We start from the raw sequence: 72089 nt of genomic DNA, 5'->3' as shown, positions 1-72089 counted from the left end.
AAAATTTATGAAGATAGATGCAATCAAATACAGTAATATTTCTGAAACAAATATGCTGATAAAATGACAAAAACTATGCAAAGAGATTCAAATTAAAGAAGTGGTACAAAGAACTTTTTTGCAAGGATGGATTTTTTTAGCATCCAGTAGCATCTCAGCTGAATATCTGGTAATGAGCAATAGTAATCTCAGTACACTATCCATGCATCCAAGAAAAAGATCACTGTGACATACTTTCATACATCCAAGAAAAAGAGCACTTTCACATGCTCTCATACATCCAAGAAAGAGAGCACTTTGACATATTCTAATACATCCAAAGAAAAGAGCACTTTGACAGACTCTCATACATCCAAGAAAAAGAGCACTTTGACAGACTCTCATACATCCAAGCAAAAGAGCACTTTGACAGACTCTTATACATCCAAGCAATTGTATTCGGCCAATGTGGGTATGTGAGAAAGCTTGCCAGTAGCTTCTTGTGGTATTTTCCAGGGTTCTTCCTCGACCATTAATACTGGCCGCCATGTATAGCCTATCGTGTGCTGAAAAATGGTGTTAAACCCCACAACAACAACAACAACATCCAAGATAACGGAGCACTTTGACAGACTCTCGCGCGTCCAAGGTAACGGAGCACTTTGACAGACTCTCGCGCGTCCAAGGTAACGGAGCACTTTGACAGACTCTCGCGCGTCCAAGGTAACGGAGCACTTTGACAGACTCTCGCGCGTCCAAGGTAACGGAGCACTTTGACAGACTCTCGCGCGTCCAAGGTAACGGAGCACTTTGACAGACTCTCGCGCGTCCAAGGTAACGGAGCACTTTGACAGACTCTCGCGCGTCCAAGGTAACGGAGCACTTTGACAGACTCTCGCGCGTCCAAGGTAACGGAGCACTTTGACAGACTCTCGCGCGTCCAAGGTAACGGAGCACTTTGACAGACTCTCGCGCGTCCAAGGTAACGGAGCACTTTGACAGACTCTCGCGCGTCCAAGGTAACGGAGCACTTTGACAGACTCTCGCGCGTCCAAGGTAACGGAGCACTTTGACAGACTCTCGCGCGTCCAAGGTAACGGAGCACTTTGACAGACTCTCGCGCGTCCAAGGTAACGGAGCACTTTGACAGACTCTCGCGCGTCCAAGGTAACGGAGCACTTTGACAGACTCTCGCGCGTCCAAGGTAACGGAGCACTTTGACAGACTCTCGCGCGTCCAAGGTAACGGAGCACTTTGACAGACTCTCGCGCGTCCAAGGTAACGGAGCACTTTGACAGACTCTCGCGCGTCCAAGGTAACGGAGCACTTTGACAGACTCTCGCGCGTCCAAGGTAACGGAGCACTTTGACAGACTCTCGCGCGTCCAAGGTAACGGAGCACTTTGACAGACTCTCGCGCGTCCAAGGTAACGGAGCACTTTGACAGACTCTCGCGCGTCCAAGGTAACGGAGCACTTTGACAGACTCTCGCGCGTCCAAGGTAACGGAGCACTTTGACAGACTCTCGCGCGTCCAAGGTAACGGAGCACTTTGACAGACTCTCGCGCGTCCAAGGTAACGGAGCACTTTGACAGACTCTCGCGCGTCCAAGGTAACGGAGCACTTTGACAGACTCTCGCGCGTCCAAGGTAACGGAGCACTTTGACAGACTCTCGCGCGTCCAAGGTAACGGAGCACTTTGACAGACTCTCGCGCGTCCAAGGTAACGGAGCACTTTGACAGACTCTCGCGCGTCCAAGGTAACGGAGCACTTTGACAGACTCTCGCGCGTCCAAGGTAACGGAGCACTTTGACAGACTCTCGCGCGTCCAAGGTAACGGAGCACTTTGACAGACTCTCGCGCGTCCAAGATAACGGAGCACTTTGACAGACTCTCGCGCGTCCAAGATAACGGAGCACTTTGACAGACTCTCGCGCGTCCAAGATAACGGAGCACTTTGACAGACTCTCGCGCGTCCAAGATAACGGAGCACTTTGACAGACTCTCGCGCGTCCAAGATAACAGAGCACTTTGACAGACTCTCGCGCGTCCAAGATAACAGAGCACTTTGACAGACTCTCGCGCGTCCAAGATAACAGAGCACTTTGACAGACTCTCGCGCATCCAAGATAACAGAGCACTTTGACAGACTCTCGCACATCCAAGATAAAGAGCACAGTGATATGAGGATATGAACTCGTGTTACGGATTTTGCTGAGGAAGAGTCATTGGGACATAATGTAAATACATGCTATATCGATTATGAAAATTCTTTTGGTAGTTTTACATGTACATTTGACTGCTTCTCGATAACTGTACATTGTCGAAGGAAAACTGCTATATTTACAACTGTTGGGGGAAAACAGTCTTGAAATGCAAAACATTCTAATAGTCTAACATGGAAAACCAGGAAATATATGTATTTGATTTATTAAAGACTGGCATTAAACTATGGTGTGGATGTATAGAAGTATGTGGGTACAGATGGGCAGATGGACATGCGCACATATGCCAGAGTGATAGCTGTTGTAGATTGTCCATTAAGGCTGGATATTGCTTCCTAGAAAAATTTGAACTTGTGTTTCATAATAAGGGATTTGACTGTTCTACAATAAACGATAATTATAAGTAGTCTTTACATTTATGAGTGTTGTCTCGTTTATGTTTTGCCCCAGTGACTTCACCAATTTACCATTCTGTTTGTTCCAATCATTTCAATTTTTTCATTTGGATGAGAGTATTTTTATTTCGGGTAGTACAAACCAATGGTTCCAGATAGACTAGTTTAATCCAGGTCTGTTTTAGAGAATGTCATTGAGCTAATATTCTGTGACATGTACGACCGATATTCGTACAGTTCAATGAAATCAGTCAATGTCGTTTAGAAAGAGACGATTTTGTTATGTTCTTGTTGCTGATGTTTTGTTAATTGGATAATCTTAAGAATAGGGATAATCATTTGGCTGTACAGGCATGGAGTGTGGATACAAAAACATTGAACAAGTCATTCATAAAAATTATTTGTAATAAACATTGAAACCAGTCGATGTCATTTAGAAAGGGTCCTTGTAGTCATTGTCTTTGTTGTTTCATTGATGTTGATGATGAAGAAGACACTGATTTTATTCCATACTCTAAATATTTTCGTCATTGCTTCTCTCTACGCGCTTACTTTAACATCTTTCAATAAGTTTATAAGTCTATATCAAGGTGACGGATCTGGTTTACATGTTGATGCATCTATATTCCAAGACTAAACCAATATGAATAGACATTAAGGAAAATTGATAGAAGAGAAATAAATCACTTATCTGCGAAACTCAGAATATGAAAAAATGTTGACCATGTCAGCTCTAGAATGGAAGCCTGGGACTGCATTAGTGCAGTTAAGTTGTTCATTTACTTCTTGCTTTATTGTTGTGCCTACTGGTCTCATCAGTCCTATATTATTATTATTATCATAACATCAATTCTCAAACTCATTGTGTTTTGCTATTGGCTATGTGTGAACCAAAACCTTGCACTGAAAGCCTCATTTACGAATTTAAAATATGCATTACTCACTTGAAAAAGAACGAAATCGATTTCTTCATGGACATTTTCTATTTTGCAATATTTCAGCTGCTAGAAGGCCAAGTGTCCGGTAAAGTAAGATGGCATGAATAATAATAATAGTAATAATAATAATAAGAAGAAGAAGAAGGAGGAGGAGAAAAATTAAATGTACAGTTACATATCATTGGAAATAGGATGAATGTTATAGCAAAAGTCACAAACTAATAAGTTATTATGAGGTTATTTTACAATGATCAGTACATTATATATTTTTGGCTGAAGTTTGTTTTGCTTTGAAAATCGTCACGAGTCTGTTCATGTTTTCCAACACAACATGGACAAATGCAATAAAAATTATTAATGTAGAGGTTACAGTATATAATATGGTATGGATGCACTCTTAAAATGATGGTCCAACTGGTCTCTTTGGAACTGAGCATTGGTAGTTGATTTGCACAATGATGACACTGTAGGGACGGTATTGGAATTTAATATGGGGCAGATGAAGTCCTACGGAAATTAAACACGAGCGGATTATGGGACTATATGAGAATTGAATTTGATAGTAGTTTTTTTTAGGTCATGCCAGAATTTAACATGGATGGTCCCATGGAATTTAACATTAAAGCAAATCTGGATTGTTCTGGGGTCCTATTGGAAATCAGTGTTAAAAAGAGTCCAAGTATCACGAATCTCTGGTAATATAAAATGGATGGGTCACTGTGGGAATTTATATTCGAATTTAATGTGGTGGTTGGGGGATTATTGTCATTTGTGGGAATTCAGCACAGAAGGAACAATGGTGCTATCTACAAGATTTTAACATTAGTGATTTATAGCCTCCTCTTGGAAGATAGAGTACTGCAAATTAGGGACCGTACGAGTTCCCCCTGTCCTGGGAATTTAACATCAATGGATTGGTCCTGGGACCAATATAGATTTAACAATACATATGGTAGTATGGTTGCTATGGAACTTGAATATTGTTGGCTACCATAGGATATGTGGAAATGTAACATTATGTGTGGGACTGAAAAATGAGTTTGTGGCGGGAAATAATAACTGAAAAAAGCACGACTAAAGAGACACCAAATTACATACGAGGACTTAATTTTGTAATCAAAACATCATACCCTTCCAATCTAATGCATTTTACACAATTCAAAAACCACACTTAAAAACAAACAGATAAGGGAAAGAGAGGATATGAAATGTACTCTTACACAGTCTTTATATCTAACACGCACCCTTACCGACCAGTGCTGCTTGTCTGTCTGTCTCAGACACACAAATACAAACTCGTGTGTAAGAGGACACAAATTAGGTGGAAAGATGATCAGGACAAACTGACATTATGACTGAGAAGCATATATTCTCTTTATACCTGTATGTTGTTGGATAAACACATTTTGAAGCCTCATATATGTCATGCATGTTTCATGTGCAAAAGAGGAACAAATTATTCCTATTAACTTGCATGGCATCAATAGGAAAACAATTACACATTTTTGTTTTATTTGTACATTGATTCAGAACTCTCAGCACTGCTTACAAAATAATTTATGTAATTCTGAAAAGACCCTATTTACTTTCAGCCATAAGCTTTGTTTAATGAACATATTTGTCATATATTTACATTTACAGGTATGATATAAATGATAAGATGATATCCTACCATTATAGTCAGGAACAATTAACTGTCCATTATTTGCCATCAACGTGTGCTGTCCTCTGTTATGAAATGAATAAACAAGTATATTATTTCGTAACAGAAAAATTCCTGAAAAAAAATCATAATAATGCCTAGTTTAGTTTTAGGAAAAAATATATATAATTTAATCATAAACTTGACCCAGTAGATCAATGTACACTGACCTCATTAATTTGATCCCAGTAATACGGACACAAATATGTCTTAATTTTGATAACATGATTGTAGATGAATACCATTTCGTTCAAGAAAGATATACATTTTGATAGCCGAGACCCGTGTTAAAGATATGCGCAACAAAGGGTTAAGTTTTCTTCCAAGAATCAAACATTCTACTAATATTTCCCCGTTCAAGAGAGCGAATATTGTCTGAGGAAAAATATCGGTTTTATGATGCAGTTACTGTCATAAATGCTCGTTGTACGAACATAGTTAAACAAACTGACCAGCTGACCTTATTGGAAGGATCGTTTGTAAGGCCAAACTGAATGAGAAACAAGAACAACAATGAAAGTAAAACAGTATAACCTCGTCTCGTTCAACAAGATGATGCCGTGGCTCGTAGAGATCAACACCATACCTTATTAGTGTATAGGGAATCCTCCCGGTCGTATAAGCTACCACTTGGATCATGTTTTACAAGAATGAACACATTCCCACATCCACGAAATAGAGCCTTTTGAACATCTTTCAATTTTCCAAAAATAAAATACAAATAAAGAAAAGATTATCCACGACATTATTTGGCACAGTCTGTGTTTAGGACTTACATAGCCCATCAAATATTATAACTAAATCAAATCAATTTGTATAATCTCAAATTTTAAAACCAATCAAAACAAAACATAGCGATATAAAGTTTGAACGTGAGTTCCTTGTAAGATACGTGCAAGACAATGGGGACAGCCACATATTATATCAAGAAAAACAGTCCCTTGTTAAAAGAATAATTACACAAAAGATAAATATTTTAAAATCAATATTTACAACATTGTTCATGAGAATGCTTTGTACGCTAACGATGATAATATATGTCTTAAGAGTTTTGAAAATATCTCTTTGGATATATTTTTGGGTAACTGTATAAATATCAATTTTTTTTCCTATAAAGAACTGGTTTATGTCCTTAGTTGTGGGAATATATACAATATTCTGAAATACCTTGATAGCCTCTGCGTGATTGTACTGGAACATCTATTGATTCAAAGTAACGGTATTCAAAATAACAATAAATGACAAAATAATGTAACAAAATGCACCTGCGGCTTATTTTGCTAATTTATTTTAAATAGTTCACTATTCAATTGATCTTGCGCAGTCGTTGATGCTTATACAACTTTATTCCTTGCGAAGAAACTATTTTCTACATAAATTCTATTTTGTTGTTGTGGCTTTTTTTTGTTTGGTCAGTTAATCGGCGTGATAACAAGTGTGATCAGTCGTTTATCCAGCATAATGATAAGTCATTTTGTGTTGGCAAGAAATCAACATAAACAGGTATTTATGTTAGTCTAATAGGAAGAGCTAATTTAAATCATCTTCTGCATAGTAAACATTCATGGGCAATTGTTTTTTTTTAAATCAATGCCATTGAATCTAATTAAATATTTATTTACTTATTACTTATTTGTGTTCAGATTATAATTTGTAATTATTTGTGGATTTCATTTTCGTGTATTTATTACTGTTTCAAATGCATATATTCAAATAGCATATATTGCAAATATTGTTAACATAAATGCACGGTTTTTATTTTTAATCTTGAATGCCAAATCTACATATAAATTCCCAGACAGGTTTATCATTATCTGTAATAGAATTGTAACCGAGTGGGTTTTGGATTAAATGAATAACGCAAACACAATGTGATGGACGATGAAAATTTATAAAATGAATTAATACAAACGTATATATATATAATAAATACAGTGAGTTTCTCACGCTCTCAACATACGATTGATACAATCACTCTACACAAACAGTGACAAACTGAAAAACGAAAATATAATGATTCATGTAATCTTACGTATAGAAAGTAAGATTCAAATAACCTAATGGACTGCAAATACGTTTCAAATAATATTAAGCAATGTACGAGAAGAGATTCACATAAATCTCCCATAACACAAGTAATATTCACAATAATCTCATGCAATTGAAAATGTGCTCAATTGAAACCTAAATTGGAACAAACATATGCCTCTTGACACTCGTACAGTCGTATGATTCATAAACTGATGAACCACAGTTTCACCGAATCCTTGGGTTGGCCCACACTTTTATCGGCCGCTCACACCCTTCACGGATCCACCACATGTACAGACATACGTATACACATACGTACAGACAGCATACATCACCCTTGTGTTGGCTATATCTACATTCGTGGCTCCACCATGTGTACAGACACACGTATACACATACGTATAGACATCACGCAGCAATAAACAGCTACAGTCAGCCCTAAACAGCCCTGAACAACATCAGACAGCTCTACACAGCCCTGAACAGCTACAATAAAACCAAACTAGTCATACTAATGGGTTCTGAAAAATCTTTAGATATATGCTAATAAATTAAACTCTAATGGCAACTTTGAATTTCGTAGTTCAAAGTTCACAACGTTTCAAATCTGCGTAGTACTAAATGCATCATTACACGATATGACATTAAAACCTGAATAAGCTTCACATATCAAATGCAATATGAATTTAACACTTACCCCTACGGCTGAAGAAAACAATGGAGAACGTCCACTCCTTGACAAGATTCAAAACGACCAGTGTCGGTTAGAAATGGAATCTACCTTAAATCCATAGGAGAGTGAGTAATAGTCAGAGTAAAATACCCGTGCATAACGTGGTTTTAATGTCTCTCGTCGCAAGTAATTTTCGACGAGATGCATGCTAGTACAGTCGCTTACCTGGAAAAACACCTATTCACCATAGGTAACGTTGTACGCATGTACAATGAAAGATGATCAAATCGTTCTAGGGCAAAACCAAGTTATTTCTTGCCTTATTCTGTGACATTATCAATATGCAAAATTAAACAATTAATATAAATAAAACAATGCCATGTCGTTTCCATCTGATTATTGTTAGTCATCGTATGAATAGGTTCAGAAAACATTATGTATTGTATTTTATTTTCGAAAACTTGACAAATATTTGTTCTGTGTAACCCGTCAGAATATTCCAAAATATCGAGATCATTATCTTCTTGTACATCATTATTTTATATCGAGTTGAGCTTTTTAACATTTGTTCGATATTGTTTCATATTTTTTTAGGTTTATAACTGAAGACGTAAAATGATTCCAAAATTTAAATGTTCAGCTCCATAATTTTGTCAAATTATGCCTGTTTCTTCTTCCCGTTAATCATCTGGAATACCTATCGGCCTTTATATTTTTTTTTTTTAAATTCAATATTTTGTAACTTTTAGCTTTAGCTTTAGCTGTCTAAACTTGGCTTTTTCAGTTCTTTAAAAACAAATTCATAACATCAGCTTCCCACTGATAATATGTTTAACATACACGTCTTATATTTATTTTTAAACAAAAATATCGTTCGTTTCTAACCATTCATGATTTCTTTATATTTAAGTGATTAGAGGTGGATGGTTGAGGTGTTCATCTGTATACCTCCTTTGAAGCCAACAAGTAAAGATATATACAACGACATGCCCTATACGCGTATACAACACGGGAACAGTTGAGAAGAAAAAGGACACAATTCTCCAGATGGGATAAACTATACATCTCATATACTGCATGATGTTATGATGGCTAAATATCAGCATTCCGAGATTAGATTTTTGAGGAAATATGTGGGTTGGTTTGCCTACTTGACACGAAACATTGCAATTATAAGCACCCCAAATATGGATATTCCTGTGATTCTATCAAATGAGTTGGCGAAGTAGGTGGAAGGCGTTAGATTGAGATGTTTAACTAAAAATGAAATTCAAGTACATTTTAGCTTTGAAAGAAATGTGGTTCGAATGGCTATGATAATCACAAGACAGCGTAATGTTTACTGCAAATAACTTGCGCAACAATACAGATGTGAACAGGTCAACAAATAAATTTCACTCGTGTCCACGAGAACAATCGATATGGACAAAATATAATTAAATAGTCCTCGATTCAGCTTTGGTCCAGATTTTATTTGCCCTGAAAATAATAAGGAGAATATGACTCTTAAAATATAAAAATTACAACAACGGCTTTTTCGACTCGAAATTGAACCAAAAATGCAGTATACGTAGCTAGGTCGATCAGTGCAAAACGGCATATTTGTTTTTGGAACACTTAACTTCGATCTCTGCTTGTTGTTGTACGTATATGTGTTACAATTATTTTTTATCTGGATTATTGTGACCGAACGTTGCAGTGATAATTGAAAACAATCGATACGTTTTTACGACTTTTTATGCACTATGCTCGCAGTATAAAGTCAACACAGTCGATACGTCAGGATAAAGGTCATGTGTGAAGAATGATGGAGCTATCCTGTACTAGTGTTCCACACTTTAAATCACCATCGTGCACATAGAGGGATGTACAAAAGAGATTTTCCAGGCGGATTGCAAATGTGGAAAGTCCTTATCCTATCTCACACGTGACCTTTATCCTGACTCGGAAACTACTTTTGACTTATTTCAATGTCAGTCAAAGGAAGTACTTTTTTGTAAGCACAATCACATGTGTTAACAAGCTCAGTGAATGAAAAGAATGACATAAAAAGCTAACTTACCCGAAGACACGAACGTTACAAGGGCAAGTGGTCTTCCAACCCTGATGCAGATCCCGACTAATTGAAAGGTTTCGGCCACTCGTCAAGAGTGCGTAACGGGCCACACGTAAAGTGTGTAACGGGCCACCAAATTAGCCACTCTCTGAGTAATTACATGACGACCAACGATGAAGTCCATTCTTCCCAATGTCTCTAACAAAGAAAATCTACCAGCACTGCCCTATTTCTCCCATCACGAACAATATAATATGTACTTGGCTCCTACTATATGACTGGTTGCGAAATCATCTGGGTTACAATTCCTACTTCCTGTAATGTTATCTCAAAACACAAAGCCCTAAACACGCCATGGATTATATGATAACTGGTTCAAAATTTCGCAGTAATGTAACGATAAACATACTGTATAATGCAGTGCTATCAAAGAAACATACAATGGTAATTGATTTTGACTCGGAGTGTTAGGGTGAGATCACCAACCAAGCTATATGTACAGATTATATTAACGGGTCATTGTTATTGATATGAAATATATGTTACGTACAGTGCATTCTCATTATCAATTAGAAAAGGAACTCAAGCATATCCCCAGATCTTGTCAGTCTTGCGTTATAATAGGAGAGAGAGAGAGAGAGAGAGAGAGAGAGCATTGTTTCTCAAAGATTTATTTATTTCCATATTCTCGTTTCAAGAAGCTTCGTATAGATGTGACCAAGCGATATTTATTATAAACCTAACATATATTTTGAGTTTTCAACAGAAAAGTACTTAGTTCGTCTACAAACTTATGATACGTCAAAAGACATGCATACGTTCTGACAAAAAATCCAATTTGCTTGTAATAATTTATCTGTATAAGACCTACAATGTGATTTTTGTATTATAAATACCACGGTCATATATCTGCTCATGTACATCTCTGTGGACTAACATTTCTGAAAACGTCCAGAATCTCCCAATTATTCCTGAATATAGAAGAATCGGAACTTTACAAAAATCAAATACCACAACATTCGATTTTTGACTAACAAATTTTTATGTCAAAATTGGGGACAATTGTAAAACGCTGTGTAATCATTGACCTGTTTATCATATAATTATAACCGACATAGTTTTATCATTGTGATATTGCGGAGAGGCACCAAAAAACGCCGTCATGGATTCAGGCGTTCTAAAAACATTTTATCTCTTGCTTACATTCATTTCTTAGATTCTTTCCATATCTCATTTGAGCTCTATAGCTTTTGAAAAATGAATGAAAAATATCTCATATGTCATAGTGTTTTATTAAAGACAAGCGAGTTAAAGTTCATCCAAGGTTCTCAGACGCAGGTCAGAACCGTGTAAAATAAATTTTGCCACTTAATTGCATTTTGCTTCTTTTACAATTTCTAGTTTTGTTGCAAGGCAGACTCATTTCTTAAAATAAATTTTAGACTGAAAAAAGCTCACCCCTAGTCATAAGCTTACTGAGATCTCCATACCGGTAACATGACCCTCAATAGCGATTACCAATAGAAGGAATTTTGATTCAAGCAGAATTACAAGTATATTTCTTGCTGTTTTACATTTATCTAGACGGTCAGAGCGTCATCATAATGTATGTGGCATCATGTCGCATTGCTAGACATCACAATAGACTGCCACACTGTAGACATCGTAGCGAAACGACTGAACTATTGCTAAAGCTACGTTAAAATTCCAAGTCACATACACATACACACACATATATTTATGTAGACATACTTCCTGCAATCATTCAAACCAAAACTATATTGTATATCAACGTTCATTACGTACACTGGGACAAAAAGCAAAGTCGTTTCCGATCTTTTTACTGGCTGAATTCTCACTTAGATTAATTAAATAGAAGGAAAGTGTATCATACTTTCATTAAAAATGCTTATTATTAAAAATGTAGATTTTTATAAGTTTATTTAATTGATTATTATTGAAACAAAATGTACATATTGATGGGTTGAACACATAAAAAAATATTGTCAGTATCACTTGTGATTCTTCCCCACGAATGCTTCACGCTTCTGTTCGCGAACGCACATATTTATCAACCGCCATTATTTTAAACGGTATAAGGAGCGAAAATTTGCTATTGTTTGCCCATCATGCAGCGCGTCCATGTAAAGCTCCTGAACAATTGTTGCTATTTTAGGTTGGGATAAAGAATAACCATCTAGAGACGGAGTGTTAACTAGTTAGTGGCCTGTAATATTGACTTAACAAAGTAGTACCATCTGATTGTGGATTTCAAAGATGGCGCACGCGCAAAACACTGGAAGAATGTGGCCATCTGGATGCCACCTTTTTAAATTCCTTGTGGTATTGGTATCACATACTTTGCTTTAAAAATACACGCTACATACAGATTTAGCTTCTGACCCACTCAAGATTCGATCGCAAAAATGATGAAAGCTATGATCTGACATATGCAGACATATCATGTAAGCTTTTATAATGAGAGAGAGAGAGAGAGAGAGAGAGATTTGGCATGGATCGTATGTGCATGGCTTTTCTGTGCAAGTATATAGAGACTCTTAAGATTTACTCGCATTTTTTTCCTCTCTAGTTTATCTTTCTCCAATTTCATGATATGAATATAAGCATGGATATTTTTCTCTTCACTTTCCTCTTTGTGATTCATATTCATGTTTATGGCAATTCAACTTTCTTTGAAGTAAATTAATTTTAGTAAAATTAAGATTACGGTTGTTTTACGAATAAATTAAAATTTATGTCAATATGTCAGTATCCAATATGTTTTTATTTCGTTGAAAGCATGCGTACTTTACAAGTGTAAAATGTACGAAAATAAGACATTCGACGGATAAAGATTTTATTATTGCACAATAATAAAAATAACACGCCACATTAATCTCATAAAATGAAATATTTCATACACGATTCCTTTAATATCCGCTGGTAGTTGATGAACCACGCTCACTACTATTCATCAAACAAGCTCCCCTAGGCATTGCTCTCCATGGCAGTCATCGAACGGAAACGTGTTTGGAATTATCATAGCTTCGGTGGTGAATTCTAAAACAGAGCCCATCAAGCCTGGAAAGGTCACCTGAAATTGACACATTGTTGTACAATGCATACAGGCAAACCAATCCATTCCAGATACCTTAGTGACGAGATACAATTTACTGAGCAGACAATGAGGAGCCGAGTTATACAATACAATGCATAGGAATACTCAGGATTCAATTTGCACAGGTTTTAATGTTTCACATTTTAAAATATTTACCGTTTGATACATCTTTATGAGGTCAGAAAATAGCTTTTATATCAAAAGATTGTCAACTAACAAATTAAAGAGAATGTTTAAAACGTTTGTTAAAGAAAGGAGAATTTTCGGACCAATTAGCAAACATAACATCTTCCATACTTTTGCTATGAATGAGTAAATTGTCGTTATGGCTTTTGGTCTTTTCTTCTTGTAAATAAGATTAATGACGATGAATATAACTTCAAAGATGCCGCTGTGGCATTAAAGAATGTTATTACAGTCACGAAACAACAAGCATCAATGCCTTCAGATTGAAAGAATACCTGAATATAGAATGCGAGCCATCCCTCCTTTGGATTTTGAAACTCAACTTCGAATACTCCATTACCCTTTGGATATAACGAAAAAGTGAAAATATCTTTAACAATTATAGCCAACCGCACAAACAATTTCAATATATTTTTGACATAATTCAGTTGGTGATTAAAACCATACAGAGAACGTATGTCTTAAATTTACCCAGACTCTACTTCATTGTCAGAGATTGAATCATTGTTAATGCTGCTGTAACTTGTATAGATCAATTACGGAAAATTTATCTAATGGTCAAAACGCTAAATATGGTGTCCTTGCATTGTTACATTTGATCTCGGTTTTGATCTGATCAGTCGATCTGTTAAGGATGAAGCTACATTTGAATATATTTTTAATCTCCTTTCTAGCGTAGCCTCACCATCCTAATTATACAGCATGATCTATATGTTAGATATAGGTATCTTTCATCGGCAACAAAAATATTAATATAGAATGCAATTTTTTGGACACTAGTGTGAGCGGTCTTTTGGATTCTAGCGTAACTTATCAAAGCGATATAGTCCCTTTTAAGATCTTGTTATCGCTGACCATATTGGAGAATGCCGGAAAGGTTTATATATATATCTCTGTGTGCGTGTGTGTGTGTGTGTGTGTGTGTGTGTGTGTGTGTGATAACTGACAAGGTTCATTTGAGAATTAGCTTTCTATTATTTTCTGTATACATGTATAAAAACACAGCTTTAACGTCTTAAATTTGAATGACTTAAACTTTTTTGTAAATATATCCATATATCTGCCGGTAAACATTTGAAAATGATCCATTCAAATGACCACACAGTGGCCGATATAATTGGATTATGTAGAATCAAAGGTTGTACATAATGTTCTTGCCAGATATTGCATTGATACACATATATAAAGGCGATGTATTTTCATATGAAAAAAGTGATTTACCAAAAATGTCACGTCTTGGGTCAGCCAGATTACTGGATGTACTTGAGGCTTGCGTGGATTTCCAGGGGTCCCTCTTATAAGTCGGAAGTCTCTCCTGCAAAATGCACTCACACTAAGATCAAATTATATTCAACGGCTCAACATCAGGGTCGAGACCTTCAAGATGTCGCACCCCACAATTAATTTGTGCTACTGTTTTAGGATGCGATGTAGTTCTTCCATGTTTGTAAAGAACAGCCAGAACTATTAATTTCCATAATGGTTTTAACTTCCGACAAAACGTTCTAATAAATTGCACTATATTTTACAAATACACTTTTTTTAAAAATGGATTATATCGCACGGTTACTTTCATGCGAATAGTTTTACATCGTACTGATTTACCTATATGAAACTGAATCGAAGATAACATATTTGATGCTCTCTGATGGAACCGCAAAGGCTATGTTTGAACAAATTGTCCTTAATTTATGTCATCTACACCGATAATAACTCCAATACCTCGAACCTTTTTGGGTCAGTGAATCAGTTGGAGAACAGATTTTGTATTTTGATTGAAAATCTCATAAACCTTTGGAAAGCGTGATGTGTCCTAAACATCAGTTTGTGTGATTGAGGGATCATCGTTTATGGCAACAAGATCCCACCTTGATATATATACTTATAAAATAACTTCAAACAACTAAAATAATAGGTAAAGGTTCAGACAATGACCAATATTTTCATAAATAATTTTCAGATCATTTCATTCAGCAGAAAAGTTTTTAGTTTGCTTAAAAGTAACATGATACACAGTTCTCCTACGGAAAAGAGTTTTCCTACCTTTTTCCGTCGAGTGTCTGTGCATGGTATGCATGAATCGTTATAGGCTGTCTATCCACTGTGAGCCTAATTTTGCCTCCGTCCGGAATCTAAAACAGGTACAATAACCACTTAATTTTATTTTATTTTTCACGACGTTTGATCACCATTACAGTAAACCAAACATGGACACAAACCCACGTGACGTTTGCAGATCATGAGTTAATAACTTATGTTTTCAAACAAATGAAAACCAAAATATAAAAGGCAGAAGTTGTAAATAGTTTTCGACTGTTACGGAACTTTCTAATTCTCAAAGTAAACTTGCATTCAGAGTTTTTAGACTAAGAAATACTTGTCAAGTGTTACGATCTTATTGCATAATATGTCAACAGATATTTTGAACTATCATGCAAACAACTGCACGGCAGATAAATGTTATACTATAAATAACAAAAATAGCAATACACACCGACAATTTAATCCAGTCCATTTTAGGAAGTGATTCATTCTGTAAAAAGAACATACAAGGATTCTAAACAACGACTGTTTTCATAAAAAGGAAAATCCAAAAATACGGTAATATTTCAAGTCATTCAGATATTTTTGTCAGCTGTCTTAGAGATATTTTTTCTTTTAAACGAAATAATTGATACGATTTGACACTTTGCCTAAAAGCCTATAATGCGGTAAATAGTATGCAAATAAAGTGCAAATTGCACAACACTCTCGAACTCATCCATCCCCGCTTGATTGTTACATCTGCAACAAACCTACTTAGTTTTATATATTAGTTATTAACTTACATATCGGATTTATTAAAAGGACAACAAACATCGCGATTTTTTTTCCCTATACTTTTGGGGGTACTCTGTTAATTTCATTACCAGCACCACAGACAGGAAAAATGCCCTCATGCCGAAAAAAAGGCTAGTCTCGTGCCCAGCACAGCTGTGTTCTGCATTAGGGATTTTTCTACAAAAAGAAATAAACTTTGGTTATTTATGCGTCCTACCACTTGTAAAATGCTGTAGATTTACTCGTATCTCTGTGTGGATACCAATTTTCTTGTAATTATCTGTTAGCACACGACACAAAGTAAAAATCTAAATGCAAGTGATTCACATGCGAAAAACAAAAATAATAGGATCCGCTTCATGTATCTCAGAGGTGTATCTAGGATTTAAATCAGCGTTGACAATCTCTTCTTATTTTGTTGGCACAAATCACTAAAAATTATAAACACATAAGATGACTGAGTTCACAATACTGTGTAACAGTTCAGTACACGTTTTCTTTCACGCTTCGCTCCTTTTAATTTACTATACCATATTTACCTGCCCAGGCGTATGAGCAATGGATCATTCGTTTTCATATTATTGAAAATTATATCATATACAACAAATATTACCACACCACAAAGACTCGTCTTATTTTTAACATAACATTTTTAGCATTTGAGAAAAAAAAAACCATAATGTATGTAAACATTTAGATCCAACACATTATATTGCTTACGAAAAAAGGCAAAAGCTGTGATGAATTTGTTGATACTATGATAAAGATGGTGACTCTACCCGATTTCTTGATGAGGTTTAGTTCGTGAATGTTTTTGCCTGAATACTTGCAGGACTTGGCGAAGGTATCAGTACCCATATATGATAAGGTATTAATTTTCAAAAGTTGCTGCAATGCCAGCTCCAACGAAATCCGCTACCAATGAATGAATTCGATTGGGCTTTTATACGGACTAACAAGATGGCTGGATTTTTATAATCTTGCCGTTTATCTATATCGGCAGAAATAAACAAGATGAATAAAACGAAGTTTAAAAAAAATACATCAATGAACTTAATGACTTATGATTTTTTTTCTTGATAGAATCTTCCAATTCGTTACACTGTTAGAGCTGTTGCAAGAAAACTAATTTCTCCCGCACGGTTTTACAAACATAGCTCGGCGATATCTTTCTTGTGCAAGTGAACTTGAAAGATATTTTCAAAATGTTTACTTATTGATAATAATAAGATCAATATTTTGAATAACTGTCTGCGAAAATAGTTTTCAGGATTACTGACATATAAAATAATCCTGTCAAAATGGAGAATTAAATTATATATGAGGCCAGAGAGAAACTTTGGTTTTGTATAATCTCATTTAAAAAGGTATACAGTGCTTTGAGTACATTACGCATACCTCAAATATTTGGCACCATTTAGCTGATCAAAGAAGTAGTCAGAGTCATCCGGGATGAAAAATTCGTCTCCACCAGTGGTGATTATATATTTGGGCTTATTAATGAATCTATCATTGTAGGCTGGAATACAAAGGTAAATATTTATTGTTAAAATATATGTATTTATTGGGTTAAACATATATTGATAATGCTAAAGATTTAATCTGGGTTGTGATTGATAAAATTCTTATGTTCGCATTCTCATATTTCATCACGTGCTTAATTCACATGATCACCTTATATAAACTTATACACATTTAGTTTATTTGCACCTACCGTCGTGTCCTTTGACATTACAATAATACTGGTTAGCGTAGATTACCAGTCACGTGTAGTAACTATGTATCATTTGCGTTAGTAGGTCTTAACTGCATTCCTTCACTGAAACCCTAATCGAACACAACTCTCTGCTTTTCCTGCAATATCATAAGAGTTATTTTTATCAATAGGTCATATAGTAATTTCTTCATCAACATAAACTCCAGGTGGACAAATATTAACGGTCATATGTTTCAGCTATGCAGACTATGTATCTAACATGTACGAGATCTGTTCCAAAAAACTTACATATGGGGTCGATAATATCGGCCATCTTCTGTGTGTTGGGATTATCCAGTTCTCTGGTAGTATTAAGATCGTAGTAATCATCAAAGGCAAATGTCCATCCTCCCAGAGACCGATAGTGGTGATGAAGATTCTATATAAATGAAACAGAGGTATCAATGTGTCGAAACTAAGATAAACATCAATATATAAAACGATGGAAGACTGATGATACAAAATTAAGAAAATGACTTACTAAGACTTGACAAGACATAAAATTGAAACATTAAGTGGTTGTCAAAGTGCGTAGATAAGGCGAAAGAATATCATCGTTCAGGTTCGAGACGTAGAATTCGTTACCGCATGGGAGTCGAATCCGGGTTGGAGAGTTACAGAGTTACAGCACATACATCGCCTTGCCAACATCCGCCAACCACCAGCCCACATATACTCTCAATTATCTCCAAATTAGGATGACGAAAAGCCGTGAATATATGCCTTCATGAACAGCAGACACCCGTTTTGCGATCCAGTAACTATCTCTTCTTCTAAGTATTCAGTCACGATTTCCATAAATCAATAATTATAAACGTTGTTAGAAACAGAGTCATTTCAAACACCTGAAGTGAAATTGCCATGTGCCTAGTAATAAGATATTGAATTTAATATTTTACAGGATTCGTCAAACCATGAAGCCGGAAAGTTAATTACACACACTGTGAGTGACAGCAGTGTGGACTCATCTAAAATATGGATAAAAGGAAGATTAGTTCTGATGATGACAACCAGTTATAAACAAAATAGCTCAACTCAAGAAATAAGAAAAAATCTATACTTTAACAATTGCTTACAAATATTGTCAAAACACACAGACAGTGCGCAAGAATAAGCGAGCAATTCCTTTTATATGTTATGCATTAGTAACTTTCAGTTTTCTGCGTCACATGCAATTATTACCAACCATAATGAGTGTTACAAAGGCTTGGTAACAATTTTTAATTATTATATTTCTTTATAATTCATTTCTCTATAAAAAGTTTCCTTTAGTCAAGGTTTTACATTTTCTCAGTGCGAATTCCTACTATTTGACAACAACACGTTCGCTGTACGTTTTTCTTCCTTCCGTCACAAGACACTTAACAATGTAAATATATCCTCTACTTTCATTTTCAGCACAAGTTGTAACTTGTCGAAGGATTTACAAATTTCCTGTTAATCGAACAAAAGCGCGATGAAAAACCAATGAAGATACGGCCAATTTCAAAACAATCAACAACATTAGATTCCGTCGCAAATCCATAAACCAAATGAAATATCTTCACTGTAAATGAAATCCGCATGTGTGGTCCACCTACTAAAGTGTGCAGTGCCGTAATTTATATAGAAAAAAATGAGAAAGGAATGCGCGCGCGCGCGCGTGAGAGAGAGAGAGAGAGAGAGAGAGAGAGAGAGAGAAGGGGGGGGGGCAGAGAGAGAAGGGGGGGGGGGCAGAGGGAAAGAGAGAGAGAGAGTATACAATATGGAGATATCCGTAAACTAGACAACCGATAACGGTAACGTCTTAAATCGGTCAGTGGACGAATAAACGTTTCTACACACATTTTACGTTTATATAAATTTTACAAAAATTATTTTATGTGAGAAGCATGTCCTCTTTCCTAAAACGGAAAAGCTCAAGACAATTTCAAGGATTATTTTTATCACATGATGAGAAGCGAAAATATATACTTAAGAATAAAGCACGAGTGCTTCCAAGTGACTGATACCCAACTGTCCGAATTAAATTTGTTGGCATTCAAGATATGTCAGTTTCTTCCCATTGTTTCATCTTTTAATTGCTGATTATTTACATTATCTCAGATATTTGTTAAAGCATCCAACACTGAAAATTTGTTGAAAATTATTTTGTATGTTTGAGTTAACATGTTCACAAATGACAGGCAGTACTAAAACCTTTGTTGTGAACCTTGACATTGATCCTTGACCGTGACCTTGATATGTTGCCGCATTGTTAGACTTCAGATTGACACCATTTTCCGTCTTAGATTCCCTGACATGTTATAAGCAGGCTTAAGTGGAAACTTTAGGTTAGGTTGATATGCCTATCGTTGCTGAAGGAATAACGACACCAAAAGTTCAAAGCTGGTCGCCAAAGCGGCCAAGTCGTGCTCCCGATCCACATTATTTTCACTTCGGACCATTTGCATGCTAAATGAAGTCTTTTAGTCAAAACCCCATGTCCACATGAACATCCGTTTTGGAGGAGCAGCTACAGCAAGATTATCACGATGGTCGTAAGAGCGGCCGTCTCGGATGTTGATGGCATCCGTTTCATATAGAAATAGGTTATCTTCAAGAGGAAGCTGTGTAAAGCTACATGAGTTTCCTTCTACATGTAATATTATGCGAAAAGTAGCGATAACAACCGATCTAATGGACGGAAGCCGAACATCGTCTACGACACAAGTTTTCTCTGGTCTTCAGTTAGTATATAAATAAAATACAGAAGAAAGTGTCCACACTTTTGACTCAACTATCATCTGGCGTATCGGACTCCATATTAGCAGCTTATCTTAAAGTCATGATGTTATTTGACATATGTATTATGCGAGATGGAGTTATGAAACGACAATCAAAAACCTAACGCAAATATGTTTCTGTTTACTTCAGATGAACTGTGCACCTCATCGTTTGACTCTCTTACCTTCACCATGTGCAGCAGATCCATGACGATTGGAGCTATAGCTATCACACGTTTGTCCACAGCACCCGTGGTCCACGTTGTCCAACCACGCTGCAATGAACGGAATTAGACAGCAATTTTATTTTAGATGTTCTTTAACAGCGATACCCCTAATCATTTAGTCTAGGCTGGTTATGTTTTGCCTCACTAACATTTGTATTTGTATACGGGAAATCCCATTAATAATGCAAAATTAGCTGGTCTTCTTAACATTGCTTTTTTATTTTCGCAGTATAATTATGAAATTCGCTCCATTGGCTTTAATCCATAGTTTTATAACTACCATTATCACATTGTAAGCGAAAATCGACTTCAGATCAAACGCATAAAAAAAATATCTCAATTTCTGCATCAACCTAAATTATAAATAACTCATATTAGCATTGTTACCTTACAGGGATGTGCATATATATGCGTTTTGAGTAGTTATGTTCGTTGAAATGATTGTTTCACATATTTATTGTAAGGACACGTGAATTGTCGACAAAGAAACCAGCATTATAGAATGAAACCACATTTGTTATAACAAACGACAGAACATAATGAAACTTGATAATAGAGTTTGACATTTGTTTTAAATTTTCAAATGGAAAAAAAATGCAACGCTCAAAGGAAAGGCAATTGTTATATCTTTTTTATCACACGATCGCCTGCATGTTATATTTTCTGCAAAGTGAAAACGTTTCCGGGTAGATGGTAGACTAGTCTCTAACGTTTTTGTGGCTTTGCGGCAGCTAAAGACAGATCGGAGGGTAAACAGAGGCAGATTTGGCATATAGAAGCAATCCTTTCCAGTTTTCGAGCAAATACTTGAACCTCACCTTGAAGTTTAGCAAATATACAGTTGAAGGCAATGCATAGCCATGTATGTTGGGGGAAAACAACTATTTTTAAATGGCAATTTAAGTCCTGTATTTGTAAACAGCCCAACGCAAACGTTGTCTGAATCATGTGCCCGAGAGAAGCCGTTAACGCACATGAAAGCGTAAATGATCATTATTCTAACATAATCACATACTGAGTACATAACTATCAAAGGAGCTGTTAAATCGTATTTTTAAAACGATGAAAGAACGGCAATGCATTGAGGAATCATATGCATCTCTTATGCACCAGCATGGTAAAATACAGATCATGCAAGATTATCTAATCATACCAAGAAATAACAAGGTCCGTTCATTTTTTACTTGCAGTATCTACTTGTTGTTTTCGTTCCTACCTTTGATGCACCAGCGACCATGAATTTGTTTACTTTCTTTCCGACTTTTGTCATGGCAACGGTAGTGATGGTGTCTAGGGCGCGCACGGCAGCCTGTGATAAATAATAATAATAATAATAATAATAATAACAATAATGCAGATATTGTAATAGGATTTATTTTCAATGAGATTTTAACTGACCATAACCTATCAAAATGCTGATATTTATTATTATTTTAGATGCAAGCTCAAGCAAAAGGGATAAAACAACGAAACTCATGCTCAGCAGATGCCTAAAAGAAGCCCGTCACACTAGCATCCAGCCGCCCCCTCCCCCAGTCGCCTATTGCGACATGCAGAGTAAAACCTCGCACCTATAATACATTCTTGAGCCTGCATGAGGTATAATAAAATTTCTCAAATCGAATCTGTGATCGCAGCAAGGAGATGCTACAAAATAATCAAGAATCAAACTTTGGCGATTGTAGTATAGCGAAATGTTACTCTTGTTGCCTATTCGACAATGGGGTCAATCTAAAACTGTCTTTAATCTCCTTTAGGATGAGTGGATAAGATGAAACTTATAAATGATTTAAAATTATACTTCACAAGAACTCCGTTACTAAAAAGAGTTAAAATATTATATTTTGTACTAAATGACATTGTAAAAGATGCTTTGCTTAGGATCCGATTGTCTTACTTTTGTCATTGGCATTCTAAGAAGGAATTCCGGGTCAGATGAGTTTTTCAGTACAAATGTGTTCCATGTCCACGCTATTATGGCATCTTCAACCCTTTCTTTCTTCGCTGGGTCCGCCTGCAAATTGATATGGCACAATTTGTCCATACATGCATAGTCTATCTCCCTCTTATATATAGAAACTCACTTAATATGAAGTACGAATCTGACTGATGCTAAACCTCTTAGTCATCCTTGCAAGTTGTACCTGTATTATGAGCTGCCTTGTTAGTAAACCATATTAAGGTTTATGTATCCATTCTAGACATTGCACTTTGTAGTTTAGTCATATGGCTTCAAATGAGGGCTGCAGAAACTATACACCGTAATTAGCTCTGAATTATATTATTGTCATTACAAATTGGTAATGATATTTCATCACTGTCACCAGAAAATATAATTTAATTTGTTTTAGTTTCCAAACCTCATCAACATTTTAATGATGTTCAAGACATGTGCATTTAAAAACTGACCTTGGTCCAAATGTAGTTATAAAGATAACGTTACTCACCGTAAAAAAAAGAGATCACAATGGTTTGAATATATGACCACTTTGGTGTGAAGACATCTGTGTATGTTTTCGCCTGTACATTTATATGAAATGTTTCAAACTATCTTTGAAATATTTTAGAAATTAAACCAAAAATTAAAAACTTAATTCGTTGTTCTAGCTTCAGTGTGTTAAACAATTTCACCTGTTTGCAATTTCCATAGTGCAATATTGGTACTTGTATCAGTTAGAATTAGTAATAAATGTAGAGTTTATGCCATGTCCTTGTGAAGTCATATGGCACAAATAACTCTAATACACAGAGCTACGATTAAAGTGGATACATGAACACAATGTTAAAGAGAAATTAACGTCCGTTGAAAACAAAGTAATGGTTGGTTCACCATTTGTAGCCGTCAAGTGATTTTGTGCCCTTTGAGCGAAGCGACAAATGACGAAATCATTGGCGCCTCGAAATCGTCAATCATTCGAATTAGTGCTAACGCATCCTAAAGAGCTTCAAGCAGACATAACACGTACATTGAGACTTCCACCAATACTTTGTTTCTAGTAGCTCAACAAAGTAAATGTGAAATATTGTACTAAAAAATATCCATCGCAGCATTTTCGTATGGTCAGATGTCTTGTAATAAAATACAAAGTAGTTGCATTTTACAACTCGATTAGGTTTAAATCCATGCAAATGCACACAACAATTCAGTTACCAATCGAAAGTGTTAAGTATATACCAAAGCATGGTAACTACCGAGAATTTAAGACAACTTTCCAAGAGAATGATTTCGATGTAAATTTATTTGTCACTGCAACGCAAAATTGAATTTGCAAACGGAACATTGTAAATAAGTATTAGAAAACACGATTGAGTAAGCCGTCGTTGCAACTAAATATGTAATAGCACTGTTCAAAATCACGCAGTCTCAAATTATTTGAATGTGTTGTCATTTGAACTGTGTTTGTTGGATAGTTCATGCACCTATTCATTTTTTTCTTCAATACAACTATCACCAATATATCAATTCATTACTGTATTCATACTTGGTTTCTTTTGCAATAAAATAGTCACTTCTTTTAGACAGAACCATACATTTGCACCTTCACTTGGTGTAGAACTATGAAATGATTTACTTCTGAGGTTTATCCTTTGCCTTACATCTAAAGTATACACTCCATTTGGTTGTTTTCTATCTGTTTTCTGAGCATTTCTTGATTGTTTATCAGCCCAGATAGCCGATCAGTTAATAATGTAGGATCATTACTGCAAATTTGCAAAGTTTTCCCTAACTGGCCTCGTTTATTATACAATCAAATGAATATGTGATGCGGATAATATAAATAAAATAATCAAACACCGTTGAAGCTTGCTTCTTAACAACAGCTCGGTCGTGTTCATAACGTGTAGAAGTGTTACACACACACACACACACACACACACACATATATATATATATATATATATATATATATATATATATATATATATATATATATATATATATATATATATAATCAGCAGGACAACATATTAGGAACTGATAAACAAACACTGTTATCTAAGTTCTCAGTTAAGGCTTACGAGCTAACGATAGTGCAGTGTTAACAACCTCTAGATACTTACTGGTTGCTGTTGTTACTTACATTGAAAACAAGAGGCTGGTTTGGGACCATCTTAATGTCAGCACCAATTGCCCCCGTACTAGCAGCAAATGTTGTTGTCAATGCAACAAAATTGTCAGTCACTCTAGGAGGACTATTACAACATAAAAACAAAATCTTGAATTAAAAATTACCTTTGCTAGAGTACTGTAATTAATTTTCCAATTAATGTATGCAAATGGATTCGTAATGATAAAATATTTTTTGGGGAAAAGAAAGCAGCTTTAAATAACAAGAGCAGTTTGGTCAGAGAGACAAAATACGGAGAGTAATTGGCGATATAATTAATGTTACAATGCTTCATTTAATTTTTATGCACACCTTGAGACAGATTATTCTTCCTGAAAAATCTATGCATGCATTAAAAATTCATTTGCTTACACATATTTGAAACGTGACATATTACACATGATTTTGAAAGCAGTATGTAACTTATCCAAACTGTTTCGTTTCCAGGTGTGTCTAATATTATTTTATAGAGGGAAAAGTCGTGCTTAAAATCTTATCATTCTAGCAGTTATTTACATGAATTTCATCAGACATATGAAGTATATAAAGAATGTACCTTAGACTTGTGAATATATTGCACAAGTGCTAATGCTGCGTTCTCCTTACCTATCACCATTGGAACCACCATCTATGAAGAGGAATGCCGAATCAAATACCACTTTGTCAGGAATGGTAATTGTTAGGTAGTGCCACCATACTGGATGGTTTAAAATACTCTCTGCAAAATATTGACACAATAATTTGCTATTTACGGTAATTTTTCATTGTTAGTATGGAATTAACACGGATATATAATGATAACTATATGAGACTAATGATAGTTTAGGTACCAATCAAGAAAGTAACGCTTCTCTTCCTAAACGGAAGTAAGATATTTGGCACAGAAATGTCACAACATCATAAAAAACAAATTTCAGGACAGGGAAAACATTGTTCAGTCAACATATAAGACTGGATATTCAGTGTTTATGTCGACAAGTTGTAAAATCTTGAATTTATCATTCATGAGTTCGCTTGGTACTGCTGACAAATATGTGTCTTTCTTTACGCTATGCATACGTCGGGAAGATTTATTAGAATATTTTTTAAACAAATTGATTGTCTTTAATTTGTTTTTAAGCACTGTGCTTTGGGTGAAATAAACGGACTTAAATACCTTAATAAAATCAGTAGATATCTAGAGCCACATTCTTTTTTTACATTTCTCAAATTCAATGTGAACTTCGTGCAGAGTTACAGTGGATTGGTCTTCTCACGTTCATGATCTAATATTACAGTATGCAGTTTATAAATAAGACTTGCATATATCTCCTACCTTCCTTCACTTAGAAATTAGTCCGAAATATGCAGAAATTATTTTACTGCAAGATATTAAGCCAACAGTTTGTTAGCTTCATTTTATGGTTGACATCTATCACAGAAAATCGATAAAAAGAAGATACTTGAATTTATTTAAGACAGACAAACAAACGTAGAAATATAGAAATGTAGTTTCTTCCGGGCACTTACCATCTTTCCATTTTTGCGAAGTCATGTTGTATGTGTACATAGTATAATCCGGACCCCTAAATGATGCAATTTCCTGGTAACTGTAGTGGTCATCGGGGGCGTAGACATAGTCATCCAGAGGAGTACCGTGACTGTTGGAAATAATGGTCAGCGTCAAAAGAGCAGCTCCCAGAAACCGAATTATACTGGTCATCGTTTGCTTATTCTTAATAATAATACGCAATTTTATATATAAGTATGTATATAAACTTCTTTCGATGTTCGTTGTCTCTATATCCTTGAGTACAATTGCAACTGATGTTATCCGATCAAGTTGACTGTGACCCGATATCTAAAGATCCTGCCAGTATCTCGTGATTATTATTGACTCATCTATTGTACTGATATTTATATGTTATGGATCAGTGGGTCATTACATACATGTAGTTATTTTGTATGCCATGTTAAACTGATTATGTCCTAGCTGTCTGATAGGTAACTAAATATTTCCTTATCGGCCTTACCAACCTTGCTCACATATGGTTATCTATGAATATAAAAAGGTAGTCACTTGTTCAAATATTTTTTTAATTTGTTACCACAGATTAAGTGAGCAATCTTAAGATTGGGGATCCTTGGAATAATCGCTTCACAGATATGTAAATATAGTCTATTACTGATATGTCTTAAGACATAAATACCTAGAAAAACATAGAGAGAGAGACATACAGACATACAGACAAAGAGAGAGACAGACAGACAGACAGACAGATAGACTGGGGACTTTGGTATTAATTAGACTTTGTGTTCCCACATTCATCTTAAAAGTACTTTAATCCGAGGATTTGAATCCCTAACATATATTATAAAATTAAATGAAGTGAAGGGATTATATTTCAAACACTTTTCTTAATGTTGGAAGAAAATTTGAAGCATACATTTTGATTAATCTGTTCACTTAATAAATAAATTATTTTTATGTAACTATCAGGTGATTAATAACAAACTAGCATTCGTAGCACCTAGAAAACCATTCATTAAATATAACTCAACTTGCAAATTAATACTGGTTCCGAGCCAACTGAATAATTCATTCCAAAATATTTTCACTATATTACACTCAAACATTATATGAATTATAGATCTCGCTTCTTTCACACGGTAGCTACAATGGCACATTTCATGATTTTTTTAAAGAACAATAATTCACATCTTCATACTGTAGAAACCGTTCAAGTGCCAATTAGTTTTATTTTTCATTATTCATATTACCTTACTTTTATAATTATTCATTTTTAATCTTGAAATTTTATAGAATTAATGAATTATTTTACAAATTATTTTATTGATTTTCTGACCCATCGTAAAATATTTGTGTAATCAGAATACAGACGTATCGGAAGTCTTTTTTGTTAATTGGTATTCCTTTCATACATGTTTGAAGCATTTATCGCAACCTTTCGGTATATATATATATATATATATATATATATATATATATATATATATATATATATAAACAAATAATATGTAACTTGATTTCCTTTCCTGTATCCTCTTTGCAATTAAACAAAAATCAGATAAATGTAAATTTTCAAACAATACAGACTATGCCCATTGTACAATTTTGTATAGAATTTCCAAACTTCAATATAACTATATGCGTATCACCAAATGGCCGGTTGACAATATTAAAAGCATGTTTGAAATCAATAGATGGAATTATGTACGGAAGCTCTTGATTCTTTGTTTCAAATGTAGACCGTAGAAGGGCTTAACATTTTTGCACGAACATTTTACACAAAAGCATTCTTCAAATTTAGTTGACATGAAAGCGACGTCAGTTATATACAAGCCTCCAGGTTTTCAATATAAACCTTTTGACCAATTTACTAAATTCTTCATGGGATATTTCACCTTCTAAATGCTGAATATTTTCCTATTATACTTTCAATTAGAATATCACACAAGACTAGATTTTTTACAATAAACCTTCTCATGAAAAATGTTTGTTCTTTTATATTATCTTTTGTTTATTAGTACTTTCAATATCAAATTCATCTATCAGTTTATTCATTGTTTTTTTTTTAAATTTCTCTTTCTTCATGAAGCAAAATATTATGTAGATTATTCTCTATTCTCTTGCTCATAGCACCTTCCTACGCAACGTAGCATCAAGTTTTCTATCTTGGTATTAAGCAATTCATGTAACGTAACCTTTTTCATTTTCAACTGTCTTAATACACCATTATTGACATAAGTACAATGTTGTTTAAGTTCACTTTCTAGCACATAAACTTCCGTTTAAACCTGTTTTTCGTTCTGATTTGATTATCTGTTCTGTTTATGTTCCATACTGTATTTTGTTACCTTTTATGGTTGCATGTCCATTTAGTAGTACATACTTGATCTGCCCGTCGGATGCATCTGTGCAATCAGTACTTCCCTAACATCTCACTCGAGGAGCTACACACACTGACGGGAGACCTACCGCTGCACCTCAGACGAGAAGAGCACATATTGAGATATGCTACCAGAAACTCAATGCATCAAGACCATGAGTACCTTCTCACATCAATCTCATTGGCAACGATAAAGCTAACCGAAGGGCGAAATACAATCCCCTGAACAATGTAACAAAAACACTTAATTACAGTGTGTATGAAATATATAGCAAGATAAGAAATAGGAAGCAAAATGAACATGAAATGGCAGCAGCTCTGGGACATGACCAAGAAAGGGAGACATTTATACCAACTGCAAAAAGAGGCCAAAAGGGTAATCAAGACACCTAAAATCCTGGAAATCGTGGACACAGAATTATCAATAGAAACAGAAAAAAACATTACTCCGAAACAACTTTAGGAAACATCTCGGGAAGGAATTGAACCAAACTACTAACTGTCCACATTGCCCTGCTACAGAAACACTGGACCACGTTTTCAACACCTGTCCCAGATATCATGATCAACGAGACGGTTTCCACCATTACCAAAAGAAAATTAATGCCCCTACAACATACCCTGAATTTTTGGACAAGGTACGCAACAAAAACATCGATACCACATACATGAACATAATAAGGTACCTCAAACACATTAACAAGCATGGCAACATAAATACACCCACAAGTAATTATAATAAAAATTAATAGAAGGGCTAAAGCAGTAAGGTAAGACTGCTAGCTGAAGCGCAAGCCCATGGCTGTAGTTATCGTTGTGTGTGTGGATTTTTAATTTTTATTATTATCATTTTTTCATCATGTAGGCATGCAGCTATCACAATGCTAACCATCATGGTCTGAGAAAAGCAACACATACATTCCCATAACTATGTATACCTATTATAAAGGTGGCAAACCCCCGCCATCAGGCCCACATACACACGACAACAAGAATGGTAAGATATAAATAAACACAAAGAATTCTAAGGCCCCAACCATCTTAAGACTATAAGGTAACATAAGCCCAGTCATCAGACCCCACACACAAGGCGGAACTAAATAAGCAGCAACAACACAATCCCCAATTATTAACACGATATGTAAATCCAACACTGATACTCAGACCAAACATACTAATTTATACAACAAAAAGGAGCACAATATACCTTCCAAATTTAATATAGCTATAGATAAAAGACAAGTCACAAACATCAAGATCTAAGGCAACGGAAGTCGAGTCGAAGCAGAACTGCAAACTCTAGCAAAACATCCAAACACTACAACAGCACGAAGAAAGAAAGAGGGTAACACAGAATGAAAAAGGAGTAAAGAAGAAAACGGACATCGACTTTCAAATTGCTAATTTATGTGAAGTTCTTCCTTTGTCTAATGAAGACCTCTTTCGATAAAAGCTCTATCCCCACAACACTAACTCGATCCTTTGTATACCAGCATCAAAAGTGAAAACCGAAGGTAAACACAGCGTGACCCAAACATGTATAGGGTACCTGACACCCAGTTGATTGACAACATTTCGGAAAATCAGAAGTACACCATGTACACAAAATTCCAACTTTAATTAAAAATAGTAATGCAATTACGCAACTCAGAGGATTAGGAAAAATACACTAGTGGCTTATATACCATTGGAATAGATTTATGTCTGCTAGTACAACTGGACTGGATTTGATCTTATGCGCTTTTGCCGTTTCTGGGCGTACAGCTTTCCTGTGGCGTTTCGCGTCTCACTGGTCCCTTGCCTCCTTACCTCGGCCGGACATGTTCATGAATTAAAAAGTGCGACATTCGCACGTATAAGTGGGACTGTAGTGGCTCCATTCATACAGTCCCGATCAATTGAAAATATCGACCTTCGAGACGTAACCAGTCGCGAAAGCACTAGTTGCGTAGGCGACATAAATCCTTTAATTGATTGATATATTTTTATTTTCATTCGTACAGTAAAGGTGAACATATCTAGAAAAATAAAAATATTAGGCATATAATAAATAAAACAAGGCAGTTGTGTTTTGGTCTGACTCCGAAGAGGGGGGAGTCGTTTGCTATGATTTATGAACACACCTACGCCTGACGGCATCGACGTATCCCTACTTCATATCAAAATAATTTCCGCCGACTCAGAATTATATACGTACGTAATTTCGAGTATTTATGACAAGAAAAGTTCCCAGAAATAGCTGATCCTCAATATTGAACTATGGATCTTAAAACGAATGTCCCTCAACATCAGTATAATTTTTATTTGCCTCATTTTGTCTGCATGTAAGAATCATATTTTTAAAACTTGATTTAACGAGATTGATGTATTCCTGGCCTTTTAAATGTAAATTATTCCGATTACAATAACATGTACCTCTTTTGTTCATGTAATTTAAGTTTCAACACAATTTCAAAATGATCAATTGTATATCCGGACACAATGGCTGTATCCCAGAAGTGTGTGTGTGATTTGGATTTTAACGTAGCTTTAACAGTTTTTCAGTCATATCACTACGATGTCTGCAGTGTGACAGTTTATAGTGATGTCTAGCATTGGGGCATCATGCAACAGACATGCATCATTATGTCCCACTCAATCACATTATCCTGACACCAGGCCGACCAGTCCTAACATTATCTATTAATGCTGAGCGCCAAGCAAGGCAGCTGTTAGTACCATTTTGTAAGTCTTTGGTATCGAACCCACGACCCGGGGATCGAACCCACGACCTCCCGCATCCTAGGCGGAGACATCAAACGGTAGAGCAAAACCTAGAAGTAATAAATGAGATTAATTGCTTATGTGTAAACAAATTACCAAATTAACACGTTTCTCATTTCGTTCCCCGCACATCATGAAGCCTGACGTATAATTGGCACTTAATTTCAACGATTATTTTAAGCACGTTTTATTGTTATGTACAATATTAAGTCATATATACAATTAAAACCACCCATTCCATATTAATCTTCCCTTCTTTATTGTCCTTGCTATCTTCTTGACATTTCTTCAAGTTCAATGTCATCCATCATACTATTACCTGCATTACATTTAATCTCCGACTCAGTAACCATCCACATAGTTTAATAGATGTTTAAAAGCAATAAGTTGTATTGTTTCATATTTCTTTGTAGTAACAATTTGTTTTCTTTATTTTATTCTAAGTTGTCTAAAATCTACTGCTCGGATTCATTTCCTGGTTTGGGTTTTTGTGTGTTTTTATTTTTGTTTTTGCCTGCATGTATTATTTCTTGGGTACCTCCGTTACTAAAAAAGCTTGACTAGATAATGAAAACTTTGAGACACATTTACAGTAAACGGCCAAGAAAATTCTGGAAAGAACCGATTGTAGGAAAATGACTTTTGTTTAGCAAACTAGATGCAAAATATGTCTATCAAAATGACTATTTTCTGATCATGGACCGCTGCACTAAAAATGGTTGGAGGAATTTGATAGTCATTTGTTATGATATAAAATAACATATACAAGGGTTTGTTCACTTATGATAACGGATATGCGTGCTATTTATAAATTCTAAAATAAACTCTTGTGGAAAATACTATATTTGGGTTTTCTTTTCAGATTTGTTTGACTTGCCATATGGCTTGAAACTGTGGGAACGTCTGTCACAAATATTGTTAAACACACCGTCTCATAAGGAAGGGGTGTACAACCTTATTCGGCCAATGGCCATATTGAAATTTTGAGACCACTCGAGGGTCGCAAACACTAATTTAGTTAATATAATTACAGTTCACGGGTCAGATCTCTGCTGTTTTAATTTGCCCCGAGGGCCGGGCAGAACACGTTCGCGGGATGGATGCGGCCGTCGGGTCGGGGATTGTGCATCTCTGATGTAAGGGAACACTTTAAACAGTTTGATATGCTCGTTGAATCCGTGCTTAAATATGGGTCAGTGTTATGTGGTTTCTACACGAGAGACATTGCTGAAACAATTCCTGGGTAATTTTGTAGACTATGTTTAATGGTTAAGAAAATATACTTATTTGGTCATCTATGATGGGAATGGTGAAGAAAATATCAAACTGTTTAAAAGTAGTACCATCGGATTTTGTGTTTCAAAGATGGCGCATGCGCAAAACACTGGAAGAATTAGGCAGTCTGGATGCCACCTTTTTAAATTACTTGCGGTATTGATATTACTTAGTTTTAAAAATACACGCTACATACAGACTTAGCTTCGGACCCACTCAAGATTCGATCGCACAAATGATGAAAGCTCTGATCTGACAGAAGCAGACATATCGTGTATGCTTTTATAACACGAGAGAGAGAGAGAGAGAGAGAGAGAGAGAGAGAGAGAGAGCTGTTTGGGATGGATGCACGGCCACTAATTAAACCGATCGTATGTGCATGGCTCATGTTTATGGCCATTTAAATTTCTTTTAAGTAAATCAATTTTAGTAAAATTAACGTTGCGGTTTTACGAATAAATTAATTCATGTCAATATGTCAGTATCCAATATGTATTTTTCCGTTGAAAGCATGCGTACCATACAAGTGTAAAATGTACGAAAATAACACATTTGACAGATATAGATTTTATTATTGCACAAAACTAAAAATAACACGACACACTATTTCATTAAATGCAATATTTCATACACGTGCACGAACATAACGCCTAAGATATACGAGGTTCCTTTAATATCCGATGGTAGCCGATGAACCAACCTCACTACTCTACATTAAACAAGCTCCCCTATGCATTGTTGTCCATTGCAGTCATCGAACGGAAACGTGTTTGGAATTATCATAGCTTCGGTGTTGAATTCTAAAACAGAGCCCATCATGCCCAGAAAGGTCACCTTAAATTGACACATTGTTATACTGTACGTACAGGCAAACCTATCCATGCCAGACACCTTAGTGACGAGATATAATTTACCGAGCAGACAATGAAGAGCCGAGTTCTAGAATACAATACATAGGAATACTCAGGGTTCACTTTGCACAGGTTTTAATGTTTTACATCTTAACTTATTTACCGGTTGTTACATCTTTATGACGTCTGTAAATGGCTCTTTTATCAAAGGATTGTCAATAAACAATTTTTAAAGAACGTTTATTTAAAAAAGGAGAATCTAAGGACCTATTAATTGTCTCTTGTATAAAGATAACATTTTACATACGTTGCTATAAATGAGAAAATGTCGTTTTGGTTTTAGGTCTTTTCTTCTTGTAAATAAGAGTAATGATGATGAATATAATTTCAAAGATGCCGCTGTGGCATTAAATAATGTTATTACAGTTACGAAACAACAAGTATCAATGCCCTTAGATTGAAAGAATACCTGAATAAAGAATGCGAGCCATCCCTCCTTTGGATTTTGAAACTCAACTTCGAATGTTCCATTACCCTTTGGACATAATGAAAAAGTGAAAATATCTTTGATAATTATAGACAACCGCACAACTAATTTCAACATTTCTTTGACATAATTCATTTGGTGATTAAAACCTACAGAGTATGTTTGTCTTAAATTTACCCAGGGGCTCCTTTGGTATCAGAGATTGGATCTTTGTTAATGCTGCTGTAACTTGTATGGATCAAATACGGAAAATGTATCTAATCGTCGAGACGCTAAATACGGTGTCCTTGCATTCTTACATTTGACCTCAGTTCTGACCACATCAGTCCATCTGTTAAGGATGCAGCTACATTTGAATATATTTTAAAACTCTTTTCTAGCGTAGCCTCACCATCCTAATTATACAGCATGATCTGGATGTTAGATATAGGTATCTTTCATCGGCAACAAAATGTTAATATAGGATGCAGATTTTTGGAGCGTAAGTGTGATGGGTCTTTTGAACTCTACTTTAACTTATCAAAGCGATATAGTCCCTTTTAAGATTTTTAAGATCTTGTTATCGGCGACCGTATTGGAAAAATGCCGGAAAGGTTTAATTTTGGGATCTTATCAAAACGATATAGTCCCTTTTAAGATGCTGTTATCGGCGACCATATTGGAGAATGCTGCAAATATATAACTGAAAAGGTTCCCTTGAGAATTAGCTTTCTATTACTTTCTACATAAATATGTTCAAATACTGCTTTAACGTCTTAAATTCAAATGACTTGCTAATTTGTATAACTATTATCTATTGTTATGTATAATGATTTAATTATATCTGATGTAATAGATATTTCAATGTAATTGTCAGTTGTAATATATTTTCATCACATGATATTGTAATATAAATTTATTCACTAGAGATGATATTTTTCAGAAAATAGTTTGACCTTGACTGTTAGTTTATAAACACGAAGTGTTAATCTAAATCCTGACCTTGTCTCAGAATTTGTAGCAACCTTCGTAACCAATGTTTATCTTATTTTAAAATGATTGGTTGTTTTCAAGGTCATGATGGGACTTTGTCTTTAAGATGTAAACAATTTTTTATGTTTTTATTTAGAATGATTGGTTTTCGACAGCGTCACACTGGGTAAACTTGATCTGTAACAAGTATTTGCTTATATATCCTTCCAGAAGATGATCACTTGACCCATTGTTAACATTTTAGAAAGACCATATAACCCATGTTTTGAAGAATTAATCTCAGTAGAATCTGGTCTGTTAAACTGAGTTGAATGTTGTGCTGTTTGGAGTTATTTCAAATTACTTGGATTCAAAAGGATTAGTTCTGTTATGTTTCTGGAAAATACGTGTTTTCATGTAATATTGTGGAAAAGGACATTTTTTATTAATATTTATTCTGCTATCAGAAATCGGAGTGATAATTCTTGTTTCAACAAGGAACTGTAGACTACAACACTACGGATTGCAGAATACGTTATCTTCTTCCGTCTTGGATTCTTCGTCGGGATTTGAACGTGAAATGAGTAGAACATTTTGCCATTAGGACTACTAAAATTTTATTCTCAGATTAGTTTTGAATTATTATTGGATTTGATTTTATAAAACCGCAAGTACATATATTATTTTCTCATTTTTACAGACTTTTTCCAGGGAAATAAATTGTTTATTTTTTAAAGCTTGTTCTTTTCATTCTTTCTTGTGTTAATGTTTATTCGATCCTAAACAAGTGGCACAAGACTATATATCTGCCAGCAAACATTCAAAAATGACCCATTCAAATGACCACATAGTTGCCTATATAAATAAATAATATAAAGTCAAAGGTTGTACAAACATTTCTTGCCATATATTGAATTGAAACACCGATATAAATTTAATGTATTATGATATGCAAAAAGTGATTTACCAAAGATGTCACTTCTTGAGTCAACCACATTACTGGATGTACTTGAGGCTTCCGTGGGTTTCCAGGTGTCCCTATTGAAAGTTTGAAGTCTCTCCTGAAATTAGCATACACACGTAAGATGTAATATACAACGGCTCAACTTCATGGACCAGACCTTAAAAATGTTGCACTCCGCAATTTGTGTTGTGTTTTATGATACGATTTAGTTTTTCCATGTTTGTAACAAGCTTCCAGGGCTATTAATTTCCAAAATGGTTTTAACTTCAAACGGAAAAGTTTCAATAAATTCCACTACACTTTTCAAATACATTGTTTTCATGGATTGTATCACACGGTTACTTTCATGCAAATAGTTGTACGTATATGGAGCTGAATCGAAGAGAATATATTTGATGTTCTCTGAGGGAACCGAAAGGCGATATTAGAACAAACTCCTTAGATTTTGTAATGTACACCGCTAATAGTTCCAACAACTCGAACATATTGTAATTGCAAACAATTAAAATATAACGTATAGCTTGAGAAAATGACTCATATTTGCATAGATAGTTTTCAGATCATTTCATTAAGTAGAAAAGTTTTCAGTTTGCGTAAAAGTAACATGATACACAGTTCTCTTACAGAAAAGTTTTCCTACCGTTTTCCGTCGAGTGTCTGTGCATGGTATGCAATCATCGTCATAGGCTGTCTTTCCCATGTGAGCCTAATTGTGCCTCCGTTTGGCGTCTGAAAAACATAAAACAACCACGTTATCTTTTGTTTTATTTTGAACGACGTTTGATCATTATTGCAGTAAACCAAACATGTGCACACCCCCAATTGATGTTAGTATATCATGAGTGAATTACGTGTTTCAGGCAAATGAAATCCAAAATATAAAGACAGAAGGTTTAAATAGTTTCTGACCTTTACGGAACGTTCTAATTCTCAAAGGAAACTTGTTTTTACAGCTTTTGAATGAACATATAAAATGTATAGACTAATAAATAGTTGCCAAGTGTTGCTACGTTATAGAATGATATATTAACATATTCTGAGCTATAATGCAAACAGCTGCGCAGCTTGTATATGTTTTACTATAAAAAGCAACAATTAAATACATACCGACAATTTATTCCAGTCCATTTTAGGAAGTGATTCGTTCTGTAATAAGAACGGAAAAGCATTATAAAACAACTATTTGCCAGAAAGAAAAATCCCAAAATACGGTAATATTGCAAGTCATTAAGAAATGTTTGTCAGCTGTCTTAGAGATATGCTTTTTCCTTTAAATCGAATACTTTAACCGATTTGACACTGTATGTAAAATACTATAAAGCGGTTAATAGTATGTAAATAAAATACAAATTGTACAACACCCACCACCTCATCCATCACCGCTTGATTGTTACATCTGCAACACACCTGCTTAGTTTTATATATTTTTAAGTTAGATATCGGATTTATTAAAAGGACCACACTCATCTCGGTTTTTTCTTTTCTGATACTTTTGGGATTACTCAATTGATTCATTACCAGCACCACAGACAGGAAAAAGGCCTTCATGCCGCAAATAATGCTAGTCTCGTGCTCAGCAAATCTGTGTTCTGCATTAGGGATTTTTCTACAAGAAGAAAGAAACTTTGGGTTATTTATGCGTCTTGCCACTTGTAACATGCTGTAGATATACTTGTATCTCTGTGGTTACAAATCTTCTAGTATTTTCTTTCTACTACAAGGCACTCAGCAAAAACCTAATTGCAAGTAGATCACCTGCGAAGAACAATAGCAGGGTCCGCTTCACATATCTCAGGTGTACCCATGATTTATAGCAACGTTGACTATCTCTCTTTTGCAAGTGCAAAAATCGCGAATAATGATAAACAAATAAGATGACTGAGTTCACAATATTGCCTAACAGTTCAGTACAGATTTTCTTTCACGCTTCGTTTCGTTTAATTTACTATATCAATTTTACATGCCCAAGCGTATGAGCAATGTATCGTTCGTTTTCATATTATTGAGAATTATGTCCATTAAAACGACGATTACCACAACACAAAGGCTCATCTTATACTTGACATAACATTTTCAGCATAAAAAGAAAGAAATAATGTATGTAAACGTTTAGATCCAACACTTTATAATAATTAGGAAAAAGGCAAATGCTGTGACGCTTTTGTTAATACTATCATGCCGATGGTGACTCTACTCGATTCCTTGATGAGGTTTAGTTTGTGTATGCGTTTGCCTGAATACTTGCAGGCCTTGGTGAAGATATCAGTATCTGTATTTGAAAAGGTATTAATTTGGAAAAGTTGCTACAATTTCAGCTCCAACGAAATCTGCTACCAATGATTTAATTCGAATGTGCTTTTGAATGGACTAACACGACGGCGGACTTTTTTTATAATGTTCTCTTTAACCCATATCGGCAAAAATGAACAAGATAAAAAAAAGTTTTAAAATATTAAAGAACTTAATAACTGATTTGTTCTATATAAAATGTGCCAATTCTTTACACAACTGTTGCAAGAAAACTAATTTCTCTCGCACGTGATTACAAACAAAGCACGGTGATATATGTACAAGTGAACTAGAACTATATTATCAAAGTGTTTACTTATGGAGAGTACTAAGATCAACAATTCGAATAACTGAAAATAAATTTCAGGATTTCTTACAACTACAATACGCCTATCCAAATAGAGAATTAAATCATATAATAGTCCTGAGGGAAAAGTCGGCTTTGTATAATCTCATTAAAAAAAGGTATCGTGTGGTTTGAGTACAGTAGGGGCATACCTCAAATATTTGGCACCATTTAGTTGATCAAAGAAGTAATCAGAATTATCCGGGATGAAAAATTCGTCTCCACCAGTGGTGATGATATATTTGGGCGTATTAATAAATCTATCATTGTAGGCTGGAATAAAAAAGGCAAATATTTATTTTTAAAATGTATGTATTTATTGGGAAACATATAGTGACAACGCTAAATATTTAGTCTGGGTTTTGATTGATAAAATTCTCATATTTGCATTCTCATATTTCATCACATGCTTAATTCACGTGATCACCTTACATATACGTATACGCAATTTTGTTTATTTGCATCTACCGTAGTATCCTTTGATAGTACAATAATGCTGGTGAGCATATATTATCAGACACGTGTAGCAGATATATTTGTGTTAGTTTGTTCTAAAATTATTCCGTCACTGAAAATATAATTCAACAAAATTATCAGCTTTTCTGCAATACCATAAGAGTTATTTTAATCAATCTGTCATATAGTTATTTCTTCTTTAACACAAACTCAAGATGAGCAAATGTTATTGGTTATATATTTCAACTATCCAGACTGTTCTAACATGATTAATATGCAAATCTGTACGAGATCTATTTCAATAAACTTACATATTGGGTCGATAATATCGGCCATCTTCTGCATGTTGGGATTATCCAGTTCTCTGGTAATATTAAGATCGTAGTAATCGGCAGAGGCAAATGTCCATCCTCCCAGTGTCCGATAGTGGTGATGAAGATTCTAGGTCAATGATACACTGGTATCAATGTATCGAATCGAAGATGCACATCAATATACAAAATGAGGGATGGATGAGGATACAAAGTTTCAAAAATGACTTGATAAGACTACAGAAAACAAAGTTCAAACATTAAGTATTTTTCAAGGTGCGTATATAAGGAGAGAGAATAATATAGTTCATGTTCTAGACGTAGAACTCATCACTGCCTGAGAATCGAATCCAGGTTATTGACTTACAGTACCTTTATCTCATTGTCTACATGCACCAACCCCACATACACTCTCAGCTATCCCCAAATTAAGATGACACGTAGTCACGAATATATGTCTTCATGAACAGCACACTCGCTTTGCGATGAAGTAACTCTCTCCGCTAAATATAATCATGATTTACAGAAATCAAGATTTTTAAAAGTTGTTAGAAACAATGGGTCGTATCAAACACCAGGAGGAATATTGCCATGTTCGTAGTAATACGAAATGGAACTTATTTTACAGGATCCGTCACGCCATTTAAGCCGGACAGTTGATTACACACAATGAAAGCGACCGCAGTGTGCAATCATCTAAACTATGAAAATGTAAAGATTGGTTCTGACAAAACTGGTTATGAACAAAATAATGGATTCCATGAAATAAGACAAAACATTGTTTGCAAATATTGTCAAAACATGAAGTGCGCATGAATAAACTAGTAATTCCCTATTGCTGTTATGCACTAATAATTTCCATTCTTCTGCATCACATGATGCAGTTTTGACCAATCATAACGATTGTAACAAAGGCTTTGTAACAATTTGTAATTACTATATTTTTATGTTTCATACGCAGTAAATCGAGTTTACTTTAGTCAAGGTTTCAACCTTTCTCAGTGAGAATTATTACTTCCTGACACAACAATAGGTGCGCTGTAATTTTTCTTTCTTCTGTCACAAGACACTTAACTATGTAAATAAATCCATTACGTACATCTTCAGCAGGAGGAGTTCCATGTTTGTAACTTGCCTAAAGATTTACAAAGTTCCAGTGAAGATACGATAATTTCATAACAACAAACAAAATTACATTCTGCAACAAATCCACAAACCAGATGAAATATTTTCACTTTAAAGGAATTCCAAAAGTGTGGCCCGCCTGCTAAAGTGTGCAGTGCCGTAATTTTATCACAAAGAAAAATTAAAAGGACGAAATGAAAGAGAAATGTGATAGTGAGAGACAGAAATTGTGTATACAATATGGAGACATTCATAAGCTAGACAACCGACGACGGTAACGTCATAAATCAGTCCATGGACGATTAAACTGTTTTACACGCATTTTACGTTTATATAATGAAACGAAAAATTCTGTTTGAGAAGCAAGATATCTTTCAGAATGGAAACTCTAGAAAAATCAACAAGGATTCAGTTTATCACTTGATAAGTAGCGAAAATATGTACCTAAGGAAGAGTCATTAGAAGTGGGTGATACTCTAACTGTCCAAATTAAATGTGTTGGTATCTTAAGAGATGTCCGTTTCATCGCTAGTTTCATCTTTTAACAACTGACCATTTAAATCATCTCTGCTATTTTTAAAGCCTTCAATACTTTACATTTGTTGACAAAAATATTTTTATGTCCGAGTTAACACGTTCAGAAAATGCAGGCATTTCTAACATCTTGGTTATGGTCTTTGACGTTGATCATGATATGCTGCCCCACTGTTAGACGTCAGATTGATATCTTTTTAGTCTTAGATTCACCAACATTTTATAAGCAGGCTTTAGTGGAAACTTTAGGTCGATATGTCCACATCTGCTTATGGAATAGTGGCATTAGCGGCCGTCTCGTGCACCCGATCGGCACCGTGTTCATTTCAGACCATTTGCATGTTATAAGAAGTCCCTTACTAAAAATCCCATGTACAAACGACCATCCGTTCTGGGGATGCAATTATTACAATATTTTCAAGATGGTCGTAATGTCGGCCGCATTGGATGATGATAGCATCAGTTTCACATAGAACCAATATATCTTCACGAAGAAAATGTGTAACGCTTCATGACTTTCCTTCTACATGTGATAGTATACGAAAAGTAACAATAACAAACTGTTATCTAATGGACGGAAGCTGAACATTGGACCATGGCATAAGGTTGTCCGGTCTTCAATTTAGAATAGTAATAAAATGATGAAGAAAGTGTTCACATTTGTGACTCTACCATCTGGCGCATTTAATTCCATATTAATACTTTCCGTAACATCGTGACGTTATTTGATATTTGTAATATTTTAGATGGATTTATGAAACCTCATCAAAAAGAACTAATTTAAATGTTTGCTTCAGCTGAATTGTGCAGTTCTGTGTTTGACTCTCTTACCTCCACCATGTTCAGCAGATCCATGACGATTGGAACTATAGCGATTAGACGTTTGTCCACAGCACACGTGGTCCATGTTGTCCAGCCACACTGCCAAGAGAAAAGGTTGATTTTTTTCTGATGACCTTGGGAAGATATCACGAAAAAACAATTCTGTTTTACATGTTCTTTAACAGTGATGTTCCTAAACATGTAGCCTATGCTGCCAATATTGTGCCTCATTTAAATTTGTATTTGTATATGGGGAATCACATAAACGATAGTTAGAAAAATTAATGTAATAACATCGGATCTTCCTAAACTACCATTTTTTCACATTATAATTATGCAATTTGTTGAACTGGCATTTTCCGAAATGTTCTAACATTATCACATAGGAAGTAATAATTGACTTCAAAATAAAATCATGAAAACATTTAAATTTCTACATCGACATAAATTATAAATGACTCGCATTAACATTGTCTGTCACCTCACAGAGCTTTTCAAATATATACTTTCGGAGTAGTTATGTTCCACGAAATGATTGTTTCATACATTTATTAGGACGACACGTAAATTGTGCATAAAGACGAAGTGGACACAGGCAATAACGGAGGAAACAGCATTTACTAAAACAAAGGACAGAACATAATAAAACTTGATAATATGGTTTGACACTTTCTTTTTAAATTTTCAAACGGAAAAAAAGCAATGCTTAATGAATTTTTCTTAGCTTTTTTAACACTCGATCGCCTGCATAATATTTTGCCTGCAAAGATAAAACGTTCCCTGTAGATGGTAGACTGGTCTTGTAACGTTCTTCTGACTTTGCGGCAGTTAGTTAAACGGAGGCAGATTTTGCATATGGAGGCAAGTCTTTCCAGTTTTCGAGGAAATGCTTGAACCTCACCTTGAAAGTTAGGAAATATACGGTTGAAGGCATTTCATAGCCATGAATGTTGGAGAAAAACTATTTTTAAATGTCAAGTTAAATCCTGTATTTCGAAACAGCACAGCGCAAACGTTGTCTGAACTATGAACCAGGGAGAAGCCTTTAACACACATTAAAACGAGTATGATCAATATTCTAACATAATCCCTTACTGAGTACATAACTATCGAAGGAACTGTTGATCGTTCTGTTAAACAATGAAATAAAAGCAACACGTTAATTAAGCATGTACTTCTTTTTACCTTTGATATACCACCGACCATGAATTTGTTCATTTTCTTTCCGACTTTTGCCATGGCTACGGTAGTAATGGTGTCTAGGGCGCGCACGGCAGCCTGTGATAAGTAATAATAATAATAATGCAAATATTGTAATAGGGTTTTATTTTAAATGAGGTTTAAACTGACCATACATTATCAATATGCTGATGGTTTATATCATTTCATATGCAAGCGCAAGCAAAATGGATACAGAAATGAAACTTGTTCAACAGATGCCCAAAAGAAGACTGTTACACTAACCTCCATCCGTTCCTCCCAAGCTGCCGCGTCCGACATGCAGGGGAGCACCTTGCACTTACTCTACATCCTTGAGCCGCAAGAGGTATATTGAAATTTATCAAATTGAAATCCATGATTGCAGCAAGGAGATACAGAAATTACTCAAGATTCAAACTGTTGCGATTGTAGTATAGCAAAATGTTACGTTTATTGATTATTAAATAATGGGGTCGATGTAAAATTGCCTTTGATCCCCGTTAAGATGAGTGAATGTGATGTAACTTTCAAACGGTTTACAGAATCATATAAAAAAAATTTCTAACAAATTTTAAAAATTCCATTTTGTACTAAATCATATTGCAAAAGATGCTTTGCTAAGGATCCGATTGTCTTACTTTTGTCACTGGCATTCTCAGAAGGAATTCTGGATCCGATGAGTTTGTTAAAATAAATGTTTTCCATGTCCACGCTATTATGGCATCTTCCTCCTTTTCTTTCTTTTCTGGGTCCGACTGCAAACATATTGCTCAATATATCCATACATCTACAGATAGATAGATAGATAGATAGATAGATAGATAGATAGTTGTTGTGGTTGTTGTGGGGTTTAACGCCATTTTTCAGCACGATAGGCTATACATGGCGGCCAGTATTAATGGTGGAGGAAGAACCCGGAAAACCCCGGAAAGAACCACCGACCCACGAGAAGCTACTGGCAAGCTTTCTCACATGCCCACATTGGCTGAATCTTTGACTCGAACCGCCGCAGACAGAGGTGAGATGGCAGTGATCCGTAACGAAGAGCGCTTTAGACCACTCGGGGCCCCGATAGATAGATAGATAGATAGATAGATAGATAGATAGATAGATAGATAGATAGATAGATAGATAGATAGATAGATAGATAGATAGATAGATAGATAGATAGATAGATAGATAGATAGATAGATAGATAGATAGATAGATAGATAGATAGATAGATAGATAGATAGATAGATAGATAGATAGATAGATAGATAGATAGATAGATAGATAGATAGATAGATAGATAGATAGATAGATAGATAGATAGATAGATAGATAGATAGATAGATAGATAGATAGATAGATAGATAGATAGATAGATAGATAGATAGATAGATAGATAGATAGATAGATAGATAGATAGATAGATAGATAGATAGATAGATAGATAGATAGATAGATAGATAGATAGATAGATAGATAGATAGATAGATAGATAGATAGATAGATAGATAGATAGATAGATAGATAGATAGATAGATAGATAGATAGATAGATAGATAGATAGATAGATAGATAGATAGATAGATAGATAGATAGATAGATAGATAGATAGATAGATAGATAGATAGATAGATAGATAGATAGATAGATAGATAGATTAGATAGATAGATAGATAGATATAGATAGATAGATAGATAGATAGACAAATAATACTATAATACAGGTTAGAAAATGTTTAATTCGTACTCGAACCCAGGTCCGCTGGTAAACGGCACCGATCGCCTTGCCTGCACATACGAGCTCATATTCCCTCGCGACTAAACTCAGATTATCAAAAAATGAAGTTAGTCAGTTGGTGTTATATGCACTCGTGTGTATGAGACACACTCGCATGACGAACAATTCTAATGTATCTACATAGTCATCTCGGATTCCTATGAAAGAAATTAAGGTATATACAATTAATTATAGACAATTATAAATATATACCTGACAGAACGGGAAGTGCTATCTCTAGATTCCTATAGAATAATGCCTGATAATAGTAGGCAGAATTTTATATATATATATATATATATATATATATATATATATATATATATATATATATATATATATATAGAGAGAGAGAGAGAGAGAGAGAGAGAGAGAGAGAGAGTGAGAGAGAGATGGATATAGATTGGTATAGATATCTTTAGATGTACAGACAGCTATATAGATATATAGATCGAGAGATAGATCAAACACTTATGATGTATGAATCTGGTTAATGAAAACCTCTCAGTCCTCCTTGCAATTCGCACATGTATTATGGATTAATTTGTTAGTACACACAGTTAAGGTCTATTTACATAGTTTAGACATTCAAATGAATACTGCAGAAAATATACACCGTAATTAACTCTGAATTTACTATTGTCGTTACAAAATTGTACGATAATATCATCACTGTCACCAAAAACTACATTTTAATTTGGTTGTTTGAGTGTGTTTGTGTGTGATTTGGAGTTTTAACGTAGATTTAACAATTTTTCAGTCATATCGCTACGATGTCTGCAGTTTGACAGTTTATAGTGATGTCTAGCACTGGGACATCATGTCACAGACATGTAGCATGATGTCCCACTCAGTCACATTATCATGACACTAGGCCGACCAGTCCTAACACTAACCTCTTAATGCTGAGCGCCAAGCGAGGCAGCTGTTGTACCATTTTTGTAAGTCTTTGGTATGACTCGGCCGTGGATCGAACCCACGACCTCCAGCATCCGAGGCTGACGCTCTAACCACTAGGCCACCAGAGCGGTGTGTCTTTTGTTTGAAACCCCATCAAGAATTATACCAAGTTCAAAATATTTGAAGAAGTTCCTGGTAAGAATGTAGTTGTAATGTTGTAAAGTTTAGATTACTCACCGTAACACCAGAGACCAATATGTTTCGAATACATTACTACTTTGGTGTAAATACATCTATAGTAGTGAATGGGGTGAGATTAGCGACAATGGGAATTAGCATTAAAACACCCCCTGGGTAAGATTAGAGACAATGGAAATTTAACATGGGCAAAAAACCCTGGGTAAGATTAGCGACAATGGAAATTTAACATTAACCACCCTGGGTAAGATTAGCGACAATGGAAATTTAACATGGGCAAAAAACCCTGGGTAAGATTAGCGACAATGGAATTTAACATTGGAGAAAGAAAAAAAAAAAGAAATATCCATTTTAGCGACAAAGGCATTCGAACAATGGAAAAGAAATATCGATTCTAGGGACAAAGGCAATTGAACATGGGGAATAGAGTTTGGGTTTGTCTAGGGACAAAGGGGAATTGAACATGTTAGAAAAAAAAACTACTTTAGGGACAAGAGGAATTGAACATGGGATTTTTTTTATAAAAAAAAATTTAAAAAAGGGGTAGGCAATTGAAAGGCTATCTCTTTTCGAGAAATGAGGGTGGCCCTGAAAATGGCCTTTGGGTTTCTTCTTCTTTATCTAACTCCTCCACTTCTTCCACCAAGTCCTCACTTTTTCCATTATTCCTTTCTTCTTTTTCTCCTCTGGCATCCAGTCTGGATGGCCCAAGGCTCTAAACTTTTCCTGACTTTGATTGCATTGTCAAGTGCTTCCTTTAGGCTTCCCACTCTGACATAGGTGGGATTTATCATACCTCTCAATCTCTTTTCCTCCTCTTCTATCATTTCTGCTATCACTTCTTTTGCTACGTTTAGGCATTTAGCGTAGTCCAGATACTCTGCTATCTTCCATTCTTTTTCTAGTCTCTCCACTACATAGATACCATCCATTATCCAGTTGTATATATGTACCAAATTGTTGAACAACTCACTTGCAACCACCATCTTCGTTTTTATTATTCCGTAGAAAGGTTCGAACATCAAACCTTGTGGGTTCTTATAGTTAAAGTACGGACGTGAAGGAAAACATCCCCTAAAAACATAAAATTGATCTTACCTAGATCATGACCAAACAACGCGCGGACGTGAAGGAAAACATCCCCCTACTTTTCTCATTTCATATAATATACTATCCACATAAGTGAAGCAACAATAAACAAACCCCAAATCTACTATTTACACACGCAAATCATTAAAACAAAATCCATAATCTACTATCCACACAATCGTACGTGAGCGGTTACAAAACCCAAACTATACTCTCCACATACGCTAAGAAACAATAAACAAACCCATAATCTACTATTCACACAAACTTACGTGAGCGGTTACAAACACAAACACACAAACACATACACTCGCACTATGAAAAAAGAGTCAGTGTTTATATTCACATTACTCTACCTACACACATTGGCAAATTGATGGTTATTTCTTTTCTAGAGTATTGGGTAGCCCTGAAAAGGGCTGTTTTTTGGAACTTCATGGACACCTGGTTAATGATAGCACCTTCCAGGCCTGGCGCCACATACACATCTTGTTCTCCAGTTGTTTTTTACTTTTTTGGGGGAGAGAGCAGAGGGAGGATAAATAGCTTCAGAATCCCAATTTTCTGTCTCTGGGATTCTGAAATTTCTTCTTCTTCTCTCCTTTTCCTCCTCTTCTTTGTTTCTTCTCTCCTCCTCGTCTTCTTTGTATCTTCTCTCCGCCTCTTCTTTGTATCTTCTCTCCTCCTCTACTTTGTTTCTTCTCTCCTCCTCTTTCATCCTTCCCTCTTCCACAATGGCTTCCGCGGCCAGTTCGTTCAACAGGCGCCTGGCATATTCCAGATGCACATGAAGTTCCAACAGTTTCGCTAGTCTGGTGTTCATTCTGGTGTTGATCAATCAACAAGGGTAGCTGGACTGCCGAACGAGTTTCAATTTATACTAAAAGTGAGGACGTGAAGGAAAACATCCCCCTAAAAACATAAAATTGATCTTACCTAGATCATGACCAAACAACGCGCGGACCTAAAAGAAACACTCACTCACTTTTTTATACTACCCATTCCTATTCTAAAAAATGTTTTCATTAATCACTTCAATATACTATTCTTATACGCAAAGCAATCCAATCAAACCCCCCAAATCTACTCTCCCCACACCTCAAACAGCCAAAAAAACATGATCTTAATCTACTATCCACACCAACGTACGTGAGATGTTACAAACACAAACACACAAACACATACACTCGCACTATTAAGAAAAAGAGTCAGTGTTTATATTCACACTACTCTACCTACACACATTGGCAAATTGATGGTTATTTCTTTTCTAGAATATTGGGGTAGCCCTGAAAAGGGCTGTTTTTTTTTGTTGTTTTTTTTTGTTTGCTATGGCAATCTTTTAGTTTCTAAGAATGCGATGTCCTCTGAGGATAGACTTTCTGGCGATAGTTCTGCTTCTTCGGAAAGAGAAGAAGAACTCTTTGGTGTCGATACGACAATCGACAAAGCCTCTGTCAGGTTCAGGTTGCTGCTGCTGCTGTTGCTGTTGTTGCTGTTGCTGCTGCTGTCTCTGAAGTCTGTACTTCTCTGTCCATTCTTCTTTCTCCCTGTTCACTTCTTCTCTGAAGAGCTCTTCTATCAGGTCTTCAGTAACTTTTAACATTCTCACATTCTCTATCTCTTCTGGCTTCGGTATCAGACTGTGTCTGACCCTATGCAAATTCACGTAGGCTTCGTTTAGCTTAGCTAGTTTGGAGCACATCTTCGTAGGAGGATGAGTCGACAATGGATGGTTAGACTGGAAACAACCCGGTTCTTAAAGTCAAAGAGCGGACGTGAAGGAAAACATCCCTCCACGGTTTTCGAGCCGCAACGTTCAATGAGTGTCATGAGAGGGATAGTAAGAAGTCAAAGAGCATGAATCGACATTCTTATAGCCAAACATAAGACAAAGGCATTTGTTTCAAAACACAACAATTTTTATTCAAAATCACTTAACATTAACCAAGAACTCTAACATTTTTTAACAATAATCCAACAATATAACATCAAACATTTTTTTCAAATGACAAACATTTTTTTCAATTTGCACTCTACTTTGAACAGGGTTGGCAACGTTGTGAATGAAATTGTGATTTCCACTGTTGCAAGTCATTGAGTCATGGATGGACACTACGTTTCCTAGCTGAAGACAACAAAATAAGCATACTAGTCACAAAATCAACGATTTACTTTCTCATCGTTTCTAGAAAAATCACGATCAAAATAAGTCACTAAATGTTCTTTTGCTGATAACAAGTGATCAATTTCGATCTCGACTTTCTCTTTGAATTTGTCAAACAGGGCATTGATGTAATGGATGTCTCGAGTCGTTAATGGAGGACAGAAATGTTCACGCAAGTCTTTATACCACCAACGTAACACGTCTTTTTTAAACAGACTCCAAGCTTCGTCCAGATATTCGTTGAATTTTTCTTCTTGCTTGATGTTTTGACATCCATAGTAATCATGCTTCATCCATATCGTAATTGTGTCTGCCAGGTATGTAGCACAGTAGGAGACCAATTGCTGTTCTTGTTCTGGACATCTCGACTTGATCACGATGTTCTTTTCGTCTTTGTGTTGGGATTCTCCTTCCACGGTCTCCTCACATTCCATCTTCAAAGCTTCTCCACTAGGTAAAGAGGGAGTCTTCCATAGCTTCTAATAGTCTAGAATGACTTCTCTCAAACTGTTGATTTCTATGGTATTATCGAATTCTGCATACAGGATGACGTTCACTGTCTCTTTCAGTGGTTCTGTAAACTGAAGTTCCACACGAATCTGGCCGGATTTTATAGGGTGGAAATGTCCCTCGTCGCTGCCCTGGTCTGGAGTGAAATCGAAAGCCCACAAAGCATAGCCTTCTGCGTAATCTTCGTACGTAATGCCGTGACTGGTTTTGGTTCTTAACTATCCGGTGGCTTCGTACAGGGACAAGTACGACCTCAAGTAATTCTTCTTGCCAAAGTTAGGTTCGAAAGGTCGGGTACACAAGGTCTTGCCATCGCGACTGACTTCGATTTTCTTCACGTCGAAGTGTTGAAAGTTGAAAGGATTTTGAGTGAAGGCTCCGTTGAAGGCTGAATTCAGGACCATACCAAGGATTAAACGTTTGGGTAACTGTCCTTGAAACAGATGATCTTCGATCATAAATTGTTGGTAAGCGGGAATGGTGAACGTTTTCACTTCCACACGTCGTATGGGATACTTGGCGGTCGTTATGCTCAACGTCTGACTGATGTCGTTTCCCACTTTAGGTAACACTTCCACGCGTCGTACGTAGAGTTTGGCCTCCTCGATTTTGCTTTTGGGATTGTCACCAGTAGTAGCATCACCATCAGCCAACAAATGGAAAGCGGCACTGCTGCGATTCAGTCTCAAGCGGACATTTACACCGTTCAGCAAATATTGCTCTTGCAACCACATGTCCAAATGCAAACGATCCATCAGTTCTAAACTCTTTCCATTTAATATTTTGTTTCTTCGTTCTGCAAATCCCTCATTGGTGTCTGCTTTTTTTGGGGGGTCTTCACTAATACCTGTTTTATCAAAATCGCCCGCTTCGTCAGGTTCCCATAGCACGCAAGCATTGAGATGGGTGTTCTTGGCATCTATTCCGTACGTCAAAAGATTTTCCAGGTAGGCACGGTAAGGGTAAGTATCCATGCTGCTGCTGACCAGTTTGTTATTCAAGTACAAGCCCACTTCGCTGAACAAGGAATGCATGAAATTGTTGACGGGAGCTACTTTCTCTTCGCCGCTTATAGAATCTCCTCCCTTATCTAGAACTTTGACTTTCAAGTACAAGTAACTACTATTCAGATCGATGTAATCTTCGGGCTGTCCCTTGATTTCAAACTCGATGGGAGCGGAATCCGTCAATGAGGAGACGGGATGAAATTCCACCCACTGGGATTCTTGCATCGTCATCATAGTGGGGGGCATGGCAAACAGATCCAGTTCCGACTTGGAACAGGCGCATGACTCTGGGTACATCATTTTTTTTTGTTGCTATGTCTCAATAATTGAAAACGTCTAAGTCTCGAACGGTTCTTCTTTTCTTGATCTTTCTCGCTTTAGACGTGTGAAGTTTGGTGAAAGGATGTTTTCTTCGTCGTCTCTTTCTGCTTTGTCCTTGCTGAATGCCTGACTCGGTAGCGTGCAGGGCATTTATAGGTGTGTCTCGTTGGCCCAAAAGGTCTTTACCCGTTTGCAGCAAGACATTTTTGCCTGCCCTCATGAAAGCTTGTTTAGGGTTTCGTTTGTCGATGATGACATTTTGGAGAAATTCTTTGCCTTGCGTCAGTGCCGCATCTTTCAAGGCGTGCAATCCGCGTGTCACCATCGGTTTCAACACCGGAGCCACCGAACGAAAGGCCGATTTTAACATATCTCCTAAACCGTGTCCTCGCTGTCGAGCAACCCCTCGGTACACTGGATACATGACTTACGAGTCGTGAGAGAAACGTTTTCGAAAATGGAGTTTCACCGTGACTTTTCCTTTGGTGAATGGAATATTTTGTCCCAAATCTCCTTTTATAGCAATGTTGACCGTGTCCAAATACTACTTGCTGACAGGCAAATAGTGAGAATGGACAAATTCGCGGTGGACGTGATAAGTGTTTCCACCTTCCTCGTCAGTGGCCGTGGCAGAATTTACTTTGAAAGGAATGACACGAAGTAACGGCACGGAGGTGTGTCCCACCACGTTGTACTCCACCACATCGGAGTACACGAAGATCAAATTCAGTCCCTGGTTCAGTTCTACCGGGAAACAAAAATACCTCGCAAAATGCCCGTTGTTGTCAATGTCTGCTATGTGAATCTTTTTGGTTTGCTTATCCGTGACCATATTGAGGTCTCCACCCAAAATGTCATACAATTCAGGGCAAAATTTAATACGTATACTTTTTTCCTCACTTTCAAATTTGATGAGTAGACGGTGAGACAGTTTGTGGTACTCAATGGTGACAGGTTTCTTTAGTCCGGTCAGAACTTTGTCAAAGGCTGCATAGAATTTGTCAGCGATGGCGTCCACCAGATGTTGACCACTAAAATAAAATGGCCTGAATTAATTTTAAAGTGATAAATGTAAAAAGGAGGAGAAGTGTTACTGCTGATGCGGGGTATTGGGCTCTTGGGAAGTGATTTATGTTGAGAAGTGGTCGTCATGGTTTGCTGCACTGTTGGGTCCAGAATTTCGACGTCAAAAGTGTTTTGAGTTTCAGTGATGTTTTTGATTTGTGTTGGGTGAATCATTTCTACCAAAGCCACTTCCCAATGGGCTTCGTGATCTAAGGGGATGGCCTGAGGTAATTTGGCCGTGTAACAGCACAACGTGTTGTGGGGAAACACCTCCATGGAACTGTCACTGGGTAAGGTTAAGTAAAATTGGTTTTGGTGACTCATAATTCCAGAGTTCTGTGGCTGTCCAAGGGGTTACTGGACGTCAGAGGCGTGTCTCCGCTCAAAATGGGGTTCTGGTTGTGGTTGGAGTGGTGACTGGCACTGGCACTTGACACAAGGTTCCCGTGGTTTCCGTTCGAGGAGAATTTCAGGAAGGGATTGGGAAGCAGGTAACCGATGCAACTGCTCAACAAAATGGTCCACAATTGTTTGTCTCCTTGTTGCAAACTCAAATTGGCAATGGCTGCCCCGATGACACAATACACCACGAAGATTTGGCAGAAAAAGACGATTTGAGTTTTAGGCACACGTTCTCCGCACCACACCCACAAGGGTTGTTTTTGTAAATCTTGCACAGAAGAACTAGGTGAAGGAGTGGTCGACGTAGCTGCGTCTGTGTGAAAGGGCATGATGGTCACTTCTTTTTATAGTCGATGACTTGCGAAGCGTCGATCCAAGAATCAAAACTGGGTGGATATCCTTTCCAACGTACTTTGACTTCTTTGACACGTCGTTTGCCCACTTTACGGGTTCTGCGTTCGAGAATGGTTTCGATGTCGAACACGTCGTCTTCTTTTTTGGTGACACGTTGTAACTCGGGCAAATAAAACGTTCCTTTGAGCACTTCTCCGTTCATGTCTTCTAATTTATAGACGGCAGAATGACGGCCATGCACTCGTCCAGTGACACGAAACAATTCGGTCGTCCAGTTAGGTAAGTAACCTTTGTCGAAAGTGCGTTTGGTTTTGCCAATGCGCACCCAATCTCCTACGGCCAACTCTCCACTTTTCTTGGGGACAGCCCTCGTCGGGGACGTACCAAACAGACGCTCAAACAGCAGCACTTCGTTGTCGGGAGTCACTTCTTGCGGGGCACGTCCGATGCTTCGATGGTAAGATTGGTTGTACGCTTGCACCAGGTGCGGTAAGATGTCGATGTACTTCAGAGTGTGGTGATGCGTAAAATATTTCCACATGCGTTCTTTTAAAGTGCGTTGAGAACGTTCCACGATGCTGGCTTTGGTTTCAGGATTCTCGGTTGAAAAAAATGAATGTCACGTTTCTTTAATTCTTTTTGGAAAGCTTGGTTCAGAAATTCGGTGCCTTTTGTCCGTTTGCCATCGAAGAGGGTGACGGCCACTTTGTTTCAACACTCGTTGCAGGGCTCGCACTAACTCGCTGCTCGATTTGGAAGTCAAGGGCACGACCCAGGCAAATTTGGAAAAGACGTCGATGACACAAAACAAATATTTGTAGCCACGATTGTAGCTGGCCAAATGAGAGACATCGGCTAAATCGGCTTGCCATTGATGATCGATGCCTTCCACTCGGGTGCGACTTCTGGCAAACTTGCGTCGAATGGGTTTGTGTAAAGTGTAGGTAGCTTGTTCTTGTAACCATCGTTGCACTTGAGGTAAACGGAGACTTTTCAATCGAGTTTTGGCAGCACGACACAATTTTTGAACTCCTGCGTAACCTGCAGGATGAGAGGGATCGTAGTAAATGCTGCCTAAGACTTCTTCCATTTTTTTTGTGTTTGTGTGTTAATAAGACACCCACTCTTGGAGGATGCTACTCTTTTTCTCTTGGGGTACTTTCTTGGATTGCAATGCTTTGCGTGTGCGACCGGCAATAGGTGTTGAAGAGGAGGATGTCTGACCGCGGGATATCGGTTCTTGTTTCATTTCTGTCTTCACTTCTGTCTTCACTTTCTTTTTCTCTTGTGATGAAGAAGGGGTGGCCATCATCTTTTTAATCCATCCAATTCTGGAGGTAGGTGGTGTTGTTAACTTGCGTACTTTTTCTGGTGGAGTTTGAAACCCTTCTTCTTCTTCTTCTCCTTTTTCTGTCTTGGTCACTGGTAGTGGTGGTACTGGTACTGGTACTGGTGTTGGTGCTGGACTTTTCATCAAGGTCTTAAAATCTTTCAGAGTGGGTAGAGCTGTTTCGTCTAAAGCTTTCTGGTGAAAGAGTTGCAGTCGTTGCAAGAGTTGACCGTACTTTTGCGATTTTTCTGTTTCGGACAAATCTTGGCGATCCATCAAGGACTGCAATTCGTGTTGTAAGTGGGACATCTCGCTCAAATGGGGATTGGGAGGTAAATGCGGGGTGCGTTGTTCTTGCCACCGATGGTATTCCATCCATCGTTTGTAAGGCACTAAAGCTAGTTTTCGTCCTTCCATGGGGTTGTCAGGGGTCGATTCTGAGATCTTGGGACTTCCGAGGGCCTTTCATTCTTGCTCCCACTAGTCCTCCCAACATGGTTCCCAAGACTCCTTTCAGTAAGGGACCTCACAAGAGGGGCAAAATGCCTCCACGTTGGACCAACATCTTCTTCTTTTGACGAATGGGAATTTTCTTGTGAACCATTTGGCGAAGAACGTGACGATGTTTACCTAAGCATTGTTTCTGGTGTTTGGACAAAGGGATCGTGCCTTTCAAGACGTTCAAACAGCATTCGCACACGGTATCGATGACCTCTTTGGAGGCCGATTGAATGAGTTTTTTTCGTAGGGGTGGAGAAGCTTTGGACAGGACAGATAACATGTCCCCATGTTTAACTAAACGAGGAGGCAGACCTTTTCTTTTGTTTCCTTGGGCTGTTTAGAAGAGGGATGTTTTCTGGAGGGTGACATCTTTGAGTCTTCAGCACCAAAAACACTGATACCCCTACTTGGTCACAGACCTTTTTTATACTGGAACGCGTCGCCACTGATTGTCTTTACGTCGTATCAGTTTGAGGACAGGCATGACACGTCGTGCAGGGGTACGTAACGGACTAAATCGAGCCAGTTCTTGCTTGGGCAAATCCAGTAAACTTTGTAACATGCCCGATCTTTCTTGGACTTTGATTTTGGGAGAAGGTACTTTGTGAGCAGCAGCCACTGCCACTAAATTGGAGGGTCCTGCCACTGGGGAAGTTCTTTTTGGGGTCATCAACGGAGATGTTCTTGGTGTGATCAACTTCTCCAAGTACTCTTCAGTTCATGGTGTCATCAACGGAGAAGTGGATGAACGTGAGGCTGCCGGAGACGCAGTCACCGCCGTGGCAGGTCGTGGTTTGCGAGTGTAAAGTTGCGTCCTGGCCAAAGAAGTGCCTCTCTTGCGACTATTTTTCTTCTGTGGACTTTTGTTTTTCTGGGGGCTTTTCTTTTCTTTTTCCGGGGTGGTGGTGTCTGGTAAGAGGAGGGTCCCGCCACTGGAGAAGTTCTCCTTGGGGACCTGGTCTTTTTCTTCGTCTTGGAGCTTCGTTTGACTTTTTTCTTGGGGAGAAGTTTGGGGGCATTAGGATCCCATCTTAAGAGAGAGCGAATGATGACCCTCCTAGAGTACCGCTTCCTCAAGGTTTCAAAATGATTTGTTTTTTGGTTTGAGTGTCGATGCGGGGATCGGCCAGTTGGACCAAAGCGACTTTGTTTCGATCAAAAAAGCGTTTGGTTTGATGAGGAATCTGAATGATCCCTTGGAGTAATTAACGTGCCGTCACCGTGAACCATCGTAAGACTTCTTTGAGACTAGCTTCTAAGGCACGAGCCCGTATTTGTGGATTTTTTTCTCGACTGATGCCATACAAGGCACGAATCAATTTAACGGGAAGATGCGACTGAAGGGACGTCATGTTCAAAATGTGTGTGAGACAGACGAAAAGGGTCTGAGGTTTTTATAGATTTTTTTGTGGAGTGAAATTAAGTCGAGGACGGAGACGTGTACAGGACAGGCCCTCCGTCTTGGCCCCAGTGGTGAAACAAGTGGATACGAAATCGCAAATCCTCGGGGGTCGTAGGTTTCAAATCGACGAGTAAATAGGCGTGTGGAGTTTGAGTGGCATCGTCGTACGCCTGAGTCAGCCAAGGCTAAGACTTGCACTTGCGATTTATCTCGAGGGCTTTTAAACAAGACCACGTAATGCGCATTGAGACTGATGGTGCGATGGGCTTTACTTTGTTGAAACAAATTTTGGGTGATGTAAACGACACTGGCATTACGGTGATGCCCTTTGCGCGTGAACCACAGTTTAATTTCTTCTTCGTCTTCTCCTAACATGTCGTCGAAAATGACCAAATGGGTTTGACGGGAGTCAGAGACGATGCCGTCGTCTTCTTTAGGAATGTCTTCCACAAACACGATGGAATCGCCTTGACTTTCTCGCAAGAGGCTGTACGCCGATTGCCACTCTTTGTAACACCACACGATCCGCTGAGGAGGTCGATCGATCAAATGATGTTTATGTTCGATCAAACGTTTGACGAATTCGGTTTTGCCTGAACCGCTAGGTCCAGCAATGAGCATGTTAAAGGGATGGCGAAGATACAAAGCCTCCCAACTGGCACGATCTAAGTGTTCGTCGATGACTTTGACAGTAGAGGAAGAGGGAGCAGAGACAGCAGAGGTAGCCATGGTGTGAGAAATGTCACTTGTGACACGAAAACAAACAAGACGAGAGTTTATATACTTTTTTTAGAACACGTTTATTGAATGTTTCAAACATGAATACGAAAGACAAAAAAAATACATAAAAGCCAAAGGCTTAAGTACAAGAATAAAAGGCACATGATAACCATTAACGTGGAATAAACACAAGTGTCTGTACAACATGTTTTGGGTAATGTTCTGACCATTCTATAAGGGGGTAAGGTCACACAAGTGTTCTCCCGAAAGGGTCTTTCTGGGATGTCCACGACAGTCCTGTCCTGGGTGACGGGTTCTTCTGGCACCGTCACTTACACAGGTTGAAAAGTCGCAAGGCTCACAATCGCATTCCACTTCAGAAGCCCCACACTTGAATTGTGCCTGTCTAAACTTGTTTTGTGTTTCTCTGAAAGTATTCATCTTGTTCGCTCGGTCTTGGTAGTCACAATGAACTATCGATCTTGCCTAGGGTTCCTTTTTATATACAGACCAATACCGACGTGTCCATACGGTAAGGTGAAATGATTGGGAAGTCGCACTTGCTTCTGGTACACGATCTGATAGACATTTTCCAAGGGTCTACTGACGATGTGGTGAGTGGGTAAACGTACAATTTTGTTCGGTTGATAGGTGGTCATTTTAAAGTTTGCATCCTCTCCCGATTGCAAGGCTTCTTTCAATACCCCAAAGTTCACCACACGACTGGTACGATAATTCAGAGTCAATCCTTTCACTTTACACGTCGTGTGCAATTCTCCTTGTGGGTCCCGGTATTCGTAGCCGTAATTTTTGGGACGACCACTGACGAAACTTAGAATCTTGTCGTCGGGATGTTCGTCTGTCCAGGCTCCTAAACGGTCTCCTTCGATGTCAGGGTGCTGTTGACTCGGGTGATGGATGTAAATGCAACTGTCCGTGTCAAAGTACAGGACACGTTCCCCTAACAGTTCTAAAGCTTCGTACAATTTTAAGCGAGCATGAGCTGTCACGTAAGCCGCAATGATGACATTTCCAAAGGGGTCGTCTTGTACAATGTCCAGATCTTCTTCGTAATTGACCAAGATCAAATCTTCGCGAACGACGTCCACGTGTTTCATGTATTTGGTTTTGTCGTGAATCATCTGAAAGTAGCGGGAAGGTTCTGTCAAATATTCCGTCTTGGGTAAACACGGTCGTTGTGCCATTTTACCCCACAAGCAATTTAACATCACTTTGGCAAACGACCGCCTGCCTTCGTTTTTCTCGATGTGGTCTAAAGAGATGCCTTCTTGTTCATAGTATTTCTCGTTGAATGTCTTTTCGTCTTCGGAAGTGTGACACCAGGAAGGATAGCCGCTGGCTTCTTGCTTCAGTTTCAAAAAGGCATCCACGTAGTCGGCGAAAATGCCTTTCTGAGTGGGGTCATCCTTGTGGTATTGTTGTGTCTTGGGAAAGTGGCAAATTTCGTACACTTCTAACAGTTGGTATCCCATGTCCAGAGCTTTGAACAAATCTACGCTGACCCAGGTTCCCGTCAAGGCTCGTTCTTCCTGGGTGTGCTGACAAGGTTGGTCTTGGTTGCAGGTTTCGGCACAAGTACGGCACAATGGAAACATCAGTTTGCCTTGACAATGGTGAGGTAAGACGGGATGGTATAGGTTCGTGGGAGGCAAAACTTTACACTTGATCAAGCCTTCGTATTGTCGAATGTTTTTCAGGTCGATGTGTTCCGTGAACAATTGTGGGTGCCGTGCAGGAAAGGGACAATATTTGCACACGTAAGGATACAGCGAACACACGTCCAAGTATTTGATTTCTTCTCCTTTCTCTTCGTCGGCTTGGTACAGCAAACAGGTGGCATTGGTCCTTCCTCCGTACAAACTATCCCTCGGGTTTAGGGGGTCCATCAGCTTCTAACTTTCCACGGCACGTTTAAACTCGGGATCGGTTTTCATACGGTGATCGTACTCGTGTTTCCACATTTCCACCACTTGGTATCCTTACTGTTCTAACTTTAGGCGTCGCTGACAAGTGTCCTGGTACAAGTCTTCCATGGTTCGTTGTAAAAACTGATTTTTAGTGCTACGATCAGGGTAACAGACGGGACATCCGTGAAATAAGCAACCGTTAAACTCGTACACGATCATGGGGTTTTCTAAGTCCCAGCCATCGACCGAATACGTCCTGGTGGTCTTTTCGCCTCCTCCGTTGCGGGCATGCTGAATCCATTTGTCTTCCTTGTCGCACAAGTAATGTAACCAACGTAGGGCTTTGACCGAGTATTGATGTTTGACATAGTGGGTCGTTTGAGGACTGATGACAGCCACGGTGTTTTCAGGCATGAATCGTTGTCGATACACTAAGGAACACGCTTTGGCAATGGTGCAAGCTTCTTTCAAAGGATCGACCCCTCCGTGTTCCATGAACAGTTCTCGAAATTTTCCATAGCAACGCCGTAAAATGTCCACGTCAGAGCGACAATACTTTAGCATTTCTTCCTGAAAATCGAACGGGTCGGAGGCGTGAGTCTGGTACCAAGCGTAGAAAGCTTCTCGTTGTTCGGTACGCATGTTGTCGGGGTCGTAATAGTGAGCCTCAGGCAAATGGGGTAGAACGGCGTGTTGATTGGCTTCCGTATTGCAAAAGTGTGGAAAGTACCCTTTAGCCATTTCTGTCATTCCAAACGTTTTAGGCATTCGACTCAAAGGCATGGCCAAATAGCTCATCGAATCTTTAAACTGCACTTGTCCCACTTGCATGAAAATGATTTTGGCTCCGTTCAAAGTGACTTTAGGACGTTCTGTGCCTTGTTCGGTATAGTATCTGAGAAGAAACTGTCCATCGTATCCGGAGAAATTGTGAGCCATCACTGTGGCATGACGATGACAATCTCCGTAACGTTCGATGTCCTCTTGACTCCACGTCTTGTCGATGGGATCTAAGACCCATTGGGCAAAATCGGCTAACGTGTTCGGTCCTCGAAAGATTTTTTCACGCCCTCCGGGAATCTTGCTGCAGTGAGGGCAATGACTGAAGATAGGTTCTTGAATGCACTTCTCGCACGCTCGATGAGCCACGCAGAAATTAGGAATGTGAATGCCAGTCTCTTGCATGCATTCGAAATCGAAAAAGATGAAATTGACTTTCTTCTTGTGACCGTCCTCTTTCTCTGGTGGGGGTTGGTATTTTTGCACGTAGCATTCGTGTTGCAGGTCCACGATGTGGTGACAAATGTGACATTTTTTTTCCCTGAACATACGTGTGTCTTGGTACTGTTGGTACGTAGGCCTTGTCGACACGTAGGGGACAGTCTCAGCAGTTGACAAGCACATTTCTGCTGTGAACCTTGGGTCTTCAGATGTTGTTGGTAACAGGCAGGGCTGACAAACGTGCGCAGACAAGCAGGACAATGTACTCTTTCTTGTCCTTCGCTCAGACAGGGTGGAGAGGCCAAACATCCTGGGCATTTCCATCCGCAATGTTTGTGTTGCTCTCGATTGTTATAGCCATAGTCACATTTCTCACAGTAATAACTGTATCCCAGGAATCCTGTGATAGTGGTAATGGTATCGAAATGGTCATCGTGGTAATAGACATGAATGTATTTTCCGTCCTTAAAGTCTTTCCCTCGAAACAACAGAGGTCCGCGCATTTCTTGAGGGTGCACTTTCAAGGTGTATCGTGGAGCTAGGCCATCTTGCAATTTCTGCATCTCAGGAATGCCACAGGGTGTGTCTTTGGACAGTCCGGCTTGTTGTAACAGGAGTTCTGCTTCGTTTCGTTGTTTGGCACGGTCGGGTCGTTGAATAGTTTTCCAGGCTCTTTTCCATTCTACCGTGTCGTTCTTGTTGGCATAGGTTCGTCCCACCACGATGGCTCGGGCTAAACACATCTGGTCTTGAAAATTGTGAATTTGGACGAGACTCTTTTTGGTGTTGCGAAGGTCGTTCACCAATAACACCTTATTGCGTTATCCGGTCCCTTGAGGAGGAGAGACGTGGGCCATTTTCAGTGTGGCTTTACCATCGGTGATGTCAAACTGGTCATTAGATTGTTGTACGTGTTGAATCTTGTCCATGACTTTGGAAGGGGTTAGTTCTGCGGGTCTGCTAAACTCGATCCAAACAGGGGATTTCAAGCTGTCGTGATCTATGGATAGTGTCAAGCGATCGTCTTCTTTGGGTTGACATTGTCGCTTGAGTGCGGTGAGCAAAGAATCCCACATCTCGGTGATAAACCCTTCTGCTTTCTCCAATGGTACGTCGGACTTGAAATCTTTAAACTTCACTGTGTAGGTGTAAGCCGTGGTTCTAAATTTTCTAGAGGAGCGCTTTTCCGTCTCTCGAATGGAATAGTACTTTTCAGGGTTGACTAAGGGTGGTGAACTTTGTTTAGAGGGTTCGGATTCTGGTTCACTCATGTCCTCTTCAAAATCACTGGCATGAATTTGTGCCAAGACTTCAGCTCTGGTACGAGGAAATAGATCATGTTTGTGCCTCTTACTTTCTTCTTCTTTCTTCTCGAATGAATAGGATCGTTTCATCTTGAGTGCAAAACGTCAAATGACTCAAGTTTAAACACCATAGACTAATTTATAGTCATGGCAAACCAGCGTATATACAAAGGGTGTGTGTCTTGTCCTTCACTATTCATTTCACTCTCAAACCGAGCACAACGATGGAAGAGACTACCCAGATGGAACGTTTCATCAGAGCTTTGCGAGGGGTCATTAGAAAATTCTCTTCAGACCAGCCGACGGACTACTCTCCTTCCTTTCGAGATAAAAGTCAAGATACTTGCTATATCTGTCAGAAGAAAGGGCATTGGTCTTCACAGTGTCCAGACCGTCAAAAAATAACAAAAACAGGGGCTAGAAAAGACAAAAGTCAAGATACCTGTTATTATTGTCAAGAAAAAGGACATTGGTCTCCAGATTGTCCAAAAAAGAAACAAGAGGAGTCGGAAGAAAAGAGGGATTCTTCAGAAGAAGAGAGAGATTCTTCAGAGGAAGAAAGCAGCCAGGTGAAGAAAAAGAAACAGGAGAAGAAAAGAAGGGAAGAAAGTGAGGAGGAAGAGGAGGAAAAGACTGTGACGGTAAAGAAATTGAAAAAAAAAGAGAGTAAAAAAAGAAACAGAAGAAGTGAATGTAATTTATAAAGTGTTCTGTTGTGAATTGTGAATTGGATTGTAACTATGGAGAAAAGAATACATTAATTATATAAGGTAAGTGTCTTTGAGTTTTGATTTTAAATAAGAAGCTACACTCACGCACTCATACACAGACATGTACTATAAGGGTAAAATGTTTTTTTTTGTTGTTGATTTTTGAGTTATTGGCAAATTGAAAGGCTATCTCTTTTCGAGAGAAGTGGGTGGCCCTGAAAAGGGCCTTTTTTGGTGTAGGGGTGAGTTTAAGCAATCAACTTTAACTGCCTTAAGCCTTTGCCATGGCCGAGGCCTACTTCTGATGATGATGATTGGGTTGAAATCAGTAAGGGTGGTACGATAGGCTTAGTCACAGGGTTGGCGTGTTTAGCTCGGGAAGGTCGTATTCTCTTCGGTCGTGATAAAGAAGTCTGATACATTTGTTTCAGACTTCTTAACTCCGCTAAAATGTCTAACAGGACCGTGACCGTTTGATTTTCACCCTCTTGTTTCTTTGCTGCTACTTCTTCTTCTTCTTGTTTTTTCTTACCTCTTCTTGTTGCTGTTGCTGTTGCTGTAAGAGAAAAGCTTGTTCCGCTTCCTTTTGTCGTTGCATAAATTTCTCCAATTCTTCTTTCTGTCTCTGTCTAAAATTCTCCACTTGCGGTAATGAAGAATGAGACGAAGGTTCCGGAACAAATTCTTGCGAGGTAAGAAAATCCACAAAATCCCAATGTACCTCTTTTGAAAGTAAGTCCGGGTTCCCTTGGGCGGACTCCACTGCTGGTGCACCCCAATGGATCGTTTTCTGAGTTTCCGTCATGTTGAATCACTGTCGCATAGATTGACAGCACACATGCGCTAGCGAATCTATATAGACCACATGACGTCACAGACTGCTCTCTTCGGATTGGATGCGGACTGACTGAAGTTTGTAACGCGTGTTCGGATTGGTGAATGAACTCAATCCGTTTCAATCTTTCCTCTACCTATAAATAAGCGCAGTTCACTGCATTGATTCACCTGTTCTCGTCGCCTCACGATGTGGACCACAGTTGAATCATCCACCCTTGTGTCTTCAATGATGTTTAGGACGGACATGCTCATGTATGTCCGGTCCAAGTGGACTGTTGTTGATAGGACAGATACTAGTCTATGGATGAGAAGAGTTTACATAGAAAGACAAGGATGCCTCAAGAGGGTACATGTGTATGGACCTGCAGTTAGAAGGAGTTTAAGAAGAAGAAGATGTGACAGATGCCGTCTATGTTAATATTAATATTAACATAAACCCAAAGGCCCTTTTCAGGGCCACCCTCATTTCTCGAAAAGAGATAGCCTTTCGATTGCCTACCCCTTTTTCAAATTTTTTCAAAAAAAAAAATCCCATGTTCCCCTTGTCCCTAAAGTAGTTCTTTTTTCTAACATGTTCAATTCCCCTTTGTCCCTAGACAAACCCAAACTCTATTCCCATGTTCAATTCCCCTTGTCCCTAGACAGACCCAAACTCTATTCCCCATGTTCAATTGCCTTTGTCCCTAGAATCGATATTTTTTTCCATTGTTCGAATGCCTTTGTCGCTAAAATGGATATTTCCTTTTTTTTTCCTTTCTCCAATGTCAAATTCCATTGTCGCTAATCTTACCCAGGGTTTCTTGTCCATGTTAAATTTCCATTGTCGCTAATCTTACCCAGGGTGGTTAATGCTAAATTTCCATTGTCGCTAATCTTACCCAGGGGGTGTTTTTAATGCTAATTCCCATTGTCGCTAATCTCACCCCATTCACTACTATCTATGAATGTGATCTCCTGTACATTTAAAAGAAATGTTTCAAACTATCTTTGAGATATTTTAGAAATGAAACCAAAAATAGAGAAAAAACAATTCGCTGCTCTAGCTTCAGGTTGTTAAACATTTTCACCTGGTTGGAATTTCGATATTGTAATATTGGTACTTTTATCAATTAGAATAACAAATATGTAGAATTTATTGCGTATCCTTCTGAAGTAATATGGCAAAAATAACTGAAATACAGATATATGACTACAATAGATACGTAAACTCTAGGTTTAAGAGAAATTTAGGTCCGTTGAAAACAAAGTAATGGTTGGTTCACCATATTTAGGGATCAGGTCATTTATTGCCTTTCTAGCGAAGCGACAAGTGACGAAATCACTTGGCCCTTCGAAATCAATCAATCATATTAGTGCGGACTAATATCCTATACAACTTCAAGCATACATAAAACGTACATTTGGGACTTCTGCCAATACCCTTCTTCTAGCCGCTCAACAAAATTAATACGAAATATTCTACTGAAAACTATCCCTCACAGCATTTTAATACAGTCAGATGTCTTATAATAAAATGTAAAGTGAATGCAATTTACAAATCAATTAGGGTTCTATCGATGCAAATGCACACGCAACAATTCAATTACAATGGACGGTGGAAAGTCTGTACCAGAGCATGGTAATATCGAAGATTTGTGACAACTTTCCCAGATAATGATTTCAATGGAAATGTATTTGCTACTGCAACGCAAAATTGATTTTGCAAACGAACTTTGTAAATAAGTAGTAGGAAACACGATTGAATAAGCCGTCACTGAAACTAAACATTTAAGAGCACCGTTCAAAATCACGCAATCTCAAAATATTAAAATTTTATTTTTGTGATTTGAACTGTGTCAATTAGATACATATATTCATTTTGTTTTCTTCATCAATACAGCTATCACCATTTCGGTAGTTTATTCATATTTTGTTTCCTTTGCAATGAACTAGTTACTTCTTAAAGACAAAACAATGGATTGTATCTCCACTTGGTGTAGGACATTGAGTGATGTCATGCTGATGTTTATCCTTGGTCTTACAGTTGAAGTATGGACTCCGTTTGGGTTTAAAGTTTTTTTTTCTGAGCATTTCCCTCTTGTTTACCAGCTTAAATAGCAGATCAGTTCATAATATAGGATCATTGCTGCACATTTGCAAGATCTTTTATAACTTATCGTTTAATATCTAATCGGTTATGTGATGCGGATGATATTAAAATAAGTAAACTCCGTTGGAGATTGCGACTTAAAAACTGCTGGGTCATGTTTTGTGTGTGTGTGTGTGTGTGTGTGTGTGTAATTAGCAAGACATCATATAAGAAACTGATAATCAAACACTGTTCAAGTTCTCAGTTAAGGAATACGAACGAATAAGAGTGCGGTGTTAACAACCTCTAAATACTTACTGGTTGGTGTTATTACTTACATGGAAAACAATAGGCTGGTTTGGAACCATTTTAATGTCGGTACCAATTGCCCCCGTACTAGCAGCAAATGATGTTGTCAATGCAACAAAAGTATCAGTCACTCTAGGGGGGCTATTGCAATATGCAAATAAAAATTTGAATTAAAAATTACCTTTGTTAGAGTACTGTATTTATGTTTCAAATTAATGTATGGAAATGGATGCGTCATTCTAGAATATATTTGGAGAACAGAAAGCAGCTTTAATAACAGAAGTTTGGTAAGAGACAAAATGCGGAGAATAACTGGCAGCATAATGTTAAAATGCTTCATTTAATTGTATGCACATCTTTATACAATTGATACTTCTGCTCAAATCTATGTATGCAATAAAAATTCATTTACTTAAAAATTTGAAAAGTCACATGACCTATCACAATTTTTAAAACTATATTAACTTCTCCAAACTGTCTCTGTTCCAGGAATGCAAATATTTTATAGAGGCAAAATGTGTGCTTAAAATCTTATAATTCAGGCATTTATTTAGATGAATTTCATCAGTCATATGAAGTCTGTAAAAAATGTACCTCAGACTTGTGAACATGTATCGCACAAATGCTAATGCTGAGTTCGCCTTACCTATCACCATTGGAACCACTATCTATGAAGAGTAATCGTAAGATAGTGCCACCATACTGGACGGTTTAAAATACTCTCTGCAAATTATTGACACAATCCTTGGCTATTTATTGAAAAATGTTTTTGACAATTTTCATTGTTAGTGAGGAATTAACACAAATATATAACGATAAGTATATGGTAGTAATGATTGATTATGAACCAGTCAAGAAAGTAACGATTTTCTTCCTAAATGGAGGCAAGATATTTGGCACAGAAATGTCAAAACATAATTTTAAAAAAATCAAATTTCAAGACAGGGGATACTTCGTTCAGTCAACATAAATGATTGGATATACAATGTTTATGTCAAGTTGTAAAATCTTGAATTAAGCAGATGTCTAAATTTCAGTTTTATACAATAAGGACAAGAATTGTAAAAACTGAATCTTGTTAACTTAGAATCATTCTTTAGTACTCCTGTTAAAATTGCGTTGTTTTCAACATTTTTACTATGCATGGGTTGCGAAGATTTGTTATATGTTTTATACAAATCAATTGCTTTTTAATTTTTTAAACACTGTACTTTAGGTGACACAAATAAACGGACTTAAATGCCTCATTAAAATCCGTATCTCTAGATATCTAGATCCAAAATTCCATGAGAATTTTGCACAGAACTGTAGGGGATTGATCTATAAATTACGATCTGATATTACAATCTGTAGTTTATAAATAATACTCACATATCCTACCTTCTTTCAATTAGAAATTATTTTACTCCAGGGGACTAAGCCAACTGTTTGTTAGCTTAATTTTATGTTTGGCATTTATCGTAGAAAATCGATAAAAAGAAGATACTTGGATTTGATTAAGACAAACAGACAGACAGACATATAGAGACGTATTTTCTTCTGGGCACTTACCGTCTTTCCATTTTTGCGATGTCATGTTGTATGTGTACATAGTATAATCTGAACCCCTAAATGATGCGATTTCCTGGTAACTGTAGTGGTCATCTGGGGCGTTGACATAGTCATCCAGAGCGGTACCGTGACTGTTGGAAATAATTGTCAGCATGAAAATAGCTGGTCCCAGAAATCGATTTATACTGTTCATCTTTTGTTTATTCTTTATAATGATAAGCACGCATATGTATCAGGATGCATATAAACTTCAATCGATGTTGGTTGTGTCTATATTCGTTAGTACAATTGCAACTGAGGCTATCCTATCGAGTTGACTATGACCCGATATCTAAAGAGTGGATAATTGTTTTTATAGCTAAGCAACTGAACGTGCATGTTTCTCGTCGTAGATCGCTAGCGGCGAGAGACTAAAAGCATGGTATGCACGAGTATTTTACCCTTACTAATACTCATTCTCCTGTAGATTTAAGGCAAGTTTCTTTTCTGAGACATTGGTCTTTTGGATCTCGTCAACGAGTGTACATTCTCCAGTTGTGTTCTACAGCCATATGGGTATGTATTACATGTTTATTTTATTGGATATGTGAAGCATACTCAGTTTTTAATGTCGTAGCATGAAATGGTTCCTTTAACATTACACGGATTTGAAACGTCGTGAACTTTTAAACTGTTCCAAGTGCTATTAAGAGTTTAATTTAGTCGAATGTATTTATACTATATATTTTAATTCCGTGCCTATTATTACGACCAGTTTGGGTTTATTGTAGCTGTCTGTTCGTATGTGTGTGCGGGTATGTCAGAATGTCGGTCTGGCCGTCTGTATGGGGATGGAAGCTGGTGTGACCATCAAGACCATGCAATAACGGAACCGCTGATTCGTAAACTTGTGCGCATGGTTGATCCATGAAGGGTGTATGTGACCTATATGATCGCGGGCCAACCCAATAATTGAGGAGTAAGGACAAGGTTGCACGTTTTTACAAGTATTTGAGTCGTACGGCGGTACAAATGAATCACGAGTCATATTTGTTTCAATTGATTATGTTGTTTCAATTGAGTACATTTGTCATCTTGATTACATGAGATTTGAATCTTACTTTCATTACATGACTTTTGAATCTTACTTTCATTCCGTGATATTAAGCGAATCTTGTTTTCATTACATGAGATTATACGAATCTTACTCATTACATAAGATTGCACGAGATTATTTGAATCTTATTTTCATTATTTGAGATTATATGAATATTACATTTTATACATGAGAACACATGAATTACATTTTTTGTTTTCCCATTTGTGAGTGTGTCTAAAGTAATTGAACGAGTCGTTTGTTTAGAGCGTGAAGGAATCAATGTAAAGTATACATACCAATTTGTATTCGTTTCATAAACTTCCATCTTTCATCATTGTTTTGTGTTGTCATTTAATCCAAGAATCCATTCAGGTCAATCCTGTAACACACATGTTCAAATATTTTTTTAAGTTTATTCTCCAGATAAAAAAGTAAGCAATGGTAGGATTGGGGATCCTTGGGATAATATCTTTACAGATGTGTAAATATTGTTTACAATGAATAGGTACATCAGTAGTTTTCAAAATACTACTCTCATCGTTAATATCGTGGTCCATTATAATTGATAAGTCTTAAGACAAATAGTTAGAATAACATGTGGTGTAGAGACAGAGACAAAATGATGAATAGGACTTTGGCATTCACTAGTATTTCTGTTCCCACATTCATCTGAATAATACTTTAATCCGAGGATTTGGATGCCAAACCGTTATTATAAAATTAAATAAAGTGAGGAGATTGTTTAAAATACTTAAGGGTGAATGAAAAAAGTTAAACATACATTTTGATTACTATTTACTATATTAATGAACTATTTTGCTTTATCAGGAGATTAGTAGTGGCAGAGCCTAGCATACCATTCATCAAATATAATTCAGTTAGTAATCGAATACTGGTCCTGAGCCAACTGAATAATTCATTCCAAAACTTTTGACCATATTACACCCAAACATTAGGTGAATTATATATTTCGTTTCTTTCCCACGGTAGCTACAATTGCATATATTGTGAAGTTTTTGAAGAACAGGAATTCGAATCTTCATATGGTAAAAACAGTTTCAGTACAATTTTTTTATTTTACAAATATTAACTATATGTATTTTGCTCGTAGTAAAATCTCACTTATGGAATCGATTATAACATAAGCTCAAAAGGATAACCAAGCTTTAAAAATATCTTTCCCAGATTGGATTTTTATTTTGTTAGTCGAACCAGTGCAATGTATGCTGTACCAAATAAAAATATACTGAAATATCCAATTTTTGAGATGGGTCCACTTTTGATTCTTGTTTAAGCACTGGCCATATTTTCAGTGATTTTATACATCATTTCACATCCATTATCTGCAATATCAGTGCTCCAATGTTTGAAAGATTAAGCTATGTTGTATAGTAAGTAGTCCATTATTGATAAATATTTATATAAAGCTAAATACGTTATCTTAATCAAATATAATGGTTTATTAGTTAAAGAAACAAATTAGCAAATCTAAGGACCGAAATATTTTACTACTCGTATTATGCCAAAGCCAAGTTATTTAGTTTGTTCCCGTTGCTAAATATTCATATTCTTACAACTTTCCTCAAACTTATAGAATTAATCAATTCTCTTACAAATTTTTAGTGATTCTTCTGACACTTTATTGATTCTTCTGACACATTTTAAAATGTTTGCATAAACAACATGCATGCAGACGTATTGGAATTCTTTTACGTTAATTGACATTCCTTTCATACATTTTTGAATTATTGCTACTAACCTCTCCGTACATATTATATTCAATTCCTTAACTATTGCCAACATACGGGAAGACGACATCCATAAATACAAAAAAAAAAAAAAAAAAAAAAAAAAAAAAAATCATTAAAGATGTAAATGCAGCCGCCACTCAAAGCATCCCCATTACTGGAACTGATATAGCTTCAAATACAAAACAACCCATCCCATGGTTGAATGACAACTGCACAAAAATAATCAAGGAGAAAAAGAAAGCCCTCAATAAATTTCGCCATACAGGACAATCATCTGACTATACTGACTACAAAACAAAAGAAAAACAAGCGAAAAATATTATGAAAAGAGCAAAGGAAACTTCTTGGCAAATAAATTGCTGTACCCTTGAAATCAAGCAATGCAATTCAGAACAGGTTTGGAACAAAATAAAAGTAAAGCGAGGCAACATTAATATTTTTTTTCTAATTTCATGGTGTTTGTTTTTGCAATAATGTTTTTTATCTTATAGGTGTTGTCTAATGTTGTAAAGCGCTTAGAGCTTCTAAAGATTAGGCGTTATACAAAGTCCTCATTATTATTATTATTATTATTATTATTAATAACTTTATTCCAAATATCAAGGGTACATCAACAAAGATAAAACAGAACATCTAGCAAAATATTTCGCTGCAGTGAGCAAGAATGATAACTACAGCCAAATTCCAAGCACTTAGAGCAACAATAGTGTAAATATCCCTACCTCATTACCGACCTAGATTCCAGGATTTCACCTCTAAACGACCTGTTTAGCTAAGACGAATGGAGATCAGCCCTTAGAAATAAGAAATTCACCTCTCCAGGAGAAGACAATTCTTGGATACGAAATAAATAAGAACATACCAAACAATATTGAAAAAGTCATATTAGAAATGATTAATCAATCATGGCAGACAGGACAAATTCCCCCCAAATGGAAACAGGCTATAGTTGTTCCGATCGAAAATGCTGGCAAGGACTCCACATAAATATCCTCTTACAGACCAATCTCCCTCACCGATACTGTGTGCAAAGCGATGGAGACAATGATAAACAACAGACTCAAACATAACCTTGAAAGCATCAACCTTCTCTCACAAAACCAAAGTGGCTTCCGCAATAAAAGATCCACTCTAGACCAACGAATAAGGCTCGAGTCTCGCATCAAACTAGCTTTCAATGCTAAACGAAAATGCGATCGACACCTCATACCTATCTTCTTAGACCTCTAGAAAGCCTTCGAACTAGTTTGGACTGATGATCTTATTGCCAAATTGAATCACTAAGGAATCAACGGCAACATGCACAAATGGATTAAAAACTTCTTAAAAGACAACACATCAGAACCAGAATAGACGCACAATACTCAGAAAAATATGTACTAGAGAATGGTGCCCACAAAGAAGTGTTCTAAGTGCGACCCTATTTAATATCATGATAAACGACCTTGAACGTTATGTTGACCGCAGTAAAATCGATGTTTTACAATTTGCTGACGACAACGGCATATGGAAAGCGGGTAACCCACGTAGACAACAACTAATTACTGAACTTCAAGCCAATTTAGCTAACATCGGCAAATGGGCAAACAAATGGGGGTTCTATCAAAAGGAAAAACAACTGGAATACTATTTTGCCCGCATAAAGGGTACATTGTTGAACCCCATACCCTATACATTCAAGTCGGAACTAATCAAATTTGAAAACGTCGCAAAAATTTTAGGTATGTATTACGACTAGCACCTCTCATGGATACATCACATGACCGAATTGGTACGAAAATGTAATGGATACCTATACCTCCTGGAAAACAACAAATGTTTACAATGGATTGCAGACCATTACACATTAGTAACACTCTACAGGACCTCAATTAGATCCAAGCTTGATTATGGATGCCAGATCTACGCCTCTGCCAAACCATCAATCCGCAAACGCCTTGACATAGTCCAAGCTAAAGCTCTTCGCATATGTACAGACACATTCCAAAATACCTCCAGAGAAGAACTACAGATCCTTACAGGCAAAAAATCTTAAACATTAAGAAGATATGCAGCCAGAATCTCAATGCACAACCCCAGCCATACCGCAAGGGACATCATTAACAAATGCAACATCCCATTTAGCCGGAGACTCATCCTCCTCCCACCATATGGGAAAAAGTTTAACTCTTTATGTAAAGAGCTACAACTCTACTGCCTTCGTGCAAAATCAACACGATAACCAGACCCTACTCCATGGACAATCAGTAACTTTCGGAACCAAAGAAGAACAACCAATAGAAATAAGATCAAAGATCCTGACTATATTAGACAGTTCTTATAAGGGATTCATCGAAATATACACAGATGGGTCTAAATCAAACAACCCAGACAGA

At 37.1% G+C, this 72089-nt stretch overlaps 1 protein-coding gene and 1 pseudogene across 1 annotated transcript; both read right to left on the bottom strand.

The window, feature by feature from the left end:
* Positions 1 to 12843: 12843 nt before the first annotated feature.
* On the bottom strand, positions 12844 to 26961 carry LOC149802784 (autocrine proliferation repressor protein A-like). The gene is made up of 14 exons (XM_089952215.1): positions 26469 to 26961; positions 25566 to 25677; positions 24933 to 25044; positions 22748 to 22864; positions 22067 to 22159; positions 20809 to 20898; positions 18129 to 18258; positions 17522 to 17642; positions 16213 to 16300; positions 15798 to 15836; positions 15347 to 15435; positions 14525 to 14618; positions 13579 to 13644; positions 12844 to 13093 (listed from the first exon to the last, which is right to left on the bottom strand). Exons 1-14 carry the CDS (start codon positions 26659 to 26661, stop codon positions 12974 to 12976), a joined length of 1464 nt encoding a protein of 487 aa, XP_089808341.1. The 5' UTR covers positions 26662 to 26961; the 3' UTR covers positions 12844 to 12973.
* Positions 26962 to 31630: 4669 nt separating this feature from the next.
* LOC149802783 (autocrine proliferation repressor protein A-like) lies at positions 31631 to 67078 on the bottom strand (annotated as a pseudogene).
* Positions 67079 to 72089: the final 5011 nt, after the last annotated feature.

Source organism: Sinohyriopsis cumingii, chromosome 3, assembly GCF_028554795.1.
Source record: "Sinohyriopsis cumingii isolate HCF-2022 chromosome 3, ASM2855479v2, whole genome shotgun sequence".
In the NCBI taxonomy this organism is placed as follows: domain Eukaryota; kingdom Metazoa; phylum Mollusca; class Bivalvia; order Unionida; family Unionidae; genus Sinohyriopsis; species Sinohyriopsis cumingii.
This window is presented reverse-complemented; position numbering and strand designations above follow the sequence as displayed.

Coding starts and splice junctions, on each gene's coding strand:
- LOC149802784 (XM_089952215.1), bottom strand. CDS start 26,661: ATGACCAGTATAATTCGGTTTCTGGGAGCTGCTCTTTTGACGCTGACC. Junction 25,678..26,468: donor TTCGCAAAAATGGAAAGATG/GTAAGTGCCCGG, acceptor AATATTTTGCAG/AGAGTATTTTAAACCATCCA. Junction 15,436..15,797: donor TGGACTGGATTAAATTGTCG/GTGTGTATTGCT, acceptor TACCTGTTTTAG/ATTCCGGACGGAGGCAAAAT.